The sequence below is a fragment of the Anastrepha obliqua genome, chromosome 5 (assembly GCF_027943255.1).
Source record: "Anastrepha obliqua isolate idAnaObli1 chromosome 5, idAnaObli1_1.0, whole genome shotgun sequence".
NCBI lineage: Eukaryota > Metazoa > Arthropoda > Insecta > Diptera > Tephritidae > Anastrepha > Anastrepha obliqua.
In genome coordinates this window covers 37,045,877-37,101,826 of record NC_072896.1, presented here as the reverse complement: position 1 = coordinate 37,101,826, position 55,950 = coordinate 37,045,877, and the positions used below count along the sequence as shown (strand labels likewise).

General features: G+C 35.4%; 3 protein-coding genes across 5 annotated transcripts; 2 read left to right on the top strand and 1 right to left on the bottom strand.

Annotated features, from left to right (window-relative positions):
- The first annotated feature begins 1,615 nt into the window (after positions 1-1,615).
- On the top strand, positions 1,616-18,450 carry LOC129247796 (DNA topoisomerase 3-alpha). 3 transcript variants are annotated; one of them, XM_054887109.1, is made up of 13 exons: positions 1,617-1,790; positions 1,846-2,479; positions 3,129-3,444; positions 3,508-3,647; positions 9,522-9,737; positions 9,792-9,947; positions 10,001-10,256; positions 10,317-10,981; positions 11,059-11,560; positions 13,813-14,028; positions 15,657-15,766; positions 18,146-18,211; positions 18,267-18,450. In XM_054887109.1, exons 1-13 carry the CDS (start codon positions 1,635-1,637, stop codon positions 18,365-18,367), a joined length of 3,534 nt encoding a protein of 1,177 aa, XP_054743084.1. In that variant the 5' UTR covers positions 1,617-1,634; the 3' UTR covers positions 18,368-18,450. The 3 variants fall into 3 exon arrangements, 2 of the variants coding, with proteins under 2 accessions (XP_054743084.1, XP_054743082.1); XM_054887107.1 differs by having other exon boundaries at positions 11,056-11,560; XR_008582577.1 differs by lacking the exons at positions 18,146-18,211; positions 18,267-18,450 and having other exon boundaries at positions 1,616-1,790; positions 11,056-11,523.
- A 6,688-nt stretch (positions 18,451-25,138) lies between these two features.
- On the bottom strand, positions 25,139-30,298 carry LOC129248292 (transmembrane 9 superfamily member 4). The gene is made up of 11 exons (XM_054887783.1): positions 30,164-30,298; positions 29,613-30,004; positions 29,398-29,553; positions 29,228-29,339; positions 28,997-29,162; positions 28,727-28,930; positions 26,409-26,598; positions 26,124-26,351; positions 25,882-26,065; positions 25,670-25,808; positions 25,139-25,599 (listed from the first exon to the last, which is right to left on the bottom strand). Exons 1-11 carry the CDS (start codon positions 30,188-30,190, stop codon positions 25,499-25,501), a joined length of 1,899 nt encoding a protein of 632 aa, XP_054743758.1. The 5' UTR covers positions 30,191-30,298; the 3' UTR covers positions 25,139-25,498.
- Positions 30,299-32,128: 1,830 nt separating this feature from the next.
- LOC129247349 (rho guanine nucleotide exchange factor 18) lies at positions 32,129-43,624 on the top strand. Its single transcript, XM_054886457.1, has 2 exons — positions 32,129-33,108; positions 39,427-43,624. The coding sequence occupies exons 1-2, from the start codon at positions 32,430-32,432 to the stop codon at positions 42,921-42,923; spliced, it is 4,176 nt and encodes a 1,391-aa protein (XP_054742432.1). The 5' UTR covers positions 32,129-32,429; the 3' UTR covers positions 42,924-43,624.
- The last annotated feature ends 12,326 nt before the right edge of the window (positions 43,625-55,950 follow it).

Below are 55,950 nucleotides of genomic sequence, written 5' to 3'. Positions count from 1 at the left end.
CCCAAGAACCTCAGTTTGGATAGAAAACCGCGTTTTTGTGATAAGCATTTTTTACTTAGATAAAATAATTTATAATGTTGCCAATAAACAGTGACCCCGTAGAAGAGGATAGGAGTACCATGAGGGGTTTAAGTCATATCTTTTACCTTACTTTTGCGTGCATAAATTGCGGTAATCACTTTTCCTTACCAAGATAGAATAGTCCGGAGGTACTTTAGAGAGGGAGGCTTGAAAGAGAACTCTAGGTCAGGGTTATATCCATGACCTCTTCTCTATTAGATGTGGCAACAAAGTGAGTATGTTTACATAAAATTGGGAAGCGGCTCGAGTATTGGTATTCTGTGAACCGTGGTTAGTGCCAGTAACAATGGAGATGTTACTGCGCTTAGCTACTTTTATCACGCTTTGTAGTTCAATCTCTCGTCTAGGGGGAAATGGCGTTCCATGTATGCTGATACTATTCAGATGAGTCTCCTTTCCAGCTCCGTGCTGATGCACAGTGTATTGAGGAATTAAAAAAGTTCTTTCTACCTGCGGCTGGTGTTGCCACCACCTGGTAGGCATCCGAGTTTAATCCGGAAACCCTGTTTCTTATGACCCAGGGCTCTTGAGTAAGTACGAGCTCCGCCGTAGTGTTGCAGAGGTGCAGAATAAGAACAGCGGATGCTGCCTTTGAGTGATGCAGGTTAATCTGTAAAATCGGCATCATCCTTCGTTGCCCATAGCACCTCACCATCAGTTGCAGCTCTGACAGCAGTTTCAACATCTGCTCCCTCGGGCTCCGATCCCAGAAGCTGATCTTCCGATAAATAAGCTCAGAGGCTGTAGACTGTGCCAACGTAAGCGGGCGCTGATAACGTAATACTTTTGATACCCATCGCGGTACCACCAGGCTCTGTCTCCAAATAACCTGCCCGCACTCCCCTTGATGGAATGTCTTTTGCCAATAGCGCCACAATATCGCAGTCACAATGTGTTGATTGCAAAATTAATGCATTAAGAGCCATCCTGATGAGTTTAAAGGATCTTGATTTACCTGCTCGGCTATGCGCTAACAGTTAATGGCTTTTCATTGTAGGGCCTTTACCAGAGAGCATGCAAACGTTATGTAAAAAAAACTTTGTAAATATATGTAAATACAAAAAATCAACTGAGATTGATTTCGAATCTATCTATACCCTTTTAAAAAGAAAAGTTATAAGAGACGCTCTAAAAAAATTAAGGAAAAAAATATTGTTCAAGCCTTTTGTTTTAGGTGCACATCAGTTAAGATGTGACCAAAGAATTTGGCGGTACGTGAACATAACATAAAAATGAAATTAAATTTTAAGGACTAAATTTTTTTTATTTATTTTCTTATGGCAACAAATATCAAGCTTTGTCTTAATTACAAAATAAAATTGTTTCAATTCAGCTGATTGTCGACGCGCGCATAAAAATGAGAGTTACATGACTTTCTGCTTTGTTTTCGTGTTGGCGTGGCTCGACTTGGTTATGTACTTTGATAAAAATGTATGAAGACGAAGTGACGCCAACGTCAAAGTTGTATGTGAACGGGCTATTAATAATTTGCTTATGTACGGGAACTAATCTACAGATATCGATAAAAATAAAGATGAAGTGTTTAGATTGCAATGTTAAGATTGACAGTATTTTGTAAATATACGTGCAAATTTTTGCGCAACTATGCTCAGGAAGCAAATTTAAATATGAAGTACTTGAATGTAGCAGAAAAGAATGATGCCGCGAAAACAATATCTAGCCTTCTATCAAACGGAACGGCAACTAGAGTAAGCAGTTTCAAATAAGCCAAATCAAATTAAATAGTCAAATTATGATTTTTAGCGCGAAGGATGCTCTGTTTATAACAAAATCTATGAGTTCGAGACTGAAGTAAATAGACGAAAGTGTAAAATGGTAATGACCTCGGTATCTGGTCATTTATTACAACTGGACTTTGTTGGAGCATATCGACGTTGGAATGAGGTTGATCCATTGGCGTTATTTAGTGCGCCTGTGCAAAAATCGTGTAGTGAAAATTATCAACCGATTTTGCGCACATTAGAAAGGGAAGTCCGTAGCTGCCATGGTCTCATAATATGGACGGATTGTGATAGAGAGGGGGAAAACATTGGTTTTGAAATAATGGAAGTGTGCCGCAAAATAAAGCCGAGCCTTGCAGTTTATCGTGCCGTTTTCTCTGAGATAACTCGAGCGTCAGTTCACCGAGCGCTTCAGCAGTTAACCGAACCTAACAAGAGGTTGAACGATGCTGTTGATGTACGTACAGAACTTGATCTCCGAACGGGTGCTGCAATAACCCGTTTTCAGACGATGAGACTGCAACGTTTATTTCCTACAAAAATCGCCGACAAGCTAATTTCCTACGGCAGTTGTCAGATACCAACTTTAGGGTTCGTCGTTGAACGTTACAAAGAAATAGAAGCTTTTGTATCGGAACCATTTTGGAAGTTAAAAGGTAAGTATCCTACAATTCTGCATGGTTTAATGGATCAGTTATGTATAAAAATATGGATGTTATATAAACTTATAATTACAGTATTTTACGTTTTTATAAACCAGTAAGAATAATGATGCTGAGGTAGATATACATATATTTATTACTACGTATTTGCGCTTAAGTATATACATACATTGGACAACCTTTTTAGTTTCATGAAGAATTTTCAAGGATATAACGATGCAATTTTCAAAGAGCATTATTGTACTATATTTGTCGTGGCGAAAATAAACTTAATTTAATTTTTAATGGCTGGACATATATTTCTTTTGATATTCATATTAATGTCATTGAGTATATGTATTTAAAACCAATTTTTTGAAAATGTGGTCTTTTGAAACTCTTCTTTAAAAATTTAATTGATGAGAAATAAAAAAGTATTTAGGAATATTACTATGTACATACCTATATAATTCTATGAATTGATGTGTATGTGAAATGTTTCTGGTTAAATTGTACAGACACACAGTTAAAAGTTCTAGATTTGTATCAAGATTAAAATACGTAGTTATGTACATATGTGTATCACACACATTTATTTGGATGTTTTGCAAAGCCGTATTTTTTCGATCTACATATAATATTAATACAAAAAAATCTTTTACAGTTTCACACACGATTGATGAACTCACAGTAGATTTCATTTGGGCGCGTAATAGGTTGTTTGATAAAGCAGCTTGTGAAGATTATTTACTGATCTGCTTAGCCGACCCTAAAGCGAAAGTAGAAGAGGTAACAACTAAACCAAAAAATAAATGGCGACCAACTCCATTGGACACGGTTGAGATGGAAAAGCTGGGATCGCGTAAACTTAAAATTTCAGCAAAAGAGATAATGACTATAGCTGAAAAACTTTATTCCAAAGGTATAATTAGTTATCCACGCACAGAAACAAATCAATTTTCGAAGGATATTAACTTGGGGTATTCTCTTAATTTGTCTTGTTTGTTTATACGAGTATCTATTACAAATGATTTTTTTAATAGTGCCTTGGTAGAACAGTTCGTTCAACACGGAGATTGGGGAGTTTTTGCGCAGCGGGTAAAGGAATGGGGACCCAATCCCCGGAACGGAAACAAGACTGATCAGGCGCATCCACCTATTCATCCAACAAAACTAGCAACAGGTCTGATAATTTACTATTAATTATATATAAAAACAGTTCAATCGCATTCTTAGTTCAAAGTCAGAGGACAAAGAAGTACATTTTAAATATCAGAGGACTAGTTACATTATATCAAGAACTCTAAATATTTTTTGATCTGTGACTCCCTTGCATAAGTAATTTGTTTCTGATACGCTTATAAAAAAATACCGATAAAATAAGATGACATTGTTGATCATTTAAACAGAGCTCTATAGACTGTATAATGATTGAAATGTGCGACAAAATCTGCGGAAGTAAAATAAGAGCATTTCAGTTAAGACAAAGTAAATGTGTACATCAGAGTTTGGAATCAGGAATCTCTAACTTTTCCCCCCTAAATCCACGGTGACCCACTTTACCACCTGGACGAAAGAGTCAAACTGCAGTTAAAGGTGAAAGTTGAGATAAAGTAGATTGGGGCCATTGGTATGTACATACCAAATTAAATCGGCCTGGTATGATGGTAATGCTGGTTTGCTAAAACAGCTGCTTCCCCTGGGAAATTAGGACGTATGTTCCAGAGGCTTCGCAGGAATGAAATGAGCTGCAGAAACAGTGATTACCTTGCAGTTGGGCAACGCGCACTTTGGTGGCAATGCGTGCAGCGGCGAAGGTGTTCTCAGTGAATTCCGTTAAGCCTCTTCAATCGGCATTATTAATATTAATCGCGGAAATAAAGTCCGCTGGTCAAACAATCAAGACTATAATGGGCAAATGGTCTAATGCGAGAAATATCATAGCCCGCCAAGTTATGCTATTTATCAGACCAGCACTAGAAATATTTAGGTCAAGCGAACTGCTGCTGAACCAAAAGTTGGCAATTTTGAATGCCAAAGATCCTGATGCGCGTTGAACACCAATCGGTTTGAACCTCAGCAATCTCAGTGGAATAAACTGCCGTATGAAGTATGGTAAACTGCATCATAGAGCTGATCCAGTGAAGATAGACATGGGGTGAGGTTCAGCGCACTAAGCAGAACTAATTGACTGGTGATGTTTTTTTAACAATAGTAGGTACTTCGACTTGTCTCCGTTCACATATAGACCTATTCGCTTCGCCTCTTTATTCAGTTTACAAAAGGCAGAAAAAAAACAGCGCGGGGGTTAAAACCCATAATATCAATGTCTTCGGCATATGCAAGCAATTAGAGTTCCCGCGACTTTTTTTCAAGGTCAAGATGTTTACTCCCAGTTGTGGCATCGCATTCGAGAAACAGGTATAGTGCTGTTTTAAGAGATAAGTTGTAAACACGGTAGAGTCGTTCGATCATGACAGACACTTCCTCTTGGAAGATACTTGGAAAACTACCCATCGGCACAAACATCTTTGTTATGGGGCCAAATATCCAAGCTCAAAATTGCATATTCTTGGATGAGATCACTTTTCCTTTGTCAAAGCCTTGCCAAGTCTTGTTAAATACGATACGCTTGGTTGATGGCCGAATAACTACGATACGTATATGAAGCGATATCAGCTCAAGTACCACCTGCATCAAAGTTGTACTGCCCGTACTGTCGATAGGGTGGGTCTCGATAGCCACACAACCGCTTCGTGTGCTATAACTGGTCTAACTATCATGTAATTTCTCAGGATTCTTAGGCTACAGTCCTACAATTTTCTTGCTAAACCTTTGCGTGTCATAGGGTTTGCTTTGGATAAGGTTGCATCAGTGTGCCTTTATCAGTTAAGCGTGACATCTATGATAAGCCCAGAATCAATTTACTATCTTACCTATCACACAAAGGGTATGTTCACATAAACACACTTATACACATCACTAAAGCAATAATCATAAGCAAAATTGACTACGGTCTTTTCTTATATGGCTCCGCATCCAAAACTACACTTAATATCATAAAACCCATATACAACAAAGCTATCAGAAGCAGCCTATTTGCCTTCCGCACCACCCCAATAAGAATCCTCCATATTGAATCTGGTTTGCCTACACTTGAAGAACGAATACAAGAAATCAACTCTAAACTTATTCCAAAAACACTTTTCTTAAATACATCAATTATAAAAGATGACGTAAAAAAACTGCTACCATCAAAATTATTAATGTTTCCCGCGGATATAACTTAGAAACAAAACCGCAAACACTCTCCTATTATAATCCTCCTTGGAAATTAAGCACTCACACATGTGATACCACACTTCATACACATAAAAAAGACAACACCACCAATCCAATATTTAAGCAGCTTTTTCTCGAAAAAGTCTATACCCATAAAAATAACGGCTGGTCAATAGTCTTTACTGACGGATCTAGAACGGAAGACAATGTTGCATTCAGCGTAACATCCGAAGATGGCATATTTTTAAGTTTAAAAACCATGTTCCCTTACTCTTCTATATTCTCGACAGAAGCAGCGGCAATACACGAAGCAATGATGTTATCTATCCAGAAAAAGACGAAAACCATAATATGCTCCGACAGTTTGTCAGTCATTCAAGCGGCTAGTAATCCTACTTGCAACAAATGGGAAACTGTTAATCAAATAAGGGATTTGCTAATAAAAAACAGTAAATTACTAAAACTACTGTGGGTCCCAGGACACACAGATATCGAGGGAAATACATATGCCGATAATGCAGCGAAATTCGCTTACAATGCCCCAATTATAACCAGCCCAAAAACAGAAAGACTCGATATAAAACGACATATAAATACATGCATAATACACAAACAGCGGCAATCATTAAAAAACTACAAGCACGAACACTATTCTAATATTAATAAGAATGGAAACCCTCCACTCTACCCAACAAATATACACGGATTTAAATCCCGAATTTTCTCCCGCCTTCGCCTAGGCCACACAACACAGACCCATGAACATATCTTAAAAAAAGAAAATCACCCTATCTGTACAACCTGCAACACAAACCAAACATTGGACCACATCCTCAACAAATGTCCAAATCACGCCAACGCAAGAAAAGAAATACTAAACTCAGAACAAATAAGCGACATCCTCGCCATTCCCAGTCATTCAAACATCGAAAAAATAAGCAAATTCATTAAAACTATCGAAATGACAATATAACAAATAATCCAGACACCCACAGACGACACAGAGCTGATGGCCTCTGCAGCCAATGCTCAAACATAATTTTAGTACTGGTATTCATACCAGTCACTAAATAATAATAATAATAAATATGATAAGGCTAAGGTATTTAGCCCCTCTCATCAACTCATTCGCATAGCGGCACCCACGCCAATGTTGACAGTTATAACTTGGAACCAGTAATTCTTTAGGAACCTGAATTAACCCCAATTTAGTGTTAGCCTTGAAATCCAACGTAAGATCTCTTACCAACAAGTGGCACTTTGGATTAATTAGGCGATTAAGTAGTAAAGTCCTCTCTTGATGATCAAAAATCAGTCTTTATAAGTTCCTCATTACGCTCGTATGAATAAAGCAGCGGCTCTGGTCAGGCCATGTCGCAGAGGGAGAGCAAGGCCTCCTTTGCATTGGAAAGATCAGTTGGAAAAGGCCTTGACTTCATTTGATATGTCCTACTGGCGCCTTGATATAGTTCTTGAGTCCCTGTAGGTTTTATGATGTACAAAGCTGGTGAAAAAGACATCACCCTATAGCACCTCTTGCTTTATCTGCCGCTGTTTGGAAGTTTGAAGAAGAAGAAGGAAAGTGGAATTTTTAATAGTAACTAGTAGCGTTGCGTGGGTAACAGTGCTGAAAGCCTTTGACAAATCTTTAGTTTTCTCTCACAAGGCGGTTTTTGGTTAAATCCTCGATTTATCTGTTATGGTGTTAAGTGCTGTCTCGCTATGCACTTTCCGGAAGCCAATTTGATGCGTAGATGGGGTCAGGCGAGGTGGTATACTCCCGTTTAATCTAGCCTTCCTGGTGGCGACCCGGACTTCATCGCTGGTGAAAGCAAGCGATGCAGGTTGTGCAGCCTTCTGGTTGTACGATCTTTGGTCTGGTCCACCGGATGATACAGTATGAATCAGGAATAAAAAATCGACAAAAATGCACCAACAGATTCCGTTTTATGTTTTTAAATTTTGCATTTTTAATTAACAAAAAATATATCGCGCGTTTAATGAAAGGAAGAGGTGCACATTTCCAAAAAATTATAATATGTTTTAAGATAAATCTGTAGATATGGGTGGCATGCATTAGGTATATAGTCCAATGCTAAAAAAGACTTAATATGTTCTCCTAAAAGCAAGTCGCCTCCACCTTCAACCGTTTTGCAAAATTTAATGTTCTTTTTTCTTTGCAATTTGCTTCCATTTATATAATTGGAAAACTTGATAGTTGATTTCGCAGCGTTCTGGCTTTTCTTGTGTAAACGTACAATGCGGCTTAACTTGACAAAAAATGTGTGCACAATATATTAAACACTATTTACCCTGTTTCATATGTTGGTTCTCTCGTAACCATGAATATCAAATTGCTCCTTTCTGCCCAGCGCGTCTTTTTGAACTTAGTTTACTTACTTTATTTCTCTATTTCCATTGCTTTTACGAATAGCCTTCCAGTGGGGTATACTTGGTCTTGCCACAAATTCTGAGACAAATTTTATAATGCATACGACGAAAACAAAGTTGCAGAAAGAAGTTCCGTTATTTTTGCTTTTGTTCGTATGCATTGTCTACTCTTAAATTATACTCAGTTTTGTGAAAATTTTGGCTTTGTTAACAATGGAGTGGGCAGCTAAGAAAAATCGCATGGAAGTGTTTGCCTTACATATGTAAGTGTGGTAAAAGTGCACGCGAGATTTACGAATTGATGTAAAATCTTAATATTTCGAGAATATTTGTTTACCGCTTGAAACATCGTTTTTCCCAAACGTCTGTAGTGAAAGAAAGGTAAAGAAATGGTCGTCCTCCCAAAAATCGCCTTAGAAAACAGAAAATCATGTCCAGGGAAATGAATTTAACGACCAGATTCCATGTTAAGACTAATTAGTGAAAGCACCACTGGCCACATACCGTGTGATCCACTCCCTGATTATCTTAAGGCGTATGTCATAAAGTGGAGTTTGGATGGAGCCATCTATTGAAAACGCAGAAGATATGTACATAATCAAGTCATTCCTGTATATAAAACCGGGACCCATGAGATTGAAGGGAACTTGATGCGCTACAATTGTATGTATCATAGTTGTGTAAAATCTAATTTCAATCGACGTACGTACATGGCTGGAAGTCGTTTTTGTGACGAGAGACGTTGACCCCAACAGCAAATTTTTAGAATCCTTTTTTAATTTTGCCGGACCCTTGTTACCATAATGCCTCTTTTACAAAGAACTTGTTACCTATTACTTCGCAGCCAGCCGGCTCGTACTTAATTTCTTGAATCAAATGTATACGTATCAAGTCAGTAGTTAGCGTCTTTACGCTGTTTGCAAGTGCCATCACCCATGGGTGGTACTCGTCAGTCCCCAGTTGTAAGGCCGAAGATGGCTTCTGACGGGCTTGGTAGGTGGATTCGATCCAAGCAGAGGAATGTTGGGATAGTTTCCTACCAAACCTGCTACCTACCAAAAACTGAATAGTGTGATGCTTGATATATGCCTCACTATGTAGATGGTGTCGAAGGAGTACCAGGAAGGATCTCATCGTGTTCCTGAATATGATGATCCCAAAGCTTCGTACACTGAAGAATTTTTGATATTGGTGTGTGCTCGGCTTGTACCTTCAGCTTTTCAATGGGGCCGTGAATTTTATATGAAAGAGTGCTAGGCTCTGAGTAGTTAAGAAGCGAGAGAGAGCAGACAAATAATCGTTTACCTTTAAATACAACCATAAGCTAATATGGTGGTATCGTTTACTGGAGCGTGTTTGAAAATATTTTATATTTTCGTTACAGATCTAAATGGCAACGAAGCACGTGTATACGAGCTAATTTGTCGTCATTTTCTTGCTTGCGTCAGCAAAGATGCTGTTGGCTCTGAAACTAAAGTTCACATTAATATTGCCGGTGAAAAATTTACTGCCACGGGATTAGTCATTCATGAACGAAACTATTTGGATATTTATATTTATGAGCAATGGAATGCCAAGCAAATACATAAATACGAGCAAGGTAAAAGGTTCTACTACTAAAAAATAACATAAATAAATACGATTTTTAAAACAGGCCAATTATTTGATCCTACTGAAATATCAATGCAAGAGGGTGCCACTACTGCACCACCACTTTTGACAGAGGCTGATTTGATTGCTTTAATGGAAAAACATGGAATCGGAACTGACGCAACCCATGCAGAACATATAAACACAATCAAAGAAAGAGGTACCACTAAATACCACTATATTTTCTCTTCTAATGTTAATGTAAGTCTGTAGGATATATTGGAGTGGTTGATAAAGGATGCCTCGTGCCAGGTATTATAGGGATGGGCCTATGTGAGGGTTACGGTGCAATGGATTTGACATTAGCCAAACCTATGTTAAGAGCGGAGTTCGAGTCGGATTTAAAAGATATTTGTTCTGGGAAAAAAGATCCGAAGATAGTGCTGAATGAGCAAATTCAAAAATATTTGGAAGCATACAGGCAAATTACAGAAAAGATTGAAGCTATGGATAATAAAATGGCCTTACGGTAGTTCTAACAAGGGTAATCTTACAATCATTTCACTAAATATATATTATTTCTTCGTAGAATAAATGAAACTGCCACTGTAGGTGAAAGCATGGAAAACCAAAACAATAACCGCAATAAAATAACGGATTTATTTCAATGTCCAAAATGTTCTGTAGCTCCGTTAGCTTTGCGGCAGAAAAAAAATAATCCAAACAGTTATTATATAGGTTGCATGAATTTTCCTAATTGCAATAACGCCATCTGGCTATCAGAAGAGTGTTCAGAGCCAAGTGTATTGTCTGAAACTTGTCAACATTGTGGCCCAAATGTAAAATTGATTAAATTGAAATTTACTTCTTTATACTACAAAACGTTGTTTAAAACGCCTTCTGGTTGGTATAAAACGTGCCTCTGTTGTGACCAACAGTTTCGTGATAATTTCGAAATTAATCTTGATCAAGTAAAGCGAACTGGTGGAATTGTTGGTGTTGTGGGGATTGGATCAAATACTACATCATCTAATCAAAATCCAACCGCTGCTTCGGTAACTGGTAGTACCAGCAGAGGTTCAGAAAGTACAAATGTAAGTGGAGAGTATAGAAATGCTTCCGGTTCGAGAAATTTGAATAAAAAACAAAATAGAGGAAAATCAAAACCAGATATTGAAACCAATGCTTCTACGAAAGGAGACAAGAAGAAAACTAATAGTAAAACGCAAGGCATTCGCACTTTCTTTACAAGCGGTAAAATACATAAAGCTCCATGATTTCTAACAAATTCAATTAGACTAATCTATTCTCATTTTGATTTTTACCAGCAGCGCCCGCTCAAAACCGTGCTGATCAGTCTTCCATCCCTATGGAAATTGAAAATTGCACAATTAATGACGTGATTTTGGATGATTTTTTTAACAATGATGATGGTTTCGATGAAATGCTGTGTACATTTGAAATACAAAACGAAACCACTGGAAATGCAACCACTAGCGCTGTCCAAAATTCAACAAATTTAGCAACATCTGTCGGCACTGGTCCCATTAGACAAGTAAATGATATTGCCTCCATAAATAACTGTGCTACAGGGAATCCAGCCGAAAGTGCCTATTTAAATTTTGACGAAAGCTTTCCGGACTTAAGTGATTTTGTCTGGGGTACAGCCGAGCACAACAGCCGGTCATCAACAGCCGCGCAATTGCCGAATGAAAAGAAAGAAGATCGCACAAAATCATCAGAAACAGCCCAATACAGCTGTAGTAGTGCACAACGTAATTTAGCACCAGACATAGGTATTCAATGCCCTGGGTGCCATCAGCAGGCCAAACAGTATGTTTTAATATAAGCTTTTTAGTAATAATGTTCCTACAATGAGAATTTAAGTTATATCATTGGAAAAGATCAATGCAGGATTAGAAAAACACAAATGCATACACTTGCTCTCGTTTTCACATAATTAAGGGGTTTGAAAGGCTCGAAAAAATGATGATTTTCAATAATTTTTTTTGCTGGTCAATTGATTTATTTTATAAAAATAAAAACATCATGTTTCGACTTGACTTTAACAAAATTAAAAAAAAAATTAATAATTGTAAAAGTTATCGCTTTTTATGTCGAGCCCGTTTCTCTAAAAGTCCCTTGCGGTGATGTTGTTGTAGCAGCATAAACATTCCCCATGCTTACATACGGGGAATGGTGCTGGAGTGACAGTCCTTGGCCGGATGTAAATCCGGGTCGTTTCGGTTACATAGAGCCGACTGTCGTGGAAACGTCCCTTGCGGTGATCGTCACAAGCCCTTGGAGACTCATCTAAAATCAATCGGACAAGACAAATTAGTTTTATTAATAGATAATCTTGTGTCTGATCGTAGCTTTTTTTTTCAAAATTAACAATAGGGCGGCCTCTGGAAATATGTTTCAGATTTTCTAGAAAAAAACCGACAATTAATTGTTTAAAAAAAAATCGAAATTATTGCAAAAAAAATCCCTCGAGGGCTTGCGAGTTTTTTATTTTTTTCAATGTATACTACACATTTTATTAAAATCTACCAAGCAGTTTTTAAGTTACAGTGATCACCAGATCAAAAAACATAGTTTTGAAAAAAAAAAACGCATTCAAAGGTTTGCAAACGCTCCGGAGCGCCCTTTGTTAATTGTTGAATAACTCGAAAAGTATTTGCCGGATTCACTTCAAATTTTAACACACTATTTTTAAGATAGTATACGTTAAGTAAATGAAAAAAAAATCTATTTTTTTGAAAATTCTGACTACCCCTAACCCCTAACGTCACTTTAACTTTTTGCAATACATATTCTCGATTTTCGGCGACCGCCTTAGCCGAATGGGTGGGCGCGTGACTACCATTTGGAATTCAGAGATAACGTAGTTTCGAATCTCGGTGAAAGACAAACATGAAGAAAAAGTTTTTTCTAATAGCCCTCGGCAGGCAATAGCAAACCTCCGAGTGTATTTCTGCCATGAACAAGTTCCTCATAAAAAAATATCTGCCGCTCGGTGTCGGCTTAAAACTGTAGGTCCCTCCATTTGTGGAACAACATCCAGACGCACACCATAGGCCAAACATCCCAGTATTCTTAAATAAGGCAAAAACTTAACAAATTGGGTATTAGCAATCAGCAAGAATTAATAGGATTTTTACCAACGTATAAGGACTTTTAATAATTTTGAACATTTAGGGATTGTTGTTGATAAATAAAAAAGGGCCGAATATCGATTGTTAAGGTTAAACCGAACCGAATCGAACATTTTCAAGGGCCTCATATAGCCTCTACTCATTCTTTATTGTATAAATACATATGTACATATGTGTAGCGTGCAATAAATATTTATTGGGATGTTTTTCTCTTTGCTTCTTTATACAGATCCTTTGTTTGGATTGTACGACAGTTACAGTTATGAGATGATTTTGTTATTTCGTACATGAAATGCAAAGAGTCACAACTTCAGATTTTCAATCGGGGTTTTCTGTGTATTAATTAATGTATAATAAATAAAAAATAAAAATATTAGATTAAGATTAGTTTTAAGATTATATTTCACACCAGGTGGACTTTTTTATTGATAATCTCAATCCGTTCATTATACTAAACATATTTTCATATCATTTTTATTTGGCTTTTGTATTTAGTGTGCCATATGTTCCTTTTCTGAGAAAAAAAAGATAGGACAAAATTAAAAATATTTATTGAGTACATAAATTATTTCATTTCTCAGATGAGTGTGCATTACATTTTGATTTCCAATAAACACTAAATATTTTACTGATAATACAAACTAAATTATATTATACATTTTTTCCTGCAATTTTGTTCAGTAATCAGTAAAAAAATGTTTTTACTGCAACTTTTTCAGTAATCAGTAAAGGCTTACTGACAATGCAAACTAAATTGCAATATCAGTAAAAAATTATATTTACGGCATTTTTACTGCTACTGCAAAGTGCCCATCTATGCTAAACATATTTGCTATGAAAGTCCTCGATTCCCTTAGTATAGGATATCACGTACTGCATGTACCTCTATTTTATATCGAGTTTATTTTTGCGTTTTCTATTGTATAGATGTACGGTTAGAAAATCAGGACCCAACAACGGCAGGCTATTTTATGTTTGTGCCAAAAAGAACCCCTGTAAATTCTTTCAATGGGCTGATGAGGCTTCAACTGCAAGTTCCATCACTGTGACCAGTACGTCAGCCGAGAATCATCCACCCACACATTCAACGTCGCCTTTGCAAAGTGAATTTGTCAAATGCAATTGTGGGATCCCTGCCTTAACGTAAGTATAAAACATGAATAAATTTTACCATTTACTTACTCAAATAATTTGTCCAAAAGCTTGATATCTCCTCGATTCCTTCATCGTACCTTTAGTATATCTAGTAGCTCTTTATTAAGTTGTTTTCGTCTCAACATCTTACAAATCTCATTATCCATATGTGGTGTTTATATCCTTTTCCTTTCCTTTCCTTTCCTTTCCTTTCCTTTCCTTTCCTTTCCTTTCCTTTCCTTTCCTTTCCTTTCCTTTCCTTTCCTTTCCTTTCCTTTCCTTTTCCTTTTAAAAATTCAACAAAATAAACTTTTTTTTGTATATTATTGGTTCATTCGAAAAATTAAGCATTCCCATCATGCCACAAGTACGAGAATTATATACCGAATGAAACTTGAAAAAATTCACTAAAGAATGCGACACTCTGATTTTAAAAACAGGCAATCAAAACTAATTAAACTTTCATATATAAAGCGTTTTAGGTGCGCTCAAAGTGAATCGGTAGACCAGCTGATTTTTGAGATACGGATCACTAGACAGTTCTAGTTTACTAGGGCGGCAGTCCTTGGTCGGGGAAAAGCCGGGGTCATTCCGGTAACGTATAACCGGCTGCCATAGGAATGAATAGCCTATGCGCCAAAGTGAACGATTACCTCACCAATCTTTCTCGCTTTTTCACTGCGAAGAATCTACAACTTTCCTCCACAAAGTGCACGGAGACCCTCCTTATCACCTGGAAAAAGGAGGTCAAAGTCCTATTCCGACTGTTAACAACCCCAAAATTGCAAAACTTTCGCCATAACAATGAAGAAAAAATAAGTTGCTCTCCGAGTTTCACGGATTCTTCAGGATTTAGATTACGCAACCAAGTAGGCAAGTAATATGAAAATTCGCCATTCGCTCTAAGCTGAGCATTGTGCTCAATACAAAAAGATTCGTTTCGCCATCGGTTGAAAGAACCGCAGCAGCAAGATGACGAGCTGTTCCCAACGTTACCGAATCGTCCCGGATTTAAACAGAAGCCTTGGTTATGCTGTAAGTGATGGAAGAGGAGGGCATCAGAATGGCTCATAGGAACGACCACTTCCCCATGAAGAGGACACAGATCCAGTTGAGAAGACATTCTTCATACCGCAACTCAACTCTAATTTAGCTAACGGGTGAATAGCATACCGATCAACAAGGAGGCCAAACCGCTAGGAACCTTCAATATTTATCATATATTATCCATGAAACGAAGAATATCTTTGAGATGCCTTTGTTGCACGACTGCGGAAATAGTCAGCACTATTACAGGGTGGGGTAGAAGTAATGCCGTAATGCAAATGTGCGAATTGCATGCAATGTTATTGTGCGTTTACTATTGTGTTATAGACAGACACAGTATTAGTGTGCTTTCTTGACCAATTTTCGCCCAGTTGTTTTAACGCTGCTTCATTTTATCGCTTTTGCTCAAATATTTGTTTGGATATTAAGTAATTTATAATTCTGATCAGCGTCTACAGGTCATTCACATAATATTTTTTTGTCACAAATTGAACTATCTGCATTTGTATACATATGTAAATATATTTCGTGTTATAATTTATTTTATATACAATATTTCGTCCACTTCTTTTATACTTGTGCCTGATTAGATTAATTGTGCGCAAAGAGGGTCCCAACAAGGGTCGACCGTTTTATACATGTTCTAACCGAGAGGCTTCGTGTACTTTTTTTAAATGGAAATACGAAGATTCAAGCCAAGGTACGTATACTTATCTGTCAAAAAAAGTTCAAAGTTGGTGTCTACAATCGTAAATGTACACATTTTTTTAAATGTGAAGTAATTTTCACTACCTTCTGCTAAATTATGAGATTTAAGAAACTTTTGTCATTGCACAGATGGGCGAGCGGACAGAAAACAAAAGCTCTTTATGGTAGAAATCCATGATGGAAAGAATAATGAGATAGCGCCTATCGTGGTACCGCTACTTTGTTCTCAGCGAATTTGACAATGAGTTACGTCGTTTTAGCACCAGTATGGTCAGATTACCATTTTCGTAACTTGATTTAGGATTTTTTTTTTGTTGTTATTTAGTCTCGGAGTCTTGTTCTTTCTTGATGGCATTTTTCCTTGATGCCTGTTCTAATTAAAAGTAATGTTTATAATTTTGTAAAATATACTTTTTTTTAAATTAGTTCAACAATTCACTCAGTTGGTCGCATTGCCCGCGATTGCAGTTGTTGTTGGTGTTCTTCTGATTTCAGCAGTCAAATCTCTCTCTCGCTACTGTAGTGTTGCCTAGCTTTGGATATAAAAACGCACCAAAATGCCCATATAAAGAAAATAAAACACCAAACTTTTATTGAATTACTTAAAGAACTTTGAATGCGTGAGAAGTTGTCTTTAAAATGTGCGTTTTTTAAATAAATGTGTTATAGTTATAAACATTTTAATTTATGAGTTTTTTTATTAAGGGAACGACTTTTTTGCTATATTTGAGGTTATGTTACAAGACAAGGTACTTTTTTTGTAAAAATGTCGTTATAGTTTCTTCATTAGTATTTTGTTGCTTATTTTAACTATGAATACACCTCTTGATGCCTTATGTCCCACTAAGGATTGTGGATCGGAAGAAACGATTACACCTCTATGGTTTTAATTCGCATTCAGTAAATTCAAACGCTTTTTAAAAAGTGTAAAAAGGTTTTCAATGTTAAGAAGAGTTGAGAGAGGGACATTTAATATTCTTGCATAACCTTAAAAGGAGCAAAAAATAGAATTTACACTTTCAAACTATCAAACTTTATAAGAATCAACAAATTTGCATTAGCACTAAAATCTTCTCAGAATGACCTTTTTTAACATTCTTTTGTTTAATAATAAAGTTTTTTTTAACTTATAGTTTCGGTAGCTTTAAAAAAAAAGTACTAAATTTATTGTGAAGAGCAAATGGTTGGCAACACTGCACAACTTGGCAAAAGTGACGTCACGCACTCTCTGATGGGCGCAATCTTGTTTATATCAATATTGGTAGAAATCGCCGTCCAAATTTGTTAATTTTAGGTTTGCATTTTAAATGTATGAGTTTGAGTCAATAGTTTTTGTTCACATGAATGTTTTTGACTAGCCACATGGCTGTTTGCTGTTCAAAAAATTCAAAAACAATTCGTTGATGTTGTGACAGACGAAAAACATGTTTACAGTGATTTAGATGTGCGAGGTGTGGCTATTAAATATCGAGATCGCCGCAGTAAGTCTCGCTTCTTTAAACAAATTACAACACCTTTTTTGTTGATTCGAATAGTGTGTGAAAGGCTCTTTAAAATGGTGAAAACCAGAAAGTCATAATTTGTTTAAAAGTTTGTTAAAAGTAAAAAAAAAAGAAAAGTACAAATACGAAAAAGACTGAAAAGTTTAAACTTTAACTGCTGTTTTCTCGAAAACTTGTTTTCGCATGTAAGGCACCCTTTCGTAGACCAGGTCACATACATATATTAAATAAGGTTTGATTGACAGCTCAGTTCGGCTCTCTTTTAGGAACTATACTGTCAAAAACTTAAACAAATGAATTAAAAGGGGAATTTTTCAATTTGACATTATCTTATGAGAGCAAAGTCAATCACATTTTGTTAAATATATTTTGGTTATTTCCCTTGTTCTATTCGGTTTGTTTTTTCTGTAAGTTTTTAAGTATAAAAATAGCATTTGTAATATGTGAAAGGGAAACGGGACGTGCCCATGAGAGACTCGCATTGTCGGGTGTTCATAGAGCCGCATTTACTAAATATGCATTTACTCGCATTCAGAATCATATGTACATATGTTCTTGATGTAAATACTAAATAGTATTCTGGATAACCAGAATAGACGTCGACATGATCGACATGTGTCTGACACTACTTCTTCATATGCCTACTTAAACCTAGTTATCTGGCACACCTCTTCCTTTAATCCCATCCCGTCGAAATAGCCGAATTTACGTCAATCCAAAGAGATGCGACGAAGGTCGACACCGCAAAGGGGGTATGTCCAGCGGCGACAAGAAAATCATAGTGAAGAATTCGCGAAACAATTTTTTTTTTTTCTAAATAAGCTAATCCTTTTTTTTGTAATTTTGCTCTTTATTTTTTTTCTTCCCAGTGGAAACTTCTGGTAGCAGCAATCAAAGTGATTTAAATTGGGGTACAAAGCCACATTCATCCCAAGGTAACTTTACATTTGTTATTGTATCAAGTTTTTCAAATTTTTTTTCGTAATTTAGGTTCGTCCGGTGAAACTTTCAAAAAACGCAGATGCGGTCTATGCCGTCAAGAAAGTCACACCCGCGCAAAGTGCCCGCGAAAATCAGAATTCGACTATTAACAAATCCATCCATATTTCTTGGAGCAACAATGAAGTGCTGATTTTGTACCATAATATATGAAATATAGATAACTTGATATTTTTTTGGTATTGTTTTTATACTATCCCTTATAAAATACACACAAATACAATAACACATTACATTAGTACAAAATTTAGCCCTTAGTAAATTAGAGAAAGTTTTAAAAGCGTGGAACGCAAAAAAATTAGTAAAATAACTAGAAACAGTTACATTGTTTTGTGTTTATTTGAAACCGAATTTTAATTTTTTTTAGACTAGAATTTAACTTTCGCACGACAGTCGTGCCAAGGGTTGTGTACAATCTGGCCGCCGTAGCCGAATGGGTTGGTGCGTGATTACCATTCGGAATTCACAGAGAGAACATCGGCTCGAATCTCGGTGAAAACACCAAAATTAAGAAAAACATTTTTCCAATAGCGGTCGCCCCTTGGCAGGCAATGGCAAACCTCCGAGTGTATTTCTGCCATGAAAAAGCTCCTCATAGAAATATCTGCCGTTCGGAGTCGGCTTATAACTGTAGGTCCCTCCATTTGTGGAACAACATCAAAATGTACGCCACAAATAGGAGGAGGAGCTCGGCCAAACACCCAAAAAGGGTGTACGCGCCAATCTTATATATAAAAATGGAGACGTTTTTTTGTGTTCGTTAGTCGCCGATTCACGCCTAAACGCATTCACCGATTTCAATCAAACTTTCACAGATCATTGGTATTGGTTCATAGATGGTTTATGTGAAGTTTTAAAGAAATCGGTAAAAGTATGCATGCGTTGTGTAAGTGTGAAAAATGCAATATTTGCGTGTTTCCCTTATACGGACATTACGTATACGGAATGAGAATACACGCAAATGAATAGAATATACACATACATGAATAACATTGTTTCGATGTCGAGTGACGTATGCGACTGTATTATTCGTAACGCAATAGTTGTCCTCTCTTTTCTTTCCTTTTTTTTAAACTGGAAAAATATTTTGAGCTTCATTTGAACGTTTTATGATTTAGATAAAATAAAAATTCGTTAAATATATTTGATTCCATTAATGACCATAAGCCTGTATTTTTCGAAGTTCAAAGTTTTCGGACAAATATTGAAACGATTACTTAAATTAAATGTTAAATACATATATTATAGAAATGCGCAAATGTAATAATCAAGAAATATTTGGTGGCGCTTTAATATTATTGTCTGGTGATTTTCGTCAAACTTTGCCAGTAATTCCCCGTTCAACACCAGCAGATGAATTAAAAGCATGTTTAAAGACATCCCACGTAAAAACTTTGAGTTTGAAAACAAATCTGCGAGTTTATTTGCAAAATTATGCATCGGCTGACGAATTTTCAAGACAACTTCTGAAGATAGGAAATGGACAAATTCCTATTGATGCTGCTACTGGCTTTATCACTTTGCCAGATAATTTTTGTAATTTCGCACACACAAAACAAGAATTAGTTTCAAGTGCTTTTCCAAATATTGCGCAAAATTATCAAAATCACAATTGGTTAGCTGAAAGAGCAATACTGGCTGCGAAAAATAAGGATGTTGGTCAATTGAATGCGAATATTTTAAATGATACGCCTGGTGAGATTGTAACATTTAAATAAATTGATACAGTTATAAATCAAGATGACGCTGTAAATTATCCAACAGAATTTTTAAATTCCTTGGATTTACCTGGACTGCCGGCTTATCGCTTACAATTGAAAGTTGGTGCACCAATTATTTTACTTAGAAATTTAAATCAGCCACGATTGTGTAACGGAACAAGATCAGCAGTCAAAAAGGTCATGAATAATCTTATTGAAGCAACAATTTTAAAAAGAAAATTCAAAAGTGAAGACGTATTGATTCCGCGTATTCCGCTGATTCCACCCGATTTAGCTTTTGACTTCAAAGGATTGCAATTTCCAATACGTCACAAGGACAGTCGCTGGAATTATGCGGAATTGACGAGTGTTCATTATTCATTTCTAATTTTGATATGCCTAGCGAAGCAGGCAGAGGGTCTGCTAGTTATATATATATATATACAATATATATAATATAATGATTGAAATAGAACTTCGCTATTTCGTTGTCCATTTCGAGTGAAACAAGGCAAAAATAAACGTTATAAAAGTTACCGGGACTTACTGTCGGCCATTGGGCACACATACATATACATATTATCCGAAATTAGAGACAAGTGCTTCACGACCAGGGTTGGGCCTGTAAACTGTTTACATTGTTTACAGCAATTGTTTACAAGCTAATTGTTTACGTAAACAATTCATTTTTGTAAACAATTGTAAACAATTCATTTTTTTTTTTGCTTTTTTTTATGAGTCAGAAACAATCTACTACTAATTAAGCATTTTCACTATTTTTCAAACAGTTTTCCAAGCTTGAAATAAAAATAATAAAAAAATACGCTTTAATATTTAGTATTTTAATATTTTTATTAATTTTCACTGTCCTATTCTTCATTGATTTGGTCAATTTTCATTTGATAATAAATAAAAAGTAGCTTTTTGGACCTTGCAAACGAGAGTCTGTTCCTCAAATCTGAATGAATAAAATTCCAATTCGAAAATAAGCGTTCAATTTGCGCTGAAGAGGTGGGTATATTGATTAATTTTAAAGCTGTTTCTGCCAGATGTGGATATTTTATCGATGCCATTCTCCAATATAAACAGGCATCTTCGCTCAAGTTTTTTGACTGTAATACGCCGAAGTAGGATCTTCTGTTCAGAAATAGGTCAAGCTGCTGCAAAGCTTCTCCACTCATAGTATTAAAAAGGAAATCCGTTACTTTTGCAGTTTTATCAGGATCTAACTTGTTTCGGTCATGATATGGATACAAATAATAAGCTGCTAGAGAGTAGACATTAAGCGCTTGCTCAATACGTCGTTCGTATATACATAGTTCTACATAGACATATGCTGGTGAACGTTTACAATTGTTTACATTATTTACAATTGTTTGCAATGTAAGTGTAAGCAATCCAAAAAATGTTGTAAACGCCCAACCCTGTTCACGACATTATCTACGAATATCAGTTAAGTGGGGAAACCGCTTTAGGAGGTCAAAATTTTGGTGTTTTTCGAGAATTTTTTGAACAAAGAAGGAATAATCAGAAATTGTTTAAGTTTAGAGGATATTTTATTTATATTTTTAGGTACACTCTTAAATTTTTTGAAGCTATTTCCGCGGGAGATTGTGGCGTTAGAGCGCGCTGTCCATGGACGATAGTCATCCGAGTGTCTTACTGGTGGGAATTCCTGAAGTTGCAATTTTTCTCTGAAATCAAAAGCATTTTGACGTGATAACGTCTTATAATTCGATTTAACAGGCTGCACGCACGAAAAAATGTGTCGTTACCTTGCTCATATGTCGTTACCTTGCTCATTAGTGTTACCTTGCTCATATGTCGTTACCTTGCTCATTGCCGTTACCTTGATCATTGCCGTTACCTTGCTCATTGCCGTTACCTTGCTCATTGCATTGAATGAACTGCAAACGAAAGCGCGGAACGAACGACAAAGCAAACGAACGGCAACGTTCGACATCTTGCTCTCTCCTACTTAAGTGAGCGTATATATGTATGTATATGCGCATATGTACATATATAAATTCACGAATTTGTATTTGCATATGCCTTCTTATTGATTATTATTAATTTGATTCACTTGAAGAATTTAAAATAAAACCAAGTTTGTTAATAATACCTGTTGTTTTAATGTTATTATTATTAATTTTTTTATTATATATGAAGGAAAAAATGTATGGTAATATTTACCATATACCTTATAAGATATGCTGTCTATACTAATATTATAAAGAGGAAAACTTTGTTTGTTTGTAATGAATAGGCTCAAAAACTACTGGACCGATTTTAAAAATTCTTTCACCATTCGAAAGCTACATCATCCACGAGTAACATGGATTATATTTTATTTTGGAAATAAGGCTCGAGATATAGGTCAAAACGTGGACCCGGGTAACCTTCGGATGTGTATATACAATATGGGTATCAAATGGAAGTTGTTGGTGAGTACTTTAGTCCAGAGTATTTTTCATGCCGCTCCGTGACTAGGGTCTCGAGATAGAGACCAAAACGTGGACCCTAGAATGTGTTTGTACAATATGGATATCAAATTGAAGCTGTTGGTGAATGCTTTAGTACAGAGTATTTTTTATGCCGCTCCATGACTGGGGTCTCGAGATATAGGTCAAAACGTGGACCCGGGTAACCTTTGGTTGTGTATGTACAATATGGGTATCAAATGAAAGCTGTTGATAAGTGCTTTAATACGGGGTAATTTTCATACCTATTGATGACTAGGGTCTGGAAATATATGCCAAAACGTGGACCCGCCGTGTCTTTGCACCGAATTAAACCAAACTTGCACACATTGTTAAGGAGGTATTGAAGATGGTTTCCGTATAGTTTGGATACTTATTGGTAGATAGGGTCTCGAGATATAGGTCAAAACGTGGACCCGGGTAACCTTCGGATGTGTATGTAGAATATGGGTATCAAATGGAAGTTGTTGGTGAATGCTTTAGTTCAGAGTATTTCCATCCGCTCCGTGACTAGGGTCTCGAGATAGAGACCAAAACGTGGACCCTAGAATGTGTTTGTGCAATATGGATATCAAATGAAAGCTGTTGATAAGTGCTTTAATACGGGGTAATTTTCATAACTATTGATGACTAGGGTCTCGAAATATATGCCAAAACGTGGACCCGCCGTGTCTTTGAACCGAATTAAACCAAACTTACACACATTGTTAAGTAGGTATTGAAGATGATTTCCGTATAGTTTGAATACCTATTGGTAGATAGGGTCTCGAGATATAGGTCAAAACGTGGACCCGGGTAACCTTCGGACGTGTATGTACAATATGGGTATCAAATGAAAGCTGTTGGTGAATGCTTTATGATATGTTATTTTATGTTATGTTATGTTATTTTATGTTATGTTATGTTATGTTGTGTTGTGTTGTGTTATGTTAAAGTATATTATGTTATGTTAATGTTAACTCATTCTCTATATCCATACAAAATATCTATCAAACAAATAAAATTAAAATTTTCTTTTGAAAAATGCAACCATTTAATCATTATTTTCTTATGACGTTATCACGTTAAACTTTCGTCAGTAAACCGACTTTACAGACAACCTCTTTTTTGTATTAACAACATATTTCCTAAGAATATGAACCTAATTGTGGTAAAAAATAATGAAAATTTCATACTTTGACACAAAGTAGTTTTTTATACCATATTTTTTCATCTATTTTCTTTAAAACCCCATATTTTAAATAATAATATAATCCCAGAATTAGGTTCATATAGATTAGAATTGAATAAAGAAAAAATCCCGAAAAATTTTAGAACGATTGGTTGATAACTTTTTAAACTAGAATGCCCACTAGTTGAAAAAAGTAGTTTCAAGAAAAACGTCGTTCTAACTAACGCGCGTTACGGTGCGGAGCCGACGGGCAGTCACTAAAGTGCTCATAGAATCGGGAATAATGCGAATTTCGCTTTAAAATTTTTACCACATATTCTTGGGTAGTTATACTAACGATTTATGCAATAAAAAAAATCGATTTTTTGAGCGATCTAAACCGGTTTCCCCCCTTAAGTATCTAAGAAATACCAATTCGTATAGAGGACACTATAAGTGCGCTATTTCTCTGGTCATAGCTGTATACTACCTTGATCAAAAAGTTCCTGGAATATACTTACAAAATTCAAAATACAAGTTTATTCCTCAAAATTGATATTATCACTTTCAAAGTACTCCCAATCAACTCCATAGCACTTATGCTTGCTTTTGATCTGACTCTCTAAAAATTTCTGAAACTCTATTTGCGGTATAACCATCAGAGCCGTCCTCGATTTTTCCATTACTTTTTTTCGGTTGTTAAAACGCCGCCCTATGGGGAACGTAGTGGTTTTTTGACTCAATCAAATAGAAAAAATCGCAGAGAGCTATATCAGGTGAATTCGATGGCTATTGATGGTATTCGTTTCGTTTTTGGACAGAAATTCACGACGGTGCGTTCTCATGATGTAAAATCCACAAGTTGTTTTCCCACAAATCCTCTTTTTGTGTCGAATTTTTTCACGTAAACGTCTCATAACGCCCAAATAATAGTCCTTATTAACTGTAGGACCTTCTGGCAAATATTCGTGATGTACCGTTGTAATCCAAAAATACCGCGAGCATCGCTCTCTGTTTTAACTCAAAACGACATGGTTTTTTGGTCCTTTTTCATTCGGGGCTCTCCACTCACTCGCTTCATTTCTAGATTGGAACATTTCATACACAATAGTATAATACCGTGACAGAGAGCAAAGGAGGATTATGAATGGACCAGTAAGGCTTCCGAGAATGACAGTCGACAATAGCAGCAATACAAAAAGTGGTTTCGATTGCTACCGGAGTAATTGCAGATAAGCCGTGATGAGGTGGTAATGTGCATATACAAGACAAGTAACACAGTCACCATTATTCAAAAAAAATTAACGCTTGCTCTGTGCTTGGGCAAAGACAAATAAACACAGCACTTGCTTGGTTTACATCTCTGACGCCTACCTCCCTTCTTCGCATGCTTGTATAGTAGATTTATTTTGAATTTCTGTAAAAAATTTTAACTTTTAGAAATTCGAATCCCTCACCGGCGTTTTATATTTTGCATACATATTTAGGTCGCTGTGATAATTATATTTTTATTTCTCAATATTAAACGTCCACTTTTAATTGAGCATATGTGTTCATATATTATATATTAATAAAATAAGCATTGACTTAATAGTTATATAATACATAAACTTTACGAAAATAAACATTTGTAATTAAATAAACTCCAGCAAATTCTTTTCAATTGCTGTCTAGTTAAATAATTCTAAGAAAGATGTACAGAGTCTCCTAGTGTAATAATAGTCAACTAGAATGAGATACATACAAATAGTCATAAATTAATGTTAGAACCTCAAATTTACAGCATTTAAATAGATTCCTAGTCCTATAAATCGCAGAAAAACGCAAAATTATGTGATCAAATGTGTTGTTTCGAGGTTTCATGGAAATTTATATCAGGAAATCAGACAAAAATCAATCTATTTTGACGGCTCCGTATATTTTTCGAATAAAACTATAGGCGGAGAAAAAACCAATTGTTCCCGTTAATAGCCAAAATGTTAATACCATAATGCCTGGAAGGACACAAGAAAATCACTTTTGATCGTATCTAAGCATATAAAAATCTGCTATAAGAACACGTACCTGTGTAACTTAAGTATAAAAGAGTTGGAATAAATTCGGTGATTTCCAATTTTGTAAAAAAGTAGAATATGCTATAAAAAAGAACATATACGGCTGAACCTCCTGAAACAATAAAGCTGCGCCACCACCATCGATAGTCCTGTGCCAAAGAATACATTTTTGTTTGCTTTTTGATTGGGAAAACTCAATGATATTTTACAATAAAAATTTACCTCGCCGCACAGTTGAAAATATGTCATTACGATTGATATTTGACCACAGCTGACGACTAAAATACAAAATACAAGAAATAGAAAGCCGAATAGGTAATAGAACTGATTCTGCCATATAGCCGTGAAGACAAAAAATAGCTCTATAAACACGGCTCCGAAAGGCAAAATTCCAGCCATTAAAGTACTGAAAGATAATATTTAATTATAATAATTGAGATATAGACATGCGTAATATATTATACCTAAGCGCAACATTCATGTACCAGTGCTGTGTCGGCACTTGTCTTGGTATCATATTGGTGCGAACCGGATGTTGATATGGTTGTTTGCGATAGCCGAAGTAATATCCTAAATAAACCAGTGGAACCGATATACCAAACCACAAAAGCAGCAAAGAAATCATTGTTGTGAATGGAACAGCGCCACTTGAGTGTTTGTCCCATATAAAGAAATTTAATATAAAGCCGGTTCTAAAGAAATAACATTAAGTTAAAAATTAATATATCGCATTTATTTTTAAAACATACCCAAACACAATTCCGGGATATAACGTAGCTGTTAAAAATGCCGAACGTTTCCATTCTCGTCCTTTCATAGTTTTATAAAGGCGGGCAGCAAAATAACCGGCAATCGTTCCCATGAAAACGTACATAAAAATGCCTGAAGTCATTAAAGCCCCTCGTGAAGACGGTGACAACATGCCAAGCATAGCAAAGACTACAAAAAACATTTGATTACTATCGAAAAATAATAAATAGCTACAAAGTCAAAGGCATAAAAATATCTTCAAACTATTTGAGTATTTATGTGATTACAGGAGCACATATTTCTGTTTTAAGGGGGTATTATGGTCTAGAAATTTAAAAAATTCGATTCTTTTTTTTGCATATTTTCAAAGTTTAGACCTTCAAAAATATGCCCTTCAACGGATTTTTTATTTTCGGAGATACAGCGGATTTTGTGACGTGGCGTCTAAGCCGAACAATGAACGGCAGATGTTACCGGACAACTTGAGGACTCGTTCTTTCCAGAAAATCTTTTGTATCCCACACAACCTTTATTTATTCTATACATATATACATATATACTTTATACTTCTATAATACCTATGTATATACCTGGAAATATATATATGTATATATATCCAGAGTGAGTGCGTAGTAAATATTATGATCTAAGTTAGTCTATTGGAATTGTTCCTCAAACTTCAAACGCGATTTTCTCAAAACTATTTTTTTTGAGATGGTCATCATGATATCTCAAGTTCTACTTGACTGATCGCTTTGAAGTTTAATAAGAATTTTTTATTATACATCTGTCTATCGCGCCTGCCTCGGATTTTGAAAAATTTAAGTTTGAATTATTTTTAAAAAATTTGAAAAGGTAAAAAAAGGGTAAACAATTTTTTTTTTTTTTCAAGGTGACGCTACTTTGTGAATTTTTTTCTTTGATTTGTCGTAATCCGATCGCGACATCCTAACTAATGAAGACTTTTTTTAATTTGTTTGTTTTAGATCACTACAAGTGTTGGAATCATGCCATCCATGGAACACCGTTTTTTATGTAGCCCCCACCCCGCCGGCCTGGAATTCCACGATTTTTTAATTATTTTTTTTATTAATTTTTTTTTTATACTTTTCCAATATTAATAAAAACCATAAAAAAATGGATAGTAAAAATGTTTTTAATTTTTTTTATCTTAGTTTTAAAAATATCTAAAATTAATGCGTCTAGACCAGAATACCCCTTAACATTGATATATTATTGCTGAATTGATAATTGTTTTCAGTTAACTTAAATACATTGTTTTGTTAAGACAATTTAAAAAAAATACAAAACTATAAAAAGAATTTTAGAATTTATTTAAAATTTTTTCCAAAACTTGTAATGCAGAATTTAGCGCTGCTCCCTAATTTTAATTTAAGGGCGAAATGTTCCGTATGAGATTGTAAATGTTTGAAGCATAATAACTTGTTGGTTTATGAAATTAGGAGAACATTTTAAAAGCAAACTTTCAACGATTTGCAAAGCGTTTGAGATTGATGAAGGAAAATAGATATTTTAGGGGTACAATTCTGCGTAACTGACCTTACGACGGTGGGTCAGTTTAGTATCAACAAATTTTAAGCAAACATACACACTATCTCGATTTTCGTTCAAGATCACCGTTACTCTGACAGTCGGTGCTACGCTTTCCGAACGACCCGATTTTAAATCCGGCTAAGAATTGTCACTTCGGCAACATTCCCAAAAAATATATATGTTTTATGTTTTAATTTATAATAAATTATTTGATATTTTGTTCTGAATTCAAACCTAAAACTTCTGACTTTTTACAAATATTGAATTTCATATTTACAAAGGGACTAGGGCTGCCGTTATTATGGAACACGAAATGGTAGGAAAGGTTTTTTCTAATAGTGGTCGCCCTTGGCCGGCAGTGACAAACCTCCGAGTGTAGGCGGCACAAAAATGTAGGTGTCTCCATTTGTAGGAAAACAAAAAGACGCACACCACAAATCGAAGCAGAGTTCGGCCAAACGCAAAAAAGGGTGTAACCAACTATTATGCATAAGTAGATACATATATATGTATGTATAAGAGTAGTATTATAGTTAATGGTAATAGAAATGGTCGTATGTTCGCTCGAAAAGTTGTATGTATCTTATTTAATTGTGTTAGAAAATTTACTTTTGCCAATTAATATAATAAAAAGTAACCAATAAATATAACAATTGCGTAATTGGTTACAAATTAAAAAAAAAGAAAACAATCTGAGGTACTTTAAACAAATGGAAACCAATAAGAATAAAAAAAAGTTAATTATTATCTCCATTCTACTTACATATTGTTATTAATGCCATAAAAAATATCTGTATTCCGCTACCAATAACGGCTGAAAATAATCGCGTGTTTTTTGGAGGACGAAAAACATCACCGTGTACCAACTTCCATCCTGTTTCCTCCAACGTGTCCTCTATGTTGTCATCGGTGTTGTATCGGGCGATATCTCGACGTAGCGTTCTAATCATGATCATGGTTAATATACCTACAATAGGATTTTATCAGTAATTTTCTCAAGTTTAAGAAACTGAAATTAGTGAATGATATTTACCCGAAAGGAAAAATACGACTACAAGAGAGTTGATAATACTAAACCAATGAATTTGCACGTCCCTCATACCAAGATAGATATCCCATCGGGATGCCCAGCTTACTTTCGACTCCTTCCATTCGACGGAATAGGTAAAATATAGTTGCGTGTTTGAGTTCGGATTTACCTAATATATTTTAATAAATTTTAAGTTTTAGTACCATGCTGAATTCAAAAAATAATTCTCGTCACCAATTGTGGTCTCGCATTATCTGGAAAATTGCAAGAATCTCCCTCAAATTTCATTTCTTTATAGTTGACTGAAGCTGTTTCTACTTCGAAACCAACTACACGGTATTTGTTTCTGTTTCAAATGCGAATTAATTCATATGTGTTTTTATTTTTGAAAAACAAATACTCACTTCGCGTGCATATGGTATGAGAGAATAAACTTCAGGTGATTGTTTATATAAATGTCTCCATCAACTTGTCCTAACCGGTACCCGTGTTCATATGTTATTTCATTGGGATTATTAGGACTTACGATTCTAGTAGCAACCGGTAAATTATCTACGAGTCTGAAATAAAATGTTTTATAGTTAATTCCCTTAAGACGCCTTATATAATAAGAACTCACAAATGGACGAAATATTCGTGTTCTATCCGCTCAGCAACTATTGCAGATTGATATTTGTCCCAATTCATGGGCTGATCCTTTTTATTGCATAGCAGTTTGCAGTTAATATTTTCAGCCATACGCACTTCATAAGGCGTATTTACTATTCGGTCCCCACGTAGAACTTCACCCAAATTTTCAGATTTATAAATTAAGGTTCCGTTCTTTGGCAAACAAAACTGAAGTGAATAATATTGGTAAGGCAATTGGGTGCGACTGCTCGTCATTTTTACTGCTTTTACATCGATTTTTTGACCCATCGAAAACTCTACGGGCGCAACGCCCGGCACGTAAAAACATTCCGCCAGAGAAACCGCAGCCAAGAATAACAGAAGCCGCACCAGTACAGGGCTCTAAGGAAAAAGTATACTTAGAAAGTCTCTTCTTAACAATTGAAAAAAATATCAATGAAAATTTGTGCAAACAATAAACGCTTGACGCGTCAGCTAAAATAACTTCTATACGGAAGTCGCATTAATTATGAGCTTGCAAAGATATTTTACAACACATACCCTCATCTCCACACTACTTTTAAGCATTTGTCAAAGAATAATCTTTAATAAATGATCTATTTCGTATAATATCGCAATTGAAAAAACTTTTTTACATTCTTCTTCTTCTAAACGTGGCTATTCAAAATTAGAATATTCGTAGATCTAATTGCAAAAATTAAACAAACAAAGCAAATAGCAATCGCTTATAGAGCAGTTACACATTGACTTTATTTAGCGCCACTTGACACTTTTTAATAGGATTCCCAGCAAGGTGACTTCGGTAGGTAAACAGCAATATTTACATATATATCATTTTTGCAATTTGCTGGTTTGAGAGTTCAAAATTCAATGAGATCGTTAACAGATAAACAAGACGACAATAAAGAAGCAGGGCACCCTAACATTCAAACACCAAGTCGCAAGAAAAGAAACAAATTAGTTTCTATATTGAAGTCGCCTTTGTCAAAATCCTCTAATTCGGATGTAATTGTGAATTTAGGAACTATAATCATTGTATGATACATTGATGAGAAAATATCCTGTTTGGGTGACAATTTTCTCAGAGGCTCCTGTTATTTAAATAAATTTATTAAGTAAATCATGTTCTTTTTTGATTTTTGTTCAACCCTTCAACAGAACACAAAAAATAGTAAAAATGGATCTTACGAATCAGAGATGGTGTTTACATGAAATCCATTTTTAAAAGCTGAAACGATTTCCACTAAACTACGTTTAAAAATGAGCTTCATGTAGACCCCATTTCCACTGATTTCTCGAAAACTTTTGACAGAGTTTTTCACTCAGTTTTAGTGCAAAAACTGTAGAACATTGGTTTTCACTCGGTTTTCCTAACTTGCTTAAAATCTTATATCTCTAATAGAATTTTGATTGTTGTAATTGATATACCGATGCCCTTAAACTTTTCATAAAACATACATCCGACATCGTCGAGTTGCATCATGATTTAGACTATCGCGCTTGGTGGACTACTTCAATAAGTTAGCTTTAAATCAAAAACCAAAAAATTCTTCTATATCACCATATCTATGTATTTAATCATTATATTATGCCTTCTTTATACAATATCTTAAATAATCAACTTGACACAGATAAAGACCTTAGCGAAATAGGTATTATCTCTGATAATTCCTTTTTTTTTTGTTAAATAAATTTTGTTATTTGGTTCCGAAGACTTAAAGTAACTTAGCTTTCCTTCGTATTTATGTAATGGATTTCAGGGATCGCTATACTAGGAAAGTACTTTTTAATATATTGGTTCGCTCAAAATTAGAATATGCTATTTGGAACCCAATTTGTGCTGGTCATGGTACAAGAGTCGAAAGAATACAAAGCGAATTCCTTAGTTTTGTCCTTCAACCTCTTAATTTTTCTGAACACCATTACTGTAGATGGCATGTGGCATTTCACCGCATGACTTTTAATAAAAAAATTCGTACTAAACAAAACATTAAACAAAATATTTAAAAAATGGCGGTAAATCAATCTATTTGCTGTTTTTGTGCGCTAAAAATAAAGAAACACTTCTTTTTTATATTTCTCTCTTGATTGTATAATGTTGCAAAACAAAGATTTCGCATAAATGAGAATATAACTTTCAAAATACCAAAGTGTCAGTTAATTGTACGCGATAAATTTAATACATAAGCAATGCAATTAATTGATTGAGGGTTGTGGTGAGCGGTCTGCATTTGCATTATATTGTAAGAGATGATTTGCAATCAACATCCGCAATCGAGCAGGGGATATTGACAATCAAGAAACTTATAAACAAATGTTTTTTTTTCTGTCTTGATGTCACTCAGTTGTCAACTTCGGCGAAAGTAAAGTGGTGGTTTCTGCTTCTGTATTCTCCACATCGCAATAATTATGAAAATCAAGTCATGTCTCGTGCAGACCCAGTCTTAAAAAATTGCATCAGCAACACTTTTTGTAACCTGTCAATGAGAATAATAATGGAAAGCAAGAAAATTAAAGAGTATTGGTTTGTGTGTTTGTTTCTGTGGAGGAAAAAATTTCTTCATTAGATAAAATTAAAAACAAGGCGAATTCATTCAGGAAAAGGGAGATTTGTGAATGCAGAATATAAAAAGTTGGTTTTATATTTGTCAAACTGATAGTGTGGCTTATTTTCGAAATATTAGTGATTCGTCTTTTTGCCCCATTTAGTGTACATATTACAACGAATGATTTGTAAATTTATTCTGTGTAATATTGTGGTATGCCTTTCCAAGGTATAGAAGAAAAATAAGGGCTGAACCCTAATATGGCAACGAATGACAATGATATTGAAAATGATGTGGTTACAGATTTCATAAATTCCAATATCTCTTTAAATACTGATCTCATAAATTCTATGAATGAATTAAATTTGCAAAGTCACTTACAAAATACCAACAAGGGTCTTTTAACAAGTCAACAGCGTCCCTATTGTGAAAGCCAAAATTATTGCATTCCTATTATTAACACTCCACCAGTTCTCTCAGCTAATATCACCACCAACAATAACATGATTCCTACAATAAATGTAACGCCTCATAGTCCGGCCTCAGTAACCAAATATAACAACATTTTCGAAGACACGCTTAATCAATTGCAAAATATACGTGAGACTGTGGTTCAAATGAAAAATTGCAGTGCTCACATGCACGATGGCTTTAACAGCTTTGGACCTATTCATGCTGCTATTTTAAGCGCCTCTTTACCAGATCTTAACGCTGTAAATACTAGCGTTAATGGAACACATACCGCCTGTCATTATGTTAGATGGATGCCGCAGCAACAGCAATACGTTCCTATGAATGAACGTCGTAGATCCTGGACTACCATTGACGATCTGAATATAACAAATAAAAGCATCAGTCTATCCAGCTTAGACAGTGAAGAGCCTGAGACGATTTGTGCTACAGATCAGCGCCGACGATCCGCTAGAAATAGCACTGGAGGTAAGCCTATACAGCCACGACATTTATCCATAAATTTCCTTGCAGTTTAGAAAATTTGATTTGCTCCTTTATTTCCACTACATTACAAAAAATAGTTATAATAATAATGAAAAATAATTATTACACTCAAGGTAATACCACCACCATTTATAACTAAAATATGGTCGTATACTATTACAAACCTCTATAAATCCCCTTTTCAGTCAGAAGCATTGCAATTATTTTCCTTGATTTCAGATTTTAAATGTTTATTTTAGGTACATACCTATGTATCTAACTCGACTAGACACACAACATACGAGTGCCCTTTTTCAATTTCGTTACGTAGTGTTATTAAGCAAAATGTTCTCTTGAAATTCTACATGGCAAATTATAGGTAACTGTAGAATACATATACACATGGTTGTTCGTAAACAAAAAACGAAAACAAAACTCTGTTGTTGTTGTTTTAGCAGCATAAACATTCTCTATACATATGTATACAGGGAATGCTGCTGAAGTGACAGTCCTTGGCCGGATATAAATCCGCGTCATTCCGGTTACGTAGAACCGACTGGCGTGGGAACGTAAACAAAACTCTCAAATAAACTGGTTCTGTAAAATTCACTGAGAGCAAGTTAGCGGTTCACGAACCGTACAATCTTCTGTACTCTCTCGTCCGAGGCAGGCTAATTCTATGATTACGAGTATTACTACAAAAAGACAAAAAAGCGTATTAATGACAGAAAAATGTATATTATTTGCAATAAGTAAATATCTATGTTAGGCATACAAACACTATTTGTATATTACGCACATTTGTTAAATATATTATAGTCACTTTAGCTATAACCATGATTCAATAATAAAGGGCTTACTCAGTAAAAAACTTTATCGTCCTCTTGGTAAATCGGCTCCCTTAGCAAGACACTGGGGTGTCTTAGAAAAAACATTTTATATCTATGTCAGTATGACGACATGCAATACATCTCGTCATACCGCTTAAATCAGGACATTATAAAGCAATTTTGTAGGGAAATGCGCGCGAAAAGTGGACTTTTTGACAACTCGAGCCCAATGCTATATTTATACACTGCATTGTTTTTCTTATTTGCAATGTTTAAACACCACCTTAATCAAAAAGTTCCCGGAATACGTTCTGGAACTCTATTTTCGCTATAGCCATCAGAGCCGTCTTAGATTTTTCCATTACTTCTTTTCGGTTGTTAAAATGCGTTTTTTGACTTGATGAAAGAGAAAAAACCGCAGAGAATTCCATAGCTGTTAGATGGTATTCGTTTCGTTCTTGCTCAGAAATTCACGGATAATGATGACACTGTGCGACGGTGCATTCTCATGATGCAAAACCAACGAGTTGTTTTCTCATAAATTCTTTCTTTTTTGGCGAATTTTTTTACGCAAACGTCTCATAACGCCCAAATATTAGTCCTTATTAACCAAATCATTAACTTCAATGTCCTGAACGGATCCATAAGCAATATTCAAGTCTTCTGCCAGCTCTCTGGTGGTTAATTTGCGGTTATTGATCAACTTTTCTTTCACTTTTTTGATGTTTTCATCATTCATCAATGTCGACGGCTTGCCACTACGTTTGCCATCCTCGGTGGGCTCTTCTGAACGATCTCTTCTGATGCCACTTGTAAACGGCTGTTTTCTTTAGACTATCATTATCCAAACAGTTTCTTAACATTTCTAAGGTTTTCGCAACATTAAATCCATTGTCAACGAAAAATTTAATACAAACTCGTCGCAAATTCAAATCCATTTTTAAAATTTTACGATATCAAAAATACGTGCAGAGGTAGGCTCATTGAAGGCGGAACTTTTTATCTAACACTTTACTTTACAGGGAGAAATATCTTCGCAATTGTAAGGAGCTTATCTGTGCTCAAGTATTTCCTCTGAAGTATATTACAATGAAAACCACACTTCGTCCTTGCAGGAAGCTACCAATCTTTTTGCTGATTTCTTCAGTTTTAACTTCGTTTGCAGCCTAAATCCCTTGCAAATTTTATCCCTACTGCAACATTTGTTTACGCTTGATGATATGCTGAACGGTATTCTGCACATTAAGTCGACTACGCAAACCGATGTTGACGGGTTATCATCTTTCCTTTTTAAAAATTATTCCGTCTTTGCTTATCCACTACTATTACTTTTTATTATCATTGGGACTGGTGTATTTATTGATGCTTGGAAAGCTACCTTTATTAACTCTCTTAAAAAAAAAATTGAGCCTTACTCTTTGTTGATTTTATGAAATACGTTTGTGAATGCTTTACAGATTCCAATTATCTTTTATATACGGACGACTTAAAAATCTCGATTCAAACTTGAATATGCGGTCTTCATTTGGAGACCTTATCTGATTTTCATATTAAAAGGCTTAACCAAAAGGTATTTGTTCGCTTTTCCCTCCGTCTCCTGAATTTTGTGCACAAAACCTCATCATATAGTGCCAGATGTAAGCTAATTAATTTAATGATTTTAAACTGTATACAGGAAAACTGTTCTCTTCCTCTAATTTGTCTTTGGTGTTATTAATGGGATAATTGATTGCCACTTTTTTTTAGAATGCACACATTTTCACATCCCCCAAAGCTGTCTTCGCAAGAATGAATTTTTTTCTTCAAGAGTCTTAAGAAAACTGACTTCTTTCTCAAGGTCGTTTTATTTTCGTCCAATTATAAATTTATAACATTCTTAAACGAATTTTACAGATAATTTGAATTGTTAACAATAGTAGTAGTATTTATTGCAAATAAAATAAAATATACAAAATTTGCAATTTTTTTATTGTTATATTCAGAAAAAAAAAATATTTACAATAATTTAATGACAATGGCATGAGCCGTCTGTCGATTTATTTTTCGTGCAAAACAATTATTCGGTTTACGGTTTTTAAAACCAGTTAAACTCTTTTGTTAAGTAATCTCTGTATCTAGAGGCATATTTAATGAAACGCAAAAGTTTATCCCAATGATCATTTTCCCTATTGAGAATTTCAATGAGTTGTGAATCATTTAAGGTAAATTTTCCGAAAAAGACTCTTCTACATTCTCTTAATATTGGGCAGCACGCAAGGAAATGTTTTCAAGCTCGCCTAAATTCCACATTGAGCAAGTTTTATTTTCTGAGTCAAATCTGTTGTTATTTAAAATTATCATGTCACTTCTAGCCCTCATTATTCACATGCTTGATTCTATATCGTATTTTTTTAAATAAACCAGACCTTTTGACCAATCTAATTCCATATATATCCTACTAGTACTTAAGGCTTTTTGTATGTACACACTCATCCTAGCCTGGTTGTGGTTTGTTAAAAGCAATTGTGCATCTTCTATTCAGCTTTCTGATTGTATGTTATCTATTCGCCAAATGACATCGTTTTACTAAACAAGTTCTTTAGATCTCTAATCCAGAAGACTTCTTTCTTTATAACAATTTTGGACAGATAATGTGGCAGCCGATTTTCTGAGTACATAAACAAAATTCTGTGCATATACTTAAGGAACAGTTCTAAGGTCAAAATCACAAATCATTTTCTTGCATGCCGGTTTCCAAAAAAAGTATTTAGGCATATGTGATGGTAGCTTTAGAATTTGCTTTACAAAATACTTTTGCAATATATCAACTTCTTCAAACCACCCAAAAACCCCACACTTGTGCTGCGTATGATTGTATTGAACGACAATCTACAAGAAAAAGTTTCCATTTAGCTTCAATTGAAATTTCTTTCTTTTTTAAAAGACAAGCCCACGAAGCATTAATACCATTTTTTGCTGCAGTTGTTCTGTTTTCAACATGTTTTTTAAAATTCATTTGAGGTGTTTTTTCCACTCCTAAGTAAGTATATCGAAACGCAGTCTGTATTTCTTCCTTACTATAATACCATTTCTGCTCTTTACTAAGCTACCACCTCTTCTGAACACCATTATTTGAAACTTTGAGCGATTTACTTGAAGATTCCACAGGTTGCAGTAGCTTTCAAGGTTATTAATCATCACTTGTAGTTTGCCTGGGTCATCCGCTAACAAAATTATATCATCCGCATACATTAGAAGTCGAATATTTTTCCCTTCTATGTTTAATCCTCCTTCTAAGCTGCCATGTAAGTCGTCATTCCATATAACTGTCTTTGTATCGCTGTATATACTCTCTATGAACTTCACTAGTTTCGTGACAATCGATTCAACGTTACCGAAATGGCCCGGATTTATAACCGGCCAAGGACTTCAACTTCAGCAGCATCCCCATTCATGCTTCTACAACAACAACAAACAATGGAAATAACTTCTTCGCGTGCAACAGAGTGAACTTCCACTACACTCCGGCATATTTTATGCCGAATTAAGTGCCATAATTGTGCGCCATTCAATATGCAACAAAACAAAATTCTAGAACACTTACTGATCAGATTGCAGCTTGTAATTTAGTTTTCAGAGTTTCCAAAAAAAAGTCAGGCTTGCTTGTATTTGTATTGAGGTTATTGACTTGGATGCTAGCTTGACAACTACGAGTATTGCTCGCGTCTTGGAAGTCCTGGTAAAGTGCTTCAACTTACAGTGCTGTTGCTGATGTCCATCCGTAGATTGTGATACCATATTGTAGAATGTTAATTGTTAGGCCCTGGTATGTTGATAGCTGTTTCTACAAGTCTATGTGGAACTTTGGTTTTAAGGGAGCGAATTAGTTTCATTAGGTTATTCGCTTTATTAAGATTGTTCACAACGTGTTTTTTATGTTCATTCGATAGTAGCGTTTTCGCAAATGTTATACCTGGCATCCTAATACTATTTATGATCTGGATGTAGTTCTGTCGTAATTATTTATTTTCTGGTCCAGGTAGTCTACGTGATTACTGACTTCGCATTGAGTGCCTGAGTATTTAGCTAGAATGTTAGTCGGAGGAATACGAGGCTCAAGTTTCAAAGTGCGTAAAGCAAATCTTAAAAGTGTTTTCTGTACACGGTCAATTATATTTTTGTAAATCTGATTTTTAGGACCCAAAAAAAGAAACCACATGTTCTAAATAGTAATAAAATATAGGCATGAATATTAACTAAAAACTACTTTCTGCGACCGTAATTTTATGTGTCCACAACTGTGTATGTGTATTTAGTTTTTTTGGGAACTTATCTTGCTGCATTATTCAAGATACTCTATGGGTTGATGTCGAAATTCTGTATGTACAAAATTCTAAAAACAAAATTCTGCTTCAGTTTTCCTTGGGGCAATATGGCCTTAGTTGCCCAGCCCCAACATATACTTTACAAATTTATTTATAAAGTATAGAATAAATAAATAAATAAATAAAATTCTGCTTTTTAAAATTCTGCTTTTTTGAAAACCTGCTTTTTTAAAATTCTGCTTTCTAAAATTATGCTTTCAAAATTCTGTATTACAAAATTCTGTATTAAAATATAACGTTAACAATGTTAAAGAGCAAATGTAATTATTTAATTTATTATTATTATTATTTTTTATTATTATTCGAGATATTAAATAAAAAAATAAAAAAAATAATAATAATAATATTTTTTTCTTCAGTTTCGATAGAATCCACAGTGCTTTTGCGTAGAACGCTTTAAAAAAATAACCCTCATCAGTCCGACTCCGGCTACGCAATCCACAGTATTTTTGCGTACAACTCTTCTAAAAAAAACGAACAGCTGCGAAGAATTATTAAGAAGAGAAATGAATTAAGTCACACTACATATTTGAAAAGAATTCCAAAAAATATTGTAATTGGCTAAACTAAAATATTGTTATCGCTTAAACATATATGTACATATGTATATTTATGGCATAAATGTTTATTTTGTTACTTCTTGTATGACGAAAATCACAAAACTTGAATAAAGCAGAATTTTTCGCATTAAACATGCAGAATTTTGAAAAAGCAGAATTTTAGAAAGCAAAATTTTAAAAGGCAGAATTTTAAAAAAGCATAATTTTAAAAAGCAGAATTTTTTTGCAATTAAATAATTTTGTCACCCAGAATTTTGTAATACAGAATAATGACACGCTCCCTACTCTATCTAATGTTGCGTCTACTTTATGGGAAACAATCGGGGCGAAAATTTTTATTTTTTGTTGATCGCAATATTGCTGCCATATGGCGTGGTAAAAGTGAGGAATTAGGGCACAATTTTTCAAAGATGATCGCAGTTGTGTAATGTTTCCTATTTACTTACTTCATTTTAAGAGCATTTCATCGGCAAAATTTATTGAAGTAACTCAACCGCACACGTACTGCTTCGCTATTTCTCTGAATTTAATATATTTTAATATTATATTATATTTAATTCCTTTTAGGCATATCAACACATTCGCTAAATGAGGCAGAGTTGGCTCGCGATTTTCAGCGTATTGCAGCAAAGCGTAATCTCGCAACAGAAGTTCGTATTCCATTGCAAAAAAGCATATCTACTTCATCGATTGTTGCTAAGGAGGAGATAAAAGCACGCCATCTCTATGACAGTGAGGATGAAAATCAAAGTCTTTTGCGTGCTCATGTAAAAATTGAGGCGTACGAAAATGTCGAGAAACGCCGTAAGCGCGGATCTCTCTTTTTTCGCAAAAAAAAAGATAAGGGCAAGGTGAAGTCAGGAGCGCAAACTGGAACGTGCGATGCATGTGGTAGTAACATATCAATCTTAAATATTAAGGAACATCAAATGGAATGCAAAGGAAAAAAATCAGGTGCTAGTAGTGGTCAAAAAATGATATTAGTCGGCGTAAAAAAGGGTTCCGATAAAGCGGAAATCGGTCAAGATTATTACGATGGAGTTGATCAAGCCGGAAATCTAAACGATGATAGTCCCTTAATCCGTTCAGAATTTCTTAACGACCCTCCCATTGAAGTACAAGATCTCGGTGCCGATCCTATACTGGGAATTGCAGCTGAGGAGCATGACTCATGGTCGCCAAGCGTACCAAAAGAAGTATTGAAGTCGCTCAAGGAAAAACAGATTAAAAGACAGGAGCATATTTATGAGTTTATCATGACTGAAAAGCATCATTGTCAGACCCTGCTTGTTATGCAAAAGGTTTTCGTTGAAAGCTTAGAACGCCACTTCCCCTCATTAAATATTAATTATATGTTTCCCCGTTTATCCGAATTAACCGAGTTACATATAAGTTTTCTGAAAAAACTGCGTCAAAAGCAAAGGGAGCAATATGTCGTTGACAGTATTGCTGATATATTGCTAAATTTTTTTTCTCTGGAAAAAGCGCAGCATCTGAGATTGGCATATGGTGAATTTTGTGCTAACCACCGGACAGCACTAGAACATTTCAAGGCGTGCATGACCAGCCGTGACCAAACGTTTGCTGAGTGGTATAAACATTGCTTATCCAACCCACTGCTAAAAAAGAAAGGAATACCAGAGTGTATACTCTTTGTTACACAGCGCCTTACCAAGTATCCTTTGCTAATTGAGCCACTTCTTAAAAGTGCTCGGGAGGATAAGTTGGAAACAGATAAGTTGCAGCATGCGCTTAATCTTGTAAAGGCCTTACTTATAGACGTTGACGCATGCGTTGCAGAGAAAGAGTTACAAGAAAGGCAACTTGACATTTTCAATCGCGTCGACCCGAAATCATTCACTATTTATAAAAATAAGCCCTTCCGCAAATCAGACATCGGTGTTGAATCACGTCGCCGACTGAAATTTGAAGGGCTTGCTACTTTAATGCAAGGACGTTCTAAAATGCAGTTGGTATTAGTTGTTGTACTTACCGATTGTCTATGCTTTCTTTGTGAAAACTCAGCTCATAACAAGTACACATTCTTTACACCAGAACATAAGGCAGGCGTAGTGCCATTACAAAAGTTACTGATACGTGAGAAAGCGGGAACTGAAGCACGAGGCATCTATATAATTTCATCAAACCCATCTTTTCCAGAAATGTACGAATTAAAGGTGCAGCAACCGAAGGATAAAAATACCTGGATACAGTCAATACGGCAGGCTGTGCTGGAATGTCCATCCTCGGATGTAATTGAAACTGAAGATCTTACAGCCGAGGAAAAGCTGCGTATTGGAGTCAGCAAACGTGACCTTATTGATAAGATAAGACAGAAAGATATTGATCATGCAATTTTACTCGAGGATAAGATTTTTCTCCAATTAAATTTGCTTAAAGAACAAAAGCATTTTTCTGAAGTGAATGTTTCATGTGGACCGAATAACAGCAGTTTTAGCGGCAGTGGTGCTTATGTTAATGGAAGTACTGCTAATGCATCAAATTTTCTTGCTACTTTTGGTTCGTACAAAGATTTGGTTGGTGTGGACTGCAATACAGTAGAATTGTGGAAATTTGTGTTGAACATGGTGCAAAGCATTAGTCAGTTGGCCGCTATGGTATACACGGCATCTACTGGTTTACCGGTATCGCGTTCTGTAAGTTCGGTTGGTGAAAAACAAAGTGAAAATTATGCGTCACCTACGTTACCTAAACGGGCTGAAACTTTTGCTGGTTTTGATGAAAAACGTGGAAAAAATAACTTTTCATGTCGCGATGCTTCAAAAATGTCAGCACTGCAAACACTAACACCGCGGCTTCAAGAACTTGAAGAGAAACTTGATTCAAAAACTACTGGTTCATCAGTGGTCGCTTTGAAGTTACAAACCGCAGCTAGTGAAACGCAATCTACGAGCGGACATACAGCGACACTTGGAAGTGAAGAAATTGCTATCAAGGACCATAATTATGCCGCATTACAAATATCACATCACCTTCATACCCTGCTTTGTATAGTATCACAGCAAATGACGACCATACACAGCTTGCAACTGCAGTTGGCATTGTATCGGGAGAGTCCGCGCGGCGCTTACACTCATAATGATCAACTAGAAGAACTACGAAATTTGCAAGACAAATTACAAGAAGAAAAGACTGCGTGGCTTCGCCAGAAAGAGCAACAAGAGCTAGAATTAAATGAAAAACATTCGCAGCAAATAAAACTTCAAGAACAAATCAAAGCCGAACAGGAGGATATCAAACAACAGAGAGAACAACTTTATCGTAAAATGGAGTTACTTTCAAATCAGGGATTGCTACTATCGCCAAACACTCCGTTGTTGATTAATAGCCCATCTTTGCCTGTTGCTCCCTCTTCTACTGATGATACACACGACAGTCATGACAGTACACACTTACAAAGCGATTCATCAACGCCAACTGCATTACCACAGAGCACTGTTGATCGACGGAAAGACAAATGGCGGACAGCTTCGACAATCTCTAAAACTCCGCCTGTTAATTTACTTAGCGCTAATAATGCGCCAAAAATAAACCACACTGGCATTAAACAGAAAATTCCAATGAAATTGTCTTCCCTCTCGTCAAGCACATCTTTAGGTTCTTCTGGCAGCAGTAAAATAGACAAATCAGCCAGCTTCAATGCGAGCGCCTCACAACAAATGAGTTGCACTCAAATGCTGCCACTCAAGTTGGCAGATAAACGTTCGTCTACATCAAATTTTAGTACATCACAAAATGCGCACCAAATCGTTCCCCAACACGCACGCACTGGCAGTTCGCCTGCAATTATTCAACATCCCAATACAAGAACAGCAACCTCACCACCACCATCTACTGTGAGCGTAAACCGTACTGATTCCACGTCTACACTCACTTTTGGCCAGCGACAAACCAACACAAGTACAACACCAATATCCTCGCGTATTCCACAAACATTGTCGACGTTGGAGAATAGCGGTGGCTCGTCAGTTGGTACAAATCCATTTAACCTGCATAAGAAAAATAATAACACAAAACCGGATGAAGAAGAAATTTACTTCTGACGCCCATTTTCGCCAGAAATTGAAATTTAAGTGTAAGCTGAAAATACATTCCACTATATGTCTAAGCTCAAAAACGAAATCTTACTAGCGTTTAAGCTAAATAATCTATTGTATGTGCTTAGTAGCAAAGTTGACAAAATACATGTTCACCAACGCATTACATGTATCCCTACTTAACATATGTATGTGCATATGTATATTGTAAAAATCGGTACGATTATGTACATATATTAGAATTCACGTACTTGAAATGTGATGTTTGAAGATTTCGGTTAGCTTGCAGTAATAAAAGCAAAATTATTTAACTTAAAACCATATAAAATTCCTTTCACGAATTTCTGCATTATTGTTATTAATTACTAAGTCACATTATGTTTTTTTTTTTCGTTTTTTCGTATTATAACTAATACATAATAAATTGTATATACAGGGTGATCCGAATATAGGTATCTTTTTTGAGCTACATTGTTTTGACAGTGACACCTTCTTATCTCCAAAATCTTCCGTCAGCCAGTATCATACCTGTGCGTAACGAGAATGAATGTCCTTACGCTTGAATAACGTTATGAAAAATTGCAAACTCAGTTTCAAAGTAAATGCTGTGTTGCCCACATCGCGCACTTATTGAAAAGAAGCTGTGGGCGATGGACACTGTGATTTGACGGCTATGTTAGTAAATACAATTGGTGCAGAGAAAAATGGTTTGGTAGCATGAGTTTTCCGAATTTTCGTCGGTAATTCATACGGATATTCCAGAAATAATACTGAACCTTATGCTGAATATTATAATTTTGTTCTCTTAACGGTTGTATGTAACAGCTTAAAATAATAAAATAGATATAGACATATATAGTATGTACCGAAATGTTCAGAATAAGAAGAGGAGTCGATTCGGCCATGTGTATCTATCGGTCTGTGTGTCCGCTCCTGCGCACGATAACTCGAAACTTGGTACGCGTATTACTCTTTTAATAAGAGAAGATTACGCTAGTAGTAAAGCTTAAAGCTTAGGATTTGGGGTTATATGGTTTTTGTTGTAGAAGGAACTATACTGTTATAAAACTTAAATTAAAACAAACAAAAAAAGTAAAACTTGGTAATAAGTCGCGCTCCGTGCATGTATATCATTTTTCGTTTAAGGTTAAAAATGTTAAGAACGCATCAACAATACGTTTTGTTGTGGGAAATTTTACAAGAAAATCCAGAATTTGGGCAGGGTTACACCTAATCTCAAAAAGAAAAGGTGGATAGATAGGCTTAGGAAAAATTTTGCAGGCCAGCATTCGGTGCATTCGCAGAATTCCTAAATTTTGCTTTAAGAATGCAGAATGCAAAAAATTAATTTGCAAAATAAAGCTTTTCAGCTAACATTTGTTTGTTTACTTCGGGTCAGCTGGTATAGAAATATAAAGAATTCACATTTAAGTTTTACAGCCCTTTTTTTGTAGTCGCAGCAACGAATTCAGTGATATTGCTGAATCACCTTAGTATTTGGACTACCCTGTATAAGTGTTCTTGGCATTTATGTATGTCTAAAATATTTATTTAGTATATTTACTGATTATTTTATTTTATATATCTACTGATTATATATTATATTTCAGTATATCTTTTGATTATATTCAATGAAATACATATTAAACAACAAAATGATATGGCATTTTTCTCGTAGGCAGGGGGGAGGGCTGTTACTCAAACACTCTTAGCTAGTGGACATAACCTCAATTAAACGTGTATTTACTAACTCTTGTTTAGGGTGTTCAGTAAGCTAGTTTTTTTTGGTATTGGGTTTCGAAATCAAGTCCTTACATATAAATACCACATGCATAACTAAGATTGGCCATGATTGGTAGGCTTATAGAATTGTGACGAATTATGAACATTCGCGAAACTTCAAAACACGAATGACAGATGACATGGTAGAATTTGCCAGAAAATACAGAGTTGCCTCATCTAGAAATTATGTTAGAATTAAGCACAAGTATATAAGCCGTCATGCGTTGCTACTTCGTACTTAATAGAGGAATTAAAAAAACGAATTAGAAAACTTTTAAACAAAATTACTTTATTAATTTTTTATCTTCACGCAAACAGATAAAAACATTTTTGGTAGGATATGTAAATGGAAAATTTATCCGTAATAAAAAAAATTCTCCCTAAGCATAATTTAGTTACTTTATCTTTTTACAATATTCGCTATATTTTTTATGCTAATTTTTTTATTAAAATATAGTTTATTATAGTTCAACAAAACCTTATAAATAAAAGTTCCAAATTTTGCAAATTTCAAAAAATTGTTATCAAAATTTTAAATTGTTTAATCACCATCTTTAAAGCCTCTTTGGTAAACAGTTTAAGAGCCCTTTCAATTTCAGTACAATAAAGTCTAAAATATAAAGTCGACCGAAAACCGCGTTGACTTTACAATGCTTTTTGCATGAGTTGTCGAAAAATTGCTTTCATATAAATCACATGCTAAGTTTAATTGCTCAAGCAGCATTTAAAAATCGCCTCGTGTAAGCCGCTCTTAATGCGATATCTACCAGTGAAGCTGTTGAAAAGATACCATCACCAATATGTGTATTCTAATCTTTTAGCCTCTGGAACGGGTCCAGCATTGCTTGTCAAGCACTTTATATGTGTGCGTGTCGGGTGCTTGTCATTTGCCCGGTAACGTTCAAAACAAAAAGCGACCAATCCACAGTTGTATTTAGAAGTAAATATGTCGTCATCGGATGATGAATTTTTATTACTTGCAACTGTTGCAGTTTTGTTAAAAAAAAGAAGAAAAGAGATAAAAAAAAGTGTGGATGAAAAGCCTGTATGCAAAACGTAAAAAGTTTACTCATGAGCATCTTTTAAGTGAATTAAAATTATCATGTAAAGACGAATATAAAAATTGTATGCGAATGGACTCGGAAACATTTGAAGAGCTTTTGGGCATGTGTTATATTAATTAATCGCAATAACTTATGTTTTTCGGGTTCATAACTTTATTATTATTAAATTACTTTTGTGTTTCAGTTTTAAATAATTTCATTTACATATAAATTTTTAAATTGTTGGCTTATTTATGTACATATTTCATACGGATTGTGCTTATTTTTAGTATATGTAGGTGTTTACGAGTACATAATATACTATTGGGCAACCGCACACTAAGTACTAACCTCAATGCTAAATACAACCCTGATGTTTTGTCCATCAGACTCCGATACGATCAAAAAAGTAAGCGTCAAACGATAATATCAACAATTTTTGATTTTCATCAAGCATCGTACGTGTAGCAGACAACAAATACGTGTGTCACGACGCCACCCGACTGCACTAACACATACAAAGCGCAGTCAAGCATGCTGGATGGTTTCAGAGGCTATACGATAACAATCGCCGGGTGCCACTATTAAATTCCTATGTAGCATCGCTCGTTGATTTGGAAAATCAAGTTAATTTTTTTTATATAGACAAGTTTTTGAGATATTTGCAATGTAACGTTATTCAGCCAAAATAAAGTGATTCCACTTAATCACTTATATCTGTCGAACCCTTTGGAAAAGCTTAATATGAATTGTAGCAAATGGAATATACATTCTGTCAAACAAGTACTGTAAATTGTTCAATAAACGCAAAATAATTGTTTAATCATCAAAATTTGTTTTGACGCCTTCAAAATAGGCTCCATTCGAAGCTATACACATGTGCGTTATCATGGTGTAAGATCCATGAGTTTTCTTTTCACAAATTGTACCGTTTCCTATGCACATTCTCTCTCAGACGTCGCATATTATTTACCGTAGAACCATTTGGAACGAATTCCGAGTACACAACACCATGATTATCAAAGAAAACGAGTAGCATGACTTTCACTTTTGACCGATTTTGACGGGGTTTTCTGGGTTTCGGCTCATGTGGATAGCGCCATTCAGCCGCCTGTTGACTGGTTTGCATGTCAACCTCATATACCCACGTCTCATCACCTGTTATAATGCGCAGGATAAACGTTGGGTCCGAATTTAATTGCTCAAGCATGTCTTCAGCCACCTTCTTCCGCTGAATTTTTTTAATTGTAATTTGAAAGAAATTTTTTGAATTTGGAAAGAAATTCAACTCTCTTGGAACGAGTCGAGCAGCCACGCGTCTCATGCCCAATTGATGGTGTAAAATGTTGCGAATTGATTCGTGAGACACGCTAAAGTCACGAACTACCCCCTTCAAACTTAAATGATGGTTTTCCAGCACTATTTCCTTCACTTTGTTAACGTTTTCATCCGTTGATAGGCGACCAGATCGGGGCAAATCTTTCACGGCTTCTCGGCCCTCTGCAAAAGTCTTATACCACCCGTAGACCCGTGTTTTTGATAAAGCACACTCGCCATAGGCTTTCTGCAACATTTTTAACGATTCGGCACACGAAATCCGGTTCAAAACATAAAATTTAAGACAAATTCTTTGTTCGATATTTTTATCCATAGTGAAAATCGGAAATGCACACCTACGGTTGACTGATATAATCAAATGCCAAAAACAAGCTAATTGACAGATCACTTTCAAACTCTGCGACACTATTGAGCACAGTTCTACCAATATTCCAGCAAACAAATTTAGAGATATGTGTAGCGCCTGCTTTTTAAATGAACAATTCCCGATATTTTTTTGATAAAATGTAAATACCCATAAATACCAATGTTTACATCACTTGGACCTAATAATTTATGAGGAATTAATTAATCATTTAAGTTTTTTTTTCGGACAAAAAAAATTCAAACTCTAGCAGGGAACAAATTTTCTTCTTAAAGCCTATTCAGAGAACGTTAAATATAGAGAATTCTCACGAGCTACGAATAGTGTGAATTGTCAAAAATGAAGTGAAACCGCGAACACTATTTCACCTCGCTTAACTCGACAGCGGGGAAGTTCTTAACAGGGCTGATTACAGTGAATTATGTACAAGTACATTGGCTCTGCTCAGTTTTTGGTTTCTGTATGAAATCAAATTGACAAATGCCGACGGCATTTTGCAAGGCATTTGCTTGTGCATTTTTATGTTCCCTTGGTAAACGAAAATTTATTCAATTTGTATTTTCAAACAAAGGTGATGAAGAAAAAATGATTGAATTTATTATATGCGCCAACATTTCAAATCAAAGTAACTTTAATATTTTGATTTAATTTACCTCTCACATTTTGGTATGTGCGTTTTATTAAATTTAAAACTAAACAAATTTGATGAAAATTTTTACTAATTTTTTGAGTCGAAATTAATTCATAGCATACAAGTGTTTTGGTATATCGACATATGTATTTACATTTGAATATGCATTTATTTGTTCCTTTGGCGAACCAAATCTTTTTCAATTTACATTTTATTACAGGGAAAAATAATATACATACATTTGTATGTATGCATTTTCTAGATAGTATAAAACTTTAAAATAAATAAAGGAAAACTTCAAAGAAACGTATTTGCATATATGGGACAACTAAGTTCAATTGCATCTTTATTAAATATGTAGATGTTGCACGCATATGTGTGCACTGAAGCAACATGACCTACCTCACGAGCATCGCCTTATATTTCATGTAAATAACCTAATGATCAAATTCCTGCCTCACAAATGCTAAATAAAACAAATTTCTTTTGAATACTCATGTACATATTTGTATGTGCGTATGTACACTTGGTGCCCATATCCCTTCAAACAAATCAAAAAATTCTGTATACAAAACGCTTCATTACCAGGCACACAGGAAGATGGCATATGCAAATATAAATATTGAATTCAAGCAAAACAATGCTTATTAATATACACATATGCATGTACATACAACCGCACACACAAGGCATTCGCTTTATTCCTCAAAATGCGTATGTCGTTCAAAGCTAAAATTCTATGCCTAGCGACTACAAGAACAAAATGCAGTCATAGACGCAGGCGTAGCGGCCATCATTCTAGTTGCCATAGCGCTGAACAGTCGCGGCGGCGCCGAACAGTTTCAACTATTGTACTGTACAACAAAAACTCATCATCAAAAAATTCATTGATAAATTCGAGCTCATAGTTCTAAGAGCAAGAACTTTCATTCATAAAACGAGCCGCCCATATGCCAATTTTCTCGACAATTCGAAAATAGTCAATATTGGAATATTTCGCGTAGAATTATTTGCCAATATTTGATAAATCTTGAATTTTTGTCAAGTCGAGTGCCCGCGGCATCGTACATATGTATGCAAAAATATATGTATGTAAATATGTCTTTCTAAATGCTCGACAGCCGCAGCTGCTGTGCGTCAAGTGCGCGCATGAGCATACAGTAAGTTGCAGAAGAAAACAAGTAGCTTAAAAAAAAGGTCTGATTCGCACATTTTAATACTAAGATAAAATTTGGAAACAATTATTTTATGTTAACTGATAGTAGGCAAATAGTTAATTAGTAGATTACTTTACGTATGTAGTTTTTCAATTGATAAAAAGTGCACAAAACATATGCATATATCTGCAGTTAGAAACTTACTCTGAAATCAGAGCATTTGAAGATGCCTGTAACATTTCAAGCTTACTGTACATACAATGCTGTGCCAATGAATGTGCGCTGCGCCATGAGTGCGCGCTGGATTTCTTGCGAAGTTTTACCGTTTTATCTTGAGCTGTGGCTGGTGAGCACACATACACACATCATATACATATGCGCAAATGTATATAAATTCACAAATTTACATTTGCATATGCCATCTTCCTGTGCGCCTGGTAATGCAGCGTTTGCTATAGAGGATTTTGATTCAGTTGAAGGGAATTCAACAAAGTTTTACAGACACCAGACAGACAGACATTACATATTTATATAATTTTGGATGATTTGGAAAAATTCAAATATATAGGTCATATTAAAAAGCTACCTAACATTCTTTGCTTCTAATCACCAACAAATTCTTATCGACTGCTGCTAAATTTACATAATTCAGCCCCTCACTGTTAATTTTTGTTGAAAAATGTGTCTATGGTGAATTGTCTTCGCGAGACGAGTACCCCTCGAAAATGAACACTTTCCAGTCATTAAGACTTCTCTATTCATTAACGTTCTCTGGCCTATTCTCTTAGGAAAAAAGTTAAGTTGCAGAAGAAGAAATGAAAGCAAATTTCATATTTCGTGGTGTATAATAAGGTTTTAGTTGGTTCTCCAATGTATTTTAAATGTATGCTAATTCGAGCGAAAGAGGGTTTTACTAGAATTTGTGGTAATCGTAGACAGTGGGAGCGACTATAACTTTGGGACCGAGGCGCACATTAATTTTTCAGGACAACTTGGTTAAGCCTAGCTTTTTCTCTGTGTGATAAAAATTTGCGCGATACAAAATTGTTCTTTTTTAAACAGTTGTCATTTTCACCGCACTTGCAGCACGGCAAAAGTAGAAAGTTGCTAGCTTTGTGCGTTCCGGCATGGCGTACATCACGTATGTGGCGTCTTAGGCTCAAATACACATTATAATTTGCTGTCCGTAAAATTGGCTGCCGCAACGGATGAAACGGATCCATTGTGATGGGCCTATAGTGTCTGCAATGAATATCCAGAATCTCCAAGCAACCATTCTGCAGAGCTATTGGCAGTGTACCTATTCCTTTAGCATATCGGTCTTTAATTCGCGGCTTTCCTAAATGCAAGCGTCGAACGTACTTCTCCCGTATTTACCTCTCTCTCTCTCTCTTAGCTTCACAGTCTGTGGTGGACCATAGCTTCATCAACAATCCTCCTCCAATTCAGTCTCTCTCTTGCCTCATTTCTCCAATTACTAATGTTACTAATCGCTTTTAAGTCTGCTTCTACGTCATCAACCAATCTCTTTTTTGGTCGGCGGTTCTTTCTTCCTCCAATTGGACGCAAAGTAAACACCCTTTTTGGATTCTTTTGTTGGGCATTCTTATGATGTGGCCAATCCATCTAAAACGTATTACATTTTCACCACCAATAAGGTTTTCAATTTCGTTGTTTCTCCCGTATTTACCACAACCCAAAATTATTGCTCATTTTTGGAGAAGTAGATATATGAAATAGTTATTTATTGATACAAAAATTTCTGGATATTTTATGATTACTTTTCTCAATGTTGCCACAAACAATTGTTGATTCAACTCCCCACATTCATTGTCGGCTGGCAAACCATTTCTCTCAGTGCTCCCCAATTTGTCGATTAATGCTTACAGAAACACTATTTTTCGACCCATCGAGCAATTTGGATCGAATAGATTTTACTTTATTATAATCGACAATTTTGTCGATTTCTTAGAAAAGCGGCGTATGTATGTGTATGCATTCAGTTATATATATTATATGATTCAATCTTCTCTATTGCAATTTCAACCTACTTTTTATCTGCATTCAAAAAAAATAACATACTTTTTGGCTCTTTCACCGATCTTCAGAACTTTTACTGAGTTCAATAAAAACTCAAAAAGTAACTAATACTGAGTTTTTAACGACCGTTATTTAAATCCAATATTGAATTTTTGTGTTGTATTTATAAACGACTAGTATGTAATCTTGTTTAATGGTTATTTCTATCTACAATCGGCGATTCGGAGGTATTTTAGGGAAATTATGTTCTTGACTGCACCTAATGGTGTGAATGACGATTCTGCCTTAGATGGAAACTCTCTTTCCAAACTGTGGTCGGGACGATGTAGTCAGTCCTCACCGAGGTTAACTGTATATATATATAATTGGCGCGTACACCCTTTTTGGGTGTTTGACCGAGCTCCTCCTCCTATTTGTGGTGTGCGTCTTGATGTTGTTCCACAAATGGAGGGACCTACAGTTTTAAGCCAACTCCGAACGGCATGGCAGAAATACACTCGGAGGTTTGTCATTGCCTGCCGAGGGGCGACCGCTATTAGAAAAATGTTTTTCTTAATTTTGGTGTTTCACCGAGATTCGAACCGACGTTCTCTCTGTGAATTGCGAATGGTAGTGATGCACAAATTCATTCGGCTACGGCGGCCGCCCCGTGGTTAACTGAGTTTGTCGAAATAATAGACTGGCATGACCATACCAACCATTGACCCTCTTCATTTAACCTGCACTCATGGTTGCCGTCTTCTTAATATGTAGGTTTATTGGAATTGTGAGTTAGTGCATTGAGAGTCTCTTTAGGACATGATCTGATTGCACCGACCGTTATTGCACAGACTGATCTTTGTATTCTGCCGAGTAATTTGGTATTGTACTCTCTCCCTAGAGCTTGCCTTTAACAATAACAATGATGGAACCTCTAGGTATAGCTGGTATATAGCTAGTCAGATAGTGACAGAGGAATCGACAAGGTTTTCCTTATCTTCCTTTGAAAACTTTAAGTCCCCTGGACTTGATGGAATATCCCCAGCAATGTAGAGAAAGGAAGAATCAGGCTGATTGAGGCAGTGAAAACGATATTCACAGCCTGTCTTGCATTTGGTCACATACCAACTCAATGGCGACGCGTTAGAGTAGTATAATACAGAGTGGCTGATGAATTTTGCTACATTAAGAAACTCAAATAACTTTTTTTTAGTGTATGGAATTCATTTATTTTTTTTTCAAGTTGAAGGTCATTAAATTTTATTAAATGTAGCTTAACTAGTTTTAAAAATAATTGAATTTAAATGCCCCCCATGCTCATTGACACAAGTGCAGCATCTTAGTAAAAAGTTGTTCATTGCTGCTTTGAGAGTTGCGACAGGAATAGCCGCAATTGTTGCCCGAATGGATTGTTTTAGTTCATCCAAATTTGTTGGCTTTGTTTTATAAACTTCTTGTTTACATAAACCCCACAAGAAAAAGTCAGGTGCAGTAAGGTCAGACGACCTGGGGGGCCAACGAAATTCGGAGTTTCTTGAAATCAGTTTATTGGGAAATTTTCGTCGCAACTCTGTCATAACAGTCTGGGCTATGTGAGACGTTGCCCCATCTTGTTGAAACCACACAGAGTTGAAAGGAATTCTCTTTCGGCGTAGTTCTGGATAGAAAAATTCTTTCAGCATTTTCAAATAACGGTCTCCAGTAACCGTAACGGTGTGACCATTTTCTTCAAAAAAATAAGGCCCGACAATACAGCGTGAAGAAACCGCACACCACACTGTCACGCGAAGAGGATGCAATTCCGTCTCGTGGAGTATATGTGGGTTAGACGTACTCCATATTCGACAATTTTGTTTGTTCACATTGCCGTTTAAATCGAAATGGGCCTCATCAGACATGAAAAGGCAGTTTAACATGTTTTGGTCTTCTTCCACCATTTGCAGGATCTTTTGGCAAAATTCCAAGCGAATCGGCAAGTCTGCTGCATTCAGTTTGTTAACCATTTGAATTTTGTAGGGAAATAAGTCTAAATCTTTGTGCATTACTGTTTGCAAAGACTGCCGGCTGACACCAAGTTGAGCAGATAAGCTTCTTGTTGTAACCCTTGGATTGCTTTGTATAGCTGCAGCTACAGCAGCGATCGTTTCCTCCGTCCGAACTGGTGGGTTTCGATGATAAGGCCTTCTTGCGACTGTTCCTTGCTCAGCAAAATTATTCACCAGTCTCATTATGGTCCATCTGCTCGGGGGATCGCCGCCAAACATCCGCCTGTACTCTCTCTGTACCAAAACTACGGACTCCAGTGCGTGATAGCGGCGGACTATCCAAATTCTTGTTTGCGTGTCCCAGTTATCCATTTTAATAAATTTTAAAGATCAATCTGCAAATTAAAACAAAAATGGAATAGATAACTTAAAAAAAAAAAAAGTTATTCAATTTTTTTTTGGTAGCGGCTTTCATCAGCCACCCTGTATTTATTCCGAAACCAGGAAAAGATTACTATTCCCTAGCAAAAAGTTTTAGACCGATCAGTTTGACATCTTTATTGTTGAAAATTCTAGAACGAGTGGTAGAGAGTGGGGGTATTGCCGAGAAGCCCACTTTGTAGAAATCAACATTCTTACCAGAGTGGGAAATCATGCGAATCAGGCTTACACGACGAGTACACAATGAGCGTGTTCATGGGCAGTGGAGCCTTTGATAACGCCACTTTTGACTCAATATGTCCCTATGCCAAACGGCATGGAATTAGTCAAACCATGAAGTATTCCATGCTCTCGGAGAGGCTGCTAACCGCTGGTGAGGATAAATCGAACTAACTACCGTCAGACCCAAGTAAGTTTGCCCCCAAGGGGTTGTTCTTTCTCCGTTGTTGTGGTGCTTGTAAGAAAAGACGTTCGGTTGATGGTCGGTATTATTACAGGACACAATCCATGGGGTCAATATATGACCACCATTGAAATCATTGAGAACCCGATTTGCCTGTCTCACTTAGAGGAGGCGGATGGCATTAAGCATTTTATCTGTGAGTGTCCCGCATTTGCTAGAGCAAGGTTATGTATTTTGGGCCCGCCTTTTCTTTCGACGTCCCTGCCAGCAATTTAACTACAATTGTCGATACACCGAACGCAATTGAGCCAATTAATTCAATCATTAAACATGTACAACACTGTGGTAATTATTACATTTCGAGCACACCCGTACCTGCTGATAAATAAAACGGACACGTTTTTTTAATTGCAATATTTCATTTATTTTTAGATTTATTTAAAGTTCTCATCCAATTTAACACAAAATGCTCGCCATAAATCATTCTATAAAAAAATGTCGCTATATTCAATAGAATTTCAAATATGTACGTATTGCACATACATGCGCAATTCATGTTTATAAACGTCCATTTACATACTTATATTAGGTATAGTGGTTATAAATCGTATACTTGAATTTCAAAAATTCAGTTTGCTTTTCATTGGCGTTAACATGAACATTTTCATACGAAAGCATATGCAAATATGGGCATAGGAATATAATGTTAATACTAAGTTTCAGAATGTTTTGATTTATTTACTAAAAGCTTACGGTTATAATATGGATCATCAAGGCCTATTACAAGTATATAATATACATATATGTATATCGAGAAAAAATCGGCAAATCAAATTACATTTGATACACAATTATCACAATTATTCGTAAGTATGTTTATAGTACTTAAGATAACACTTAAAAGATAATTCAAACGGAAGAGGGGTAGCGTATAATCGACCTTCTAAGTATTTCATTTAACATAAAAAGTGTGTATGTACATATAAACATTTGAAATAGGTAATAATTAAGGATTAAATTTGTGCATCCTTTTTGTCAGACTCGGCAATTGCTGACTATTTGTAATAAATAAAACGTGTGTACATAATTAAACCCAATTTCATTACAGAAATTTATAAGCAAAGCCCAAAGAATTAATAACCTTTAAATATTTGTTAATTATTGTATATTATTTTAAAGATACAATTTATTTTAAATGCGTATAAGTTTGTATTTGCTGGACGCATATTGTAGAAGAAAAATTGTTATAAATATATACAAACATTCCTTATGTATTTGATCCGCTAAGGTTAATGCTTTTACAATTGTGGTTACAGTATCTTACATCTAAATATTAAAATCAACAATATTCAAACGTTATTTTTTCTACCAAATTTATTTAGCCGCTTTTGTTTTGTAAATAATGAAACAAATTAAAAGTTTTACTGCTTCGTATTTTAAATTTGGAGAACTACTTCTGCCCTTCGGCAGGCAATGGCAAACCTCCGAGTGTATTTCTGCCATGAAAAAGCTCCTTATAAAAATATCTGCGGAGTCGACTTGAAACTGTTGGTCCCTACATTTGTGGAACAACATCAAGACGCACACCACAAATAGGAGGAGAAGCTCGGCCAAACACCCAAAAAGGGTGTATGCGCCAATTATATACATATATATACTTCTGCCAGCTAAAACACTGCGTGTGGGAAGGGAGACGTGTAGTCTAGTTTATCAGAATTCTGCAAAAATGCTATGCATAAAATATTGTTTTTTACGTAATCTACGAGAAATGTGTACCAATTTAAGAGTTTTCGGCATTTCTGTACAATTATATATACATACATACATATGAATGAGTTAAAAAATTACATTATTGTATTTTTAGTGACTA

Excerpts from the sequence above, each read along its gene's own strand:
- LOC129247796 (XM_054887107.1), top strand. The coding sequence starts at position 1,635 with ATGTTAAGATTGACAGTATTTTGTAAATATACGTGCAAATTTTTGCGC. Across the intron at positions 1,791-1,845 it reads CAAACGGAACGGCAACTAGA|CGCGAAGGATGCTCTGTTTA; the intron begins GTAAGCAGTTTC and ends TATGATTTTTAG. Across the intron at positions 3,445-3,507 it reads TCGAAGGATATTAACTTGGG|TGCCTTGGTAGAACAGTTCG; the intron begins GTATTCTCTTAA and ends TTTTTTTAATAG.
- LOC129248292 (XM_054887783.1), bottom strand. The coding sequence starts at position 30,190 with ATGCTTAAAAGTAGTGTGGAGATGAGG. Across the intron at positions 29,340-29,397 it reads TCATACCATATGCACGCGAA|AAACAAATACCGTGTAGTTG; the intron begins GTGAGTATTTGT and ends CATTTGAAACAG. Across the intron at positions 26,066-26,123 it reads TACATGAATGTTGCGCTTAG|TACTTTAATGGCTGGAATTT; the intron begins GTATAATATATT and ends ATTATCTTTCAG.
- LOC129247349 (XM_054886457.1), top strand. The coding sequence starts at position 32,430 with ATGGCAACGAATGACAATGATATTGAAAATGATGTGGTTACAGATTTC. Across the intron at positions 33,109-39,426 it reads CGCTAGAAATAGCACTGGAG|GCATATCAACACATTCGCTA; the intron begins GTAAGCCTATAC and ends AATTCCTTTTAG.